Here is a 72,089-nt window from a genome sequence, read left to right as displayed (position 1 = left end):
CCTTAGTTTTTTCTAGGATTGTGGAAGCTGGATAAGGAGGGATTTTCTTGGGAAGCTGAGCATCGAGGAAAATATCAAATATTTTAGCTCTCTAAGGGAAGGTGAGTTTGTGATACATATCCATTAGGGAAGGTGAAAAAAAGTAACTGAGAGAATCATTTGCAGGAGTTAATAGCATCTGGTTTATGGTTTCTCGTGAAATAGTGACCAGAATGTCTCCAATTTGGCCCATAATGGTTCACTGAACTGGATTGTATTTAGCTTGACACCATATGATGAAATCAGAGAAATGGTAGACTTGTGGAAACATTAACATGGGAAGTAAGGATCCCTAGGGATTTATTTCACCACCCCAGTCCAGATAGGTTTGCTTCAACCAATGGTGCAATTCGAACAAGTTGAATTCACACTCAATACCTGCCATCTTGTAATATTGGTTAGCCAGGGGTATATGGTCGAGGTCTGGGGTAGCAAAGGACATAAAATTTTGCTCATATGGTTTGAGATTGGCAGATTTCTCCTTTCCCTTGGGTGCCATATCTGCAAATTGTGGAAAGAGAAAAGGGGACAAAATTTAATTACAACAATACTTAGCTAGGTAGTTTAGCATTGAATTTGAGGAAATGACCGGCATTGGTGGTGGGTGGGAGATGAAATATGAAATATGAGTACCTGTAAAATAGAAAATCAAGAGTGCAAAGGAAGACTGTGCAGGTCTTCCAGGGTTGATTTATATCAATCAGATTAGTCGTTGTTGGGCAAGGTCCATTACAGAACAGGCATATTTAGGCATAAATGATCAAACAAAAAATTGTAATGGAAGAGTGCAACATGCTTATGATACAATGGTTATTTTGTTAGGAAAACGAGGGAGAGACAGGTGCCATGATGATGGGATAGGAGTGTAGGATGTGGGAGTTGACATGGCAGACCATTGGTGGGAGTAGAGAGGAAAGTGCTTTTCGGAGGGGGGTGGGTAGTCATATGTAGTTTTCTGGCAAGAAGGGAGTGTGAAGTCACTAGTAGCCGCCATGTTCCATGGGGCCTGGGGATTGGATTACCGCTCTTCAGACCCCCCCGACCTATAGTGGCAGAATGACTAGGGGGACGAAAACAATCCTACGCTGTCGATTCGGGTGGGGTAGATCTATGTTGTTCAATTGTGCTCCCGATATATCATATAATGGAAAAGTTTTTGTCATTTTCTGAGTTTATAGCAAAAAACCGATATTTAGTACCCAACACGTCTTATTACACATTTTTAATCATGGTTAAATAATACGATTAATTTTATAAACCTAATTACTTATTCTAAGCATGATTAATCTACTCTAAAGGCACATTGTGATTTGAAATCCTTTTATCTTAGTTTTCCTATTCAAAATAATATGAAATTCTATTTAACTACTTCATTGAACTTTAGCCAAGTTTAAACAAATTTTCTAGTCTTTTATCTAATATAACAAACCATTTAAACCAAGATTAAGCTAGATGGTTGATTTATTTTCCTAACCTGACCTATGGGATCCAATTTAGTCATGATTAGAGAGTATGATTAACTGAATCATTCATTTCTAAGTGGCATTTAAAAAAGCTGCACACTTATATACACACATTTCTAAATGAAAGTCTTCAATTCATTTTTTGTTTTTCTGGTGGCATTTGCATTTGCTCACCTACGGGGGACATTTCTCGTATATTTTTATTTTGTCTTTTCTTTCCTTTTTATTTTTTATTTTTCTTTATTCAATTCTTTAGCCCCCTACATTTTTTTATTATATATATATATATATATATATATATATATATATATATATATATATATATATATATATATTGGAAATAAATTTCAAATAGGAAACATTATTTACATTTTTAGGTATAAAATCATCGAGTAAAAAAATCTCCTCCTATGAAATATAGGACCCTAACACCAAGATCTAAAATCCTGGCATGGAGTTCACCAAATTTTCAGCTCCATGTTGTCACAATTTCATATTATGAAGCTTCCTAGAAAAAAGTTATAGTGAAAATGCCACAATGACCTATTTGAAACAACGAAACCTTAGAATCCAAATCTATGAAACCAAATGCTACGCAAACATCTCACAAAATAGAAGAAAAGATAGATCAACAACTTAAAATTATATTCTTTGAGAGGGAAACCTCCTTTATATTACATAAACCAACAATTCTTGGATGATACAAATGATAAGACCTCCTTGGTACCTATAGGGGTTTAAGATGTCACCATATAATCAAAGTCTACATATCAATAATAATGTAGTGACACAACAATAACAATAGTGGGCTTCTATGGGGCACCACAATAACAACATGGGGGATACATGGGCACAACAATAACAATAGGGTGCTACACTAATAATAACAATAAGGGGAATATGCTAGTATTATAGGGAACTAACACATGACTAGAAGCAATAATAGAATGTCTCAAAAGAAAAATGGTTTGAAGAAGGAAAAGATTCAGTCCATTGCAAATGAAGTAGCAAATTCTAAAATCTTAGCCAAAACAGTTGTGTCACGAGGTAATATTTTGAAAGAATATTTTAATTATGATTATGATGATTCTATTGAGCTACATAGTGGAGATGAGATGTATATTGTTCTTGTTGAGGCTGAGTATGAATCAACAATGGTTGTAATAAAATAATTAGTTGTTGAAGTACAAATATTAACAACTACATGTAAATAATAGAAAATACTTTTTACATATTTTCGATGAGAAGGAAAATGGGATAAGAGAATAAATTAATGGATTGAAAATTCAGATAGAGGAGGCAAAGAAGATATAAGATGATATGAAGAATAAATATAGAGAAAATGAGGAATGTGAGAGATTGGAAGAAAAAGTGGTTTCACTAAGAAGTGATTAGGAGAAGAAAACAACTCAGTTTAAGAGTAGGCAAATTTCCTCATCTTGCAAATCAAATTTCAGCATTCATAAAGGAGAAACTAGTTTTGTTGCAGCCACAAGTATAACCAATGATGGTAATAGAAAAAGAAGCAAGAAGGATAGCCATCAATAGAATAAGCAACCAAATAAGGAACTCAAGGAAGAAAAACCAAAGGTGATGCCAAGAAAACCACCTAGAAGATCATTTTCACTTTTGGGTGATGTGAGATGCTACAATTGTTAGAAACTAGGACATATTGCAACAAATTGTAGATCCATGCAAAAAGAGAAGAACTAGTGTAGAAGTTGTTGGAAATAATACTGAGAGGGGGGGGGGGGGGGTGAATCAGTGTTAGCAATTTAACAATTTTTCGTTTTCATAAACAAATTGATATATGCTACTTCTATTAATTAAACCTCCAGAAGGCTACAACCTTCTCTCATTCTCCAGCTTCACCTGGAAGGGAGCTACAACCCTCTTAGCTCTTGTACTAGCTGATGTACTAGTATGTAGGTGCTGACCTACAGAAGGCTACAACCTTCTCCTTTTTTCCAGGGACCACGTTTCATAAATTTTATAACTGGATCCATCAATAACATCAATCAAACATCAAATATACCTGCATCAACCAATCTCCTTTGCACCAACCAAAGCTGAATAAATCAATCACTTCTCTAAATACTGTAACCATAATACAGTAACAATAACCAGAAACCAATCCTGAACTGAGAACACTGTAGCAATAAATAGAAGTAGCTAAAACATATTTTATGAGATGTATGCTACTTCAATATGTAGAACCTGCGTGCATACGCTGCTATATTAAGGCAAACCTCCGTATACGCTATTTTGAATTACCGAACTAGTGTGTATATGTGCCTTTGCTATGTTTAACCTGCGTACAGATCTATAAAAGATAATTTACCCTTTTCAATTATTCAGACATCAGTTATACCCATATTATCAGATTTATAGCTCAAGTCATGTGCCAAATATAACACATCAAAAACATAGAAAGATACTTCTATTCAAGCCTTAAGATCTTGACCCAGCAATAGAACTTATCCTTCTTCTAGAGCTTAGGTTCCTCCTTGATTCAGATCTAGCTATGCACCATAACCCAATGACCAGTATTCTAGATCTTTCTCTTCATAAGATATTTAATCCTTGAGTACCTTTGGCTAATGATCTCCTTCCCCTTTTATAGTCTTAGGCCTTACTCAATACCATGGTCCAAAACCATTTAGAACCAATACTTAGGGACTCAATACCTAGGTTCAACACTTCAAACGAGATACCATGGTCCAAACCATAGGTCCAAATACCAAGGACTAAATACCATGGACTAAAAACAAGTTTTCCCACATGTACGTGCTTTTTCTTGCATGAAAGTGCGTGCATACGCATACGCATCTTTTGATCGGTGATCCCACGTGTATACGTGACCTTGTTAAGTGGAACCTACGTATATCTCTTTTTCCTTCATTCTGAGAGCCTAAACTGTGATCTGTCATCTGCGTGAGTTGCCATCAAGGACAACACCTGTGTCATAGTGCCAAACCTATGTCATAATGCTAACAATCTCCCCCTTTGGACTTGATGGCAACCTCAAGTCACTCAAAGTCATTATCCCCCTTTTTCATCAAGGGAAAATGGTTATGCTCCCCCTGAGTACATGCTGAAATCTCTGCTCTACTATGCTATCCATGCTCCCCCTAACTGTAGGCAAAGTTTACAAAAAGATGTTCTACAAGAAGAACATGACTGTATACATCATAAATGAACTTCCTATCACCAAAGACTCATACATACATCCATCTCCCAACTAAGTGGGGATATACCAATATTGACTCATCCACCCAACCAAGTGGGGATACACAAAAAGTTTACACATGATAAAACAAGAACATTACATCATCCATCCCAGGAATAGTGGGGAAACCAAAATAGGCCGTTACATGCCAGAAAGACTAATATATCTAAGAGAGAGATCATGGTTGATGTTCCACTTGAATCAAGAACAACTGCGAATTTGTATCAAGATCTTCTAAGATAATGCCAAAAATGCATTATTAGAAGTAAATGCTCCCCGTGAACCTATGCTAGATGGTCTCTATCAGAACCATGTCAAACTCTTTTCATCCTGAGTTTGGCCCACTGATATTTTTCAAACCAGCATATACGCGACTGTATCCACAGAAACTGGTGTATGTACACAGATGCTTTTCATGAAACTCGCGTACAACCACTTTTATCTGAAACAGATAAGTTTCAATAGCAAGATGATGCATCAACTACTCCCAGCTTCTGTATGAGGTATTCAAATGCCTCCCTAGGTAGTGGTTTGGTGAATATATCAGCAACCTATTCCTTGGAGGGAACATACTCCAATTTGACCTTTTGTTCAAGCACTTGTTCCTGGAGAAAATGATATTTGATAGGAATGTGCTTGGTCTTTGAATGCATGACTGGATTCTTTGAAATGCTGATTGCACTTGTATTATCACTTAAACTGGAGATAGGTGGAGTGCAAGTGATTTGAATGTCTTGTAATTTTTGCATCATCCAGAGGAGTTGTATGTAGCAAGATGCAGTGGTCACATATTCTGCTTCCGCTGTAGATAATGCAATTGAACTTTATTTCTTGATGAACCAAGATACTAATCTGGACCCCATAAAGAATGCACCACCACTAGTGATTTTTCTGTCATCCACTCTTCCTACCCAATCTGCATCTGTATATACATGAAGTGTGAGATCTGTATCTCTAGGATACCATAAGCCATAGTTTTGTGTTCCTTGAAGATATTTGAAGATCCTTTTAACTGCCTGAAGGTGTGCTTCTTTTGAATTAGCCTGGAATCTTCCAACTATCATATTGCATGCATGATGTCTGGTCAAATACCTTTCAGATAGAGTAGACTACCAATCATGGATCTATAGGTTGGTTGATGTACTGCTGCAGATTCATCATTTGCACTGAGGCTGCATCTTGTTACCATAGGGGTACATGTTATAGACATTTTTGTGCCTTACAGCATGAAGCATGAAATGTCAATAATCTAAGGGATCCAAAGTCCCTAAACATGATGTTCCTACCCCTAGAGGAACAAGGTCAGAAAAGCACAGCTCTGAATATCAGTTCTCCACCTGAAAACACTCAAAAACAAGCAATTCTGGAATCAATTCAACTGCTCCACTAAGCAACTGCGCTGAAAGTCAAGTGCTCCATGGTGTACCTGCGTTGAATGTCAAAATCAATGAAGGCCACCTGCGCTGAGCGAGATTAGACAAGTGGCACAGTGAGTCATTGCTCAGGAATCTTCCAAAATGACACTTGGATCAGGGAATTCGCCTTGTGATGAGTAAGAGGTTCTATTTCTCCAAGTGGAAGCAAGATCTTCCAAGTGGACTCATGAACTGAAGATTAACTGAAGAGAGAGAGGACACAAGGCAGCTACACATCAGTTGCAAGCTGACTCATCCTTTCTCAATTCATCTATATATGGAGCTCTCTCCTATGAGCTGTAGAGGCTGGAATTTTGTGCAAGTAAAGAAATGCTGTTGGTTTCATTATAGAACTATTGGGTGATTGCTTGAAGGAGGTGAAGAGGAGATTTCTTTCTGCTGGGAGGTGTTGTTGGATTGGGCCTCTTATGGTTGTAACACTCTCAGAACTTTACTTCTTCCATTAATAAAAGCTACTGAGGTTCTTCTATATGCATTTGTCTCAATGATGTATTGTTATAATTGTGTATTTGATTTATTCTAATCCTTGAATCAGTTATGAATGCATGCTTCTTGTAGTTTCCTTCTCTTGCCATTTTGCAGGATCACATTGTAGCTGGGCCAGTGAAAGAGCAAAGAGCTGGAGGCAAGCAGCAAGGAGAGAAGATTGGATCAACCATTAAGCGCAAGACATCGGTTAGTGGATCCCTTTCTCCCCTTTTGCTTTCATAAAGAAGAAAATCTCAAATAGTTTTGTTTTCAGTTGTTGTTGAGGTACTATCACCCTTAGAGTGGGATAGGGTCATCCGAATCGGATACTTTTCCCTACAACAAATTGGCGACTCCGCTGGGGAGCATATCTTGTTGGTGGTTTGTGTTTTAGCTATTCATTTCCTAAAAACAGGGAGTACCAAATCGAACTGCATTTGGATCTTTCAAATGCAAAGTAGAGGGCAGCTACTCTAACTCAGTTTCTGGGTATGTTTATGATTTGAAGAGCTGATCCACAAGGACTCTTATAAGCTCTTAGTGATAGATTTTCATCCTCCTTGTCATCCCTTAGTGTGTACTTGACTGATAGCTTCTGATTTGGCCAAAAACTGTGAATTTTTGAGCAATTTGTGACCCGGAAACTGAGAAAACGCAAGTCTCGTTTTCCAGTGCAGGCTGTACACAGGCTACCTGCACTGCAGCGCAGTTCCCGAAAGGACTACCTGCGCTGAAGGTCAAACAAGCAGTGTACTACCTGCGCTGATCCAGTTTTGCCTTGTGCTACTAGGGTTTCCTGCTGTTTCTTGCCCTGTTTTCACCATTGTTTTTGCAGCCAGTTACCAGTCCATGTACCTATCCGAAACCATCTTTCTTTACCATTATTCCGCCTCAGTTATATAAAGAAACTGTACTTGTTCTTTTGTATTTCTTACATCATTTACAGTTTCCCATAACGAAAAGTGAACTAGTCTTGCTGTGGCCTCTTAGATCTAAACCTGTGATAGGTGTTTTGTTGATCCTAAGAGTTAGTTTGTTTGTTGTTCATAGCTGATTGGTTTTTTGCTTTCGTCATATGGTTTGATTTCATATATTTCTAGTGTTGAAACAAGTAAATCTTAAGGTGTCTTTTGATTTTGGACAAGCTTGTTTGCTTTCACTTGAAATTGAATTCAAAGTTATATAACAACTTTCTTTTTGTAATACATCAACATTAAGAAAGAGAAAAGAAATACTTGCATTGTGCATTTTGCATTTGACAGTTTGCATGTTGATTTAGGAGAAAGTGCATTAGTGTGTGCTTGGTGATCTGTGTGAAAAGATTATGTCTTTCTTTTCCCTCAGTAGTTAGGATTTTCAAAGTTAAAAGATTATAAAGCTTGCTTATCATCTTAAACTGCATTTAGGAATTTGTACCAATACATCTCGTGGTGATCCTGAAATACAAACTGCTAAACAAGATCAACTTAAAATATATTGAATGAACCTAACAACGCTTTGTAACATAACACTCACAGTAGAGGTCTAGGTAGGGACGTGTTCCGGCGTCGTTAAACGTAGTGACTATCGATCTCTACGAAGGTGGGTGATTCCTCCTGAGGGACGATAGCACTAATACGGACTTGTGCTCCCACGTACCGTCGCGTATATATTGGGAGACCCATATAGGCATTTATCCTTTATCCTTAGGAAGCCATGTCAACCGCCCTACTGATTGCGATGCAGTGAACACAACATTCACGAAGATCGACCACCCGTACCGTAAAACGTATTCTGTGGTTTCGCGAAAGGTTTGGCACACCCTCTGCCTAGATCTCCAGAGCAGTTTCTTTTGGCCCTTTTCAAACTCTATAACTGAAAAGGTCCAACCGAGCATTTGTGACTTCGGGCTCGTTAAAACATCGAAGGAGACTAGAGTCATCTTTAGCTTTTTCTCGACTCTTTAAAACTGAAAAGGCAAGTTGTGTCTTAAAGCGTCTAATAAAATTCATTCAATACGGAAACATAATTCCCCTTTTGTATTTTAGTTGATCGAGTAATCCGCAACCGTGGAAGAAAGTCAATTGAAACCCCGTCGTTCGCAGAGACTTGCGAGTCAACCGTCTTTGTCTCCAGAATCGAAAGTAGTACGGACAAAGCGAGCTCGTTTAACCTGTTCAAAATCTCCTTTGAAAGTTAGAACACCTGTTCCAACCACAACTGAGATTACGGTTACTCCAAGCATTTCTGGAACCCCTGCCTCTTTTGAAGAAGTTCAACAGCAACAGAGGGACAGTAACACTGATCCTAGTCTGGGGGCAAATACTTGTCTAACTGAACCAGTTCCATCAGTAACCGGTCCAGAGAGTTTTGTTCCTCAAACAACTGCCGCTGTCGAAACAACCACTTCTTCGGCACCAGAAATATTTTACGGACCTGACGGTCTTCCTCTTCCACCTGGTTTGATTGCAATAGAGGAAATTGTAGAAGACCCGCAAGCAAATACTCCAACTCATTTTGGAGTAGGTGTCACTCTTTTTCCTTCTGCATCAGAAGTTTGTCCATCACCAGTGGAAGTTCCTGTAGAATCGCTAGGCAATTTATTGGATAGACTTAAAATGTCTGAGCAACCGTCGACATCAAGGACTGTGTCAAATGACACAGCGACGGCAGAACCCCCTGCCGCCATTCCGACAATGTTTGCCGGTGTACCATCTGTCCCAACTAGCACTCAACTGCTAGAAGGAGTCCATCCAGGGACTATTTCGACAGTATGGTCTGTTCCAGTTTGTTCCTCCGGAGTAATATCCGGTAATTCTTATGTTGAAACTAGACAAATTGATCCTTATGGAGGTCAATTTGGGCCATCCAGTCCCCAAGGGCAGACCATACCCTTGAGTTCCGGATTGCTACCGCATGGGGGGCAGTATGCCTTTTCATTACCCCCTCCGGGAGGGTACCCATACGGCAGTTCTCAACCATATTCAGGTTTAACTGGAGTTGCAACAAGTGGTTGGGTACCTATGCTACCCCAACAGCCAAGAGTTGTATATTCTATGCAACAGTGTATACCTGTGACGAGCATCCCGACGACGCCTGCTATTGTAACAGTGTCGCAAGTTCAAGCGATGCCTGTTGTGTGTCAACCTCAAGTTGTAATGCAACAGCCCCTTGACCCTGGGACACAACCACAATCGCCAACTGCCGGGACATCACAGGTACAAACGGGTACCATTACCTCACATCTTGGTCCGTCGGTTAGTATGGCACAACAGAACATGGCCTCGCAGCCATGGATGGTGCAATACCAACAACCACAATTCCAGCAGGTGTACCAAGGATCTGAGCAACAGATCTTTGCGAATAGTGGACAACCGTATATTCAAAACGGATTAAATCAACCACTTTACAGTGGCCAAGTCCACCAACCATATCAGTCATATCAGCATCAATTGCATTATGCTGGTATGCAAAGGCCTACTGCTCAGGCGATTCCATCGTATCCTGGGTACGCCTCACCAAACCTGAATCAACAGTTACCATTCGTGGCAACTCTAGAATTACCAGATTTACATCGTTTGACGAACGATCCAATCGCCTATGCCCATTGGTGGCCAGCGATTCCTCATAAGCTTCCCTCAGACATTCCTAAATTCAATGTAAATCCTGGCGAAGACCCGTCGAATCATGTGATGACTTTTCATCTGTGGTGTTCATCGAATACCTTGAATGATGATTCGATAAGGCTTCGTCTTTTCCAGAGGATATTGACTGGTCCGGCGGCTAAATGGTATATTGAGTTACCTAGAGCCTCTTTTGACAATTTCAGTTCCCTAGCCACGACTTTCTTAACCCACTTTCAATTACTTATTAGGTACGAAACTGGAACAGAAATCTTAACCAATTTCAAGTAGACAACGGCCACACATATATCTGATCATATACATGAGTGGCGACGTCGTCGCAGAATGGTAAAGACTTACGTTCCGGATCAGCTGTTAGCTGAGTGGTTTATAAAGTCGCTTCTTCCTGCTATAACGGAAGATGTGGCCAAGGGAGGGGTCGTAACAGAGGAGCAAGTCATTGCTCGTGCACAATATTTGGACTTAGTATATACTCAGTCTGGCATGCTCTATGATAAGATACCTGATGCCCCCAGACCAGAATTCTCAATCCCTCCTCCTCCTGGATCGAATAATGACTCTCATGCCGGCGATCGTGTGATTGGCACTGCAAACGCAAAGTCGACAAGGGATTCGAATAAGAAAGCCCGTAAGACTTCGAATCAAAATGCAAATCGAGAAGTTCTTGCTTCGGAAGTAAATGCCGTATCAGCAGATAAAGGCAAAGAAACCAATCAACCAGGAAGCAAGAATAAGCAAAACAAAGAGAAGAAGAAAGACCAAGGAGAATCATCTCCTAAAAAGTCTTCTTCGAGCTCTCCTCAGAAAGGGAAACCAAAAAGTCCATGTTTTATATGTGACGAAGATCATTGGACAGCGGACTATCCATACAAAGCTGAGATAAAAAGATTCTTCAAGAGTCCTAAAAATCCAACTGTGTTAACTGATCCATTTCCTAATCAAGGTCAAAATCTGGTTGATAGTGGAAATGCTTCCCCGCGCCAGGTGCTAATGGTGTCGACCTCGGAGCACCAGGATGATGCTTTGATTTCGACAAGATGCAAAAACTGCGGGCACCCGCAGTCGTCGAACGGCAAAGGAAGTGATCAACCGAGCAGCTCGACGGCAACTTCGACAGAAGTTGTGCCACCATTTATTACGGGAAGCATTCCAATGATCCAGGGAAGGAATCATTCTCTCCAAAATATCGGAGTCATTTTCCTAAAAGACCCTAATTTAATGGGTAATTTTGCATTGCCACCTTCAAGTAATCTGGCAGAAATGGCCACAGTGGAATATGAAACCTTCCGTTTCTAATGGATCTAAAAGATCGAGGATAGTTCCCATCTCAGGTCAACCTCATTAAAAAATGAAAAACCAAGAGGATGGTTCTTTATTGTGTCAACCTCATTAAAAAATGAAGCGACCCCCTGGAGTCTAGGGGACATGTACCTCGTTTGCATTATTATGCTGGGGGCATGCACATTCTATGAGCAGTTTTAGCATAAAGTTCATGCTCGTTAAAAAATAAACGCAAGATCCGAGCAGTTTTAGCATCATAGTTCATGCTCGTTTAAAAATAAACATAAGCTTTTGAGCAGTGTTTTGGCGCATTCAAGCTCTTTAAAAAATGAACCCAGTACCGGTAAATAACCTTGGTAAATATAACTCATCAGCCATAAAAGCCTTGGTCGTGTTTGCACCCGCCACCTCCACCGTCATTTGGCCGATCGTTCACCTCCATATGATTGTTTACCCATTTTGAGGAACAGCTGCGAAGAGTGATTTCACTTAGCCATCCTTGTGACACTGCCGTGATTGGAAAATTCCAACCTGTACCTGGAATCTGCTGTTATCCCTGTTTATCACTCGTTCCTCAAAAGACAAGTCTTCTTTGAGCTCTTTTCTCCTGACTCGTAAAATATGAAAAGTTTGCCGAGTTTTGGCCTTCCAGCTCGTTAAACGACCGGAAGAGCTATCCCTCCTCTAGATTTTAATCTTTTTTGGACCTGAGGGATTATTACGCAAAAAGATCGAGCGCTTGTTTTGTTCGGCTAGTTAAAAGTACCGAAAATTCATCCCTTCTGTATTGTTTTATACTTTTTCGGACTTAAGGGATTAGATGACGAAAAATGAATTTTGGAGTTAACTTTCTGTACCTTTTCAGACTCTCTAAAAATGAAAAGGACCCAGTTTTCTTTGTCGTTAGACTCGTTAAAATGATTAAATAGCGACAAACTTGTCTTTAGACGAGAACGAGTTTCCCTATCGCTAGGCTCGTTAAAACTAAGCGATGGGCTTGCCCGAAGGGCAGGTTATAGAACAAGCATATGTTATCCTCCTCAAGCTTGACAAAAATAAAGAGGTACTGGTCAGAAATGACTGGGGAAAAATTGGGAGAACCTCAAAGCTTAATGGTAGCAAGTCGCTCTTGAACATGACACTTTGTCCTCCGTATCACATCGGGTTGGGTTGTTTCATTCACCGGTCTCATCACCATGGTCCTCGCCACACCATCCATTTGGGGTAATGCTACCGATCCATCACATCAGTGTCGTTATATGTTCAAGAGATGTTGTTCAGAAAGAGTCAACCGCGTCCCATCCACTGCCATACATTATCCTTCATCCATTCATGACCGCCACCCTGAATCAGATATCACAGTTTGTTTTCACCTCATCACAATCATTAGCTCCGTTCCGTGTCATTGATGTGGGATTCATTAAGGCCCTCCTTTGATGGATCGCTCCTTGTCGACATCAACTCATTATCCAAGGAGTTGATCTAGGGACAACCCCTTCAGTGCTTTGAAGCTTGCATGCCTTAATGGCAAGTTTCTCACTTTCGGCGACAGGTATACATCAATGACCTTCGACCAGAAGATTTTGCATGGTGGTCGACGCCAAGTCCTTTATTCCCACCATGTGAATTGTACTGTCATACCTTGAGGATCATCATCCTTATCGGTGATTCCTCTCACGCTTGTTAACGGTTCACATCATTGACCGGTAATCAAGCGATGTCTTTCCATGTTCGACTTCAGGAAATTCTCACATGGATCGACTTGTACATCGAGTGAAGATAGGAAGAGATTGAAGACCCCGGATCTAGTTTCATCCATCCGGGCTGCGATATATATTCAGGATATAAAGACATTTGATATGTACATCATTGCAGCAGATGATCATCCTTCTCAAAGGACGATAATTTCAGCAGAGAATTATCAGTCTACCATCAGACGATCGTCTGTTCTATGTACCAAAATGAATTTATAAAGCTGAGCATGGGAATGCCCGCCTCAGCTAGATCATGAAAACAGAATGAAAAATAATGTATTGTATTGTATCTTATTACAGGACTCCTCTCAATGATTGAATGAACTTCGGATCCTCCTAATAAAGCATTTCACCCGATAAACGACCTCATACTTTAGGGGGCATCTGTTATAGACATTTTTGTGCCTTACAGCATGAAGCATGAAATGTCAATAATCTAAGGGATCCAAAGTCCTTAAACATGATGTTCCTACCCCTAGAGGAACAAGGTCAGAAAACCACAGCTCTGAATATCAGTTCTCCACCTGAAAACACTCAAAAACAAGCAATTCTGGAATCAATTCAACTGCTCCACTAAGCAACTGTGCTGAAAGTCAAGTGCTCCATGGTGTACCTGCGTTGAATGTCAAAATCAATGAAGGCCACCTGCGCTGAGCGAGATTAGACAAGTGGCACAGTGAGTCATTGCTCAGGAATCTTCCAAAATGACACTTGGATCAGGGAATTCACCTTGTGATGAGTAAGAGGTTCTGTTTCTCCAAGTGGAAGCAAGATCCTCCAAGTGGACTCATGAACTGAAGATTAACTGAAGAGAGAGAGGACACAAGGCAGCTACACATCAGTTGCAAGCTGACTCATCCTTTCTCAATTCATCTATATATGGAGCTCTCTCCTATGAGCTCTAGAGGCTGGAATTTTGTGCAAGTAAAGAAATGTTGTTGGTTTCATTATAGAACTATTGGGTGATTGCTTGAAGGAGGTGAAGAGGAGATTTCTTTCTGCTGGGAGGTGTTGCTGGATTGGGCCTCTTATGGTTGTAACACTCTCAGAACTTTACTTCTTCCATTAATAAAAGCTATTGAGGTTCTTCTATATGCATTTGTCTCAATGATGTATTGTTATAATTGTGTATTTGATTTATTCTAATCCTTGAATCAGTTATGAATGCATGCTTCTTCTAGTTTCCTTCTCTTGCCATTTTGCAGGATCACATTGTAGCTGGGCCAGTGAAAGAGCAAAGAGCTGGAGGCAAGCAGCAAGGAGAGAAGATTGGATCAACCATTAAGCGCAAGACATCGGTTAGTGGATCCCTTTCTCCCCTTTTGCTTTCATAAAGAAGAAAATCTCAAATAGTTTTGTTTTCAGTTGTTGCTGAGGTACTATCACCCTTAGAGTGGGATAGGGTCATCCGAATCGGATACTTTTCCCTACAACAGTACATACTGGTTTCGAATGTTCCATGCCATATTTCTTCAAGATCTGCTTGAGGTACTTGGTTTGTGATAGAAAGATACCATCTTTGTTTTGTTGGACTTGTAAACCAAGAAAATATGTGAGCTCACCAAGAAGGGACATTTCAAATTCTTTCTGCATCACCAAAGAAAAGTTTTGACTCATGACTTCTTCATTGCAAACAAAGATGATATCATCAACATACACAAGTATTAGAAATTTATCATTATCAATTTTTATATATAGATTGTTATCTGTTGATCCTTTTGAAAAAAATTGTCGATGGAGGTATTTGTCCAGATGATAATACCAAGCCCTTGGAGCTTGTTTAAGACCATAGATATCCTTTCTAAGTCTGCATACAAGTTTTGGATCATTTCCAAGGATGAATCCATATGGTTGCTCAATATATACTTCTTCTTCTAAATATCCATTTAGAAAGGTAGATTTCACATCCATTTGATATACTTTGAACTTCTAAAAGCTAGAAAGGGCGAGGAACAATCTTATGGCTTCAAGTCTAGCAACCGGTGCAAAAATTTCTTCAAAGTCTATACCTTCTTGTTGAGCATACCCTTTACAAACAAGTTTGGCCTTGTTTCTAATAACATCTCCATTTTCATTCAGCTTGTTTTTGAATATCCATTTGGTCCCTATGACATTCTTATCATTAGGTATAGGAACCAATTCCCAAGTGTTATTCTTTCCAATCTGCTCAAGTTCTTCATTCATGGCCTTGACCCAGCATTCATCTTTGCATGCTTCACTTACATTTCATGGTTCGATAGAGAAAAGCAATACTAGATAGCGTAAAGCTTCTGTAATAGTTCTTCTTGTTTGAACACTTGCCTCTTTCTGCCCCAAAATTTGAGTCTCTGGATGATTCTTCTGTACATACTTGGATGGAGTCTTTTCTTCTTCCCTTATCTATTCTTCTGGTGCCTCATAGGTTTCTTCTTCGTCATTAGTCTGATTTAAAGTTGAAGGATAGTCCTCTTCATCTTCAAAATCTTCGGTTTTTATCTGCTTTGGATTGTTGCCTGCTTCATCAACCACCACATCAATACTTTCAACAATTTTTCCAAGTATTTTATTGTAACACTTATATCCTTTACTTCGGGAAGAGTAACCAAGGAGAATGCCTTCATCTGCTCTAGGTTCAAACTTGCCAAGTTTTTCATTAGTCCTTTTGATGTAACATTTGCTCCCAAAAACTTTGAAGTATTTTACCGTAGGAGTCTTACCATACCAAAGTTCATGAGGAGTTTGAGTGCTATTTACCTGGACGTTTATTTTGTTGAGAATAGTAATGACAACAAATGCAACTTCACCCCAGAAGGTTGCGGGAGTTCTAGTTTCATCAAGCATAGCACGAGCCATTTTTTGAACTGTTCTATTCATCCTTTCCACCACTCCATTTTGCTGAGGAGTCCTTCCAGTAGAGAATTCCCTTCTTATTCCATGTTCTTCACAAAAGTCGAAAAATTCATCTGAGGTAAATTCCCCTCCTAGATCAAATCAGAGGCATTTGATTTTTTGATCTAATTCATTTTCAACCAAGGCTTTGAATGCTTTGAACTTTTCGAAAGCTTCATCTTTATGCTTCAGAAGTCTTATCCAACACATCCTGATATTTGCATGCTTTCCTTATCTGAGGGAAGTTTAGATGCCCCAATCTTTTGTGCCATAGCCAATGTTCATCATTTTTTCTTAGATAGCATTGTTGTTGTCCTCCCTTGAGTATGTATAAATTATTCGGAGTTCTTATGCCTTTGATCGTTGTTTCTCCTGTATCAAGCTCACGAAAAATACATCCATTTGATCGAAATACTACCTCATTTCCTTGATCACACATTTGACTAACACTCAATATATTATGCTTTAAGCCATCAACATACATAAAATTCCCAGCTTTGACCTTTTCTTTCAAAAGAACAGAGCCTTTACCTTTTATGAGTGCAGGAGTGTCATTTCCAAATGAGACCTTCCTTTCCTTTTCTAAGGCACTATATGATTGAAGTTTTTCTTTATCACCTGTCATATATTTCGAGCATCCACTGTCGATGTACCACTGATTTTCCTATCCTTCCGCATATAAGGCTATACCACATCCTTCTGGTTGTGGTTCTTTCTTTCTCCATGTTTTGGGATCTAATGAAGCTTGCTCCTTCTGAGATGTTTGCCAAAATGTACTCTTGCATTCAGAATCTTCATGACTGAAGTTGTTACAAATAGAGCATTCTATTTCATTTTCAAGAGCAGAAAAATGATTGTAGGTCCTCTTCATGATCCCAGTCACACTCATTTGATTTCGTGCTTCTCTAGTCATGATGGTCTTGTAGAAAACACATTGAGCAACTTTGTGTCCAAAGTTATGACATGAGGAACATTGGCCATTAAATAAATTCGTGCAATTATCAAATCTATCGACCAGGTGATTGTAGTTTCCATTGACATTCATTCTTGAGGAAAATTGAGAATGATTTACCTGTGGTTGGTTGTAGATTCTATTTATCCTTAAAGTGGATTGACCCCGATTTACCTGGTGATCCACTTTATGCCTTTGCTGACGATTGTCAACTTGTTCACTTCTCCTTGCTACATCAAGATAACTTTTGGAGGTGGATGGCTTTTGTGCTTGAGATGCTTCTTCGGTATATCCAAGACCTGTCTTGATTAGAGGAGAATGTTGCACTTTGATAATCTCATCAAAAGTTTCAGATTCTTTAGCAAATCTAAGATTAAGAACTTCTGTTTTCTCAATATCTTTTTTAAGTCCCACAATTTCACATTCTAACTTTTCATTGTGTTTTTCTCTTTCAGCAAGTTGGAATGTTAGAGTGTCTATAATCATACTTTTTTCTTCTAAACAAATTTTAAGTTTAGAAATTTCTTAATAGAGATCATCTTCATCTATAGCATCCAAGAAATCATCATCATCAAAAGCCATCAAAAGTCTATAATCATTACCATGTTCATCTTCATCACTATTTGAAATTCCATCACTGTCTTCATGTGTATAATAGCTCTTCTTACTTACGTTCTATTTTCTGTTCCATTTAATTTGTTCCTTACCTTTATCAAGATTATCTTTATGAGGAAATTTGGCTGCATAGTTACCGACTCTTCCATAAGCAAAGCATTTGAAAGGTAGCTTACCTCTTAATCTTCCAGAACCCTGTTAAAGGTTCTTGACAAAGTTTGATTCTTCCTCTCCTTCTGATGTATATCCTGACTCATTGTATTCTCCTTTTCCTAAAGTTTTGAATACGCCTTCTCTTATGTTTGATGGACCCCCTTTTCTCATTTCGAAAGTAGTTAGGATTCCGTGTAGCTGTGACATGGTGATACTCTGAAGATTCTACTTTTCTTCTATGGCAAAAACTTTTGATTCAAACTTAGAAGACAAAGATCTTAAAACCTTTTCAACTAAAGTAACTTCTTTTATTCCTTCACCCAAGTTTTTCATGTGATTAACAATCTCATCTATACGTAAGAAATAATTAGCCACACTTTCATCATTGTGAATTCTGAGAGTTTCATATTGAATTATGAGAGATTGTAGTTTTGCACGTTTTACCGGATCGTCTCCTTCATATCTTAGAATGATCTTGTCCCATATTTCTTTGGCGGTCTTGAGCTGCATAACCTTGACGAATTCTGATTGAGATACACTCCCCAATAGGGTATTGACAGCCTTTGCATTTCTTTCATACTACTTTTTACCAGCCGTATGTATAGGAGTTGCTGATGGAAATGTGTATCCTCCTTCCACAATATCCCAAACTTTTGTACCAAGAGATTGCAGATAGGTTGTGGTTCTTACCTTCCAATAGACGAAGTTGCTCCCATCAAATATTGGTGGCCTGATGGATCCCTCTTTTTCATAGTTTCTCATGATGCTATATCTTCCTTCGAGCGATCAAGCTTCTTCTGAAGGACCTGCTCTGATTCCAATTGTTGGAAATAATACTGAGGAGGGGGGGGGGGTGAATCAGTATTAGCAATTTAAAAAAATTTCATTCCCATAAACAAATTGATATATGCTACTTCTGTTAATTAAACCTACAAAAGGCTACAACCTTCTCTCATTCTCCAGCTTCACCTGGAAAGGAGCTACAACCCCCTTAGCTCTTTCACTAGCTGATGTACTAGTATGTAGGTGCTGACCTATAGGATGCTACAACCTTCTCTTTTCTTCCAGGGACCAGGTTTCATAAATTTTCAGACTAGATTCATCAATGAAATCAATAAATTATCAAATATATCTGCATCAACCAATCTCCTTTGCACCAACCAAAGTTGAATCAAACAATCACTTTTCTGAATACTGTAACCAGAATACAATAACAGTAACCAGAAACCAATCCTGAACCCAAAACATTGCAGCAATAAACAGAAGTAGCTAAAACATATTTTATGAGATGTACGCTACTTCAATATGTAGAACCTGCATGCATACATTGTTGTATTAAGTCAAACTTGTGTATACGCTGTTTTGAATTACCGAAATAGCGTGTATACGCGCCATTGCTATGTCAAACATGTGTACAGATCTATAAAAGATAATTTACCCTTTTCAATTATTCAGACATCAATTATACCCAGATTATCAAATTTATAGCTCAAGTCATGTGCCAAATATAATAGATAAAAAACACACAAAGATACTTCTATTCAAGCCTTAAGATCTTGACCTAGCAATAGAACTTATCCTTCTTCTAGTGCTCAAGTTCCTACTTGATTCATATCTAGCTATGCACCATAACCCAATGACCAGTATTCTAGATCTTGCTCTTCATAAGATATTCAATCCTTGAGTACCTTTGCCTAATGATCTCCTTCCCCTTTTATAGTCTTAGGCCTTACTCAATACCATGGTCCAAAACCATTTAGAACCAATACTTAGGGACTCAATACTTGGGTTCAACACTTCAGACGAGATATCATGGTCCAAAACCATAGGTCCAAATACCGAGGACTAAATACCATGGACTAAAAACAAGTTTTCCCACATGTACGCGCTTTTTATTGCATGAAAGTGCGTGCATACGCATACGCATCTTTTGATCAGCGATCCTGCATGTATATGCGACCTTGTTAAGTGGAACTTGTGTATATCTCACTTTCCTTCATTCTGAGAGCTTGAACTATGATCTGTCATCTAAGTGAGTTTCCATCAAGGACAACAGTTGTGTCATAATGCCAAACCTGTGTCATAATGCCAATAGAAGTTCCTATCAAGAAAACAAGCGAGAAAGACAACCCACTTCTTGGAGTTCAGCCAAAATCAAGTATAATGGTCATTTTTATCGTTATTTCTACTCATGCAATGATTTTGGCCACAAGGATATTGAATGCAAGTTGCATGCAATGAGGAGTAAAAGGAAGATCAAGAGATTTGAATCTTTTCCTCCATTTATTTGTCATATCATATACTACATATGTGATAATCTTGGTCATATGGCCAAGGATTGCAAGACTCCAAGACCCTTAAGGCCACCTAATCAAAGCATGAGTAATATGAAAGGTAGGCCAAATAAGATGGCAGTTGGACATTTGCATGCAAGAGAGACGCCACCTTGGAGGAAGAAAGAGCAACAAGGTTCAACAAGAAGAAACTAAGGCTTACATGGCCTCAAGGGGGGCTATTGATCCAGGTGGATGTTGGTGGCCACCGAACTATCCCATTTGGACCCCCACAATTGTCTCTTTCAGTTTTTTAGTTTCCATAATTGTAGCATAATTTACTATGTTTAGTAGTTTTTCAGGTCCTGAATTTCCGGAGCCGTTTTGAGGCCCTAAACGACGTTTTTTGGGAACTCTGGGAGCAACATGGGTCCATGGACTGATGTTTCTCTTACGAAAGTTATATTTCTCAGATAGAGCTTTCTAACGAGCTATTGTATGCGTCAAACAGAGATTAGGTGCCAAAGTTACGACCCCGGGAAATTGATGTACCAATTTACCCAAACAGTGCCCACAATTTGGCGTTTCATCTTCTAGGGTTAGGTTTTGGGATGTTAAGGGTTTTCCATTATTTCTCAACAATAAATAGGCTTTCAAGCCTCATTGTAACACAATTCAGAGGCATGTAGCCGCCACATCTCTTCTCAGAGATAAGCTACCATCACCCTAGCTGGTTTATTTACATTGTTGTTTGTAAGCATATTTCAGTATTTTACATTAATGAAATGAAGTATTAATTCTACTGCATCTCTATGTTTATGATTATCTCTATAATTTATTGCATTCCTGTTTAAATCCGGATTAGTGGTATCATAGCGGTCTGCTTTTTCTCTGTTTTTCTTTGCATGTCCCCAACGAGGTCGGGATATAAGGAGTTAGGGCTTGAATTGGTCGAACCTTTGCAAGACCAACCTTGCAAATCCCGATGGCATCCCATGGTCGATGAGAAGAAAGATGAGGGGGCAGGAGATCCTATCAAGATCTTTCTCAGAGAAGCCCTCGAGTGGCAAAGGAACGCGATGATGGATATCTTTTCACAAATCCTTCAACGGCTACCGAGAGGTGACACATCGGCTTCCAACAGCTACTCTAGAAATGCCATTTAAGGTACAAGTTAATTTTGAAATCCCATCCTCACAACGTCACTATTGCCACAACCAAGATCTAGAAGAATGAGCCCGAAGACCTAGAGGAGGGGGAGCGTCTTTTCCACTCATAGATGTGGGTGAAGGGTTTGCCACTACAATTCATTGTTGACAGTGGCAGCCAAAAGAACCTCATTTCAGCAGAGGTCATGAAGCGGTTGAGCCTACCGACTACACCACACCTACATCCGTACAATATTGGGTGGCTTCATGAAGGATGAGATCTCAAAGTTCGCCAACAGTGCCACCTTCCCTACAGCATCAAGCCCTTCACAGACAAGGTATTGTGTGATGTTGCACCTCTGGATGCTTTTGATGTATTATTAGGCCAACCATACTTGTGGAGACAACATGCTGTGTATGAGTCAAGGCCTTGCACTATCATTATTTCTTTAAATAATTCATTATACAAGATACCAGAGGTGGCCCCACCTATTACCACCTCTTTGATCACTGCTACGAAAGGCAACAAGCTCTATCTGGTTCTCTCCCAAAGTAAGGGGATGATCATCGCCACATGCATGACCCCCGTGCAACAACAACAGAGGGATACAGTCATGAAAGAACACATGAACATCTTCTCCTCACCCACAGGGCCACCACACATGTTTCAGGTGGGCAACAAAGTCTGGTTGCATCGACAGAAAGAATGCCTTACCGGAACCCATCAGAAGTGCAGACCACTCCGACATGGTCCTTACACCATTACCAAGGCTATGGGAAACAATGCTTTGGAGCATAGCATTCCCTCATTCCTTCGCATGCACCAAGTGTTCAATGTGGAATGCCTTGGACCATGCTTCCCACCATTACTGGACACATCAGAGATTGCAAAGCAGCTCACCAAGGACCAAGTTCAACAGATGGAGGAACTCAACGCAATGGGGACCATTGCTTTCTAAGGGGGGAGGAATGATCCAAGTGGATGTTGGTGGCCACCCACCTATCCTATTTTGTTATAGCTCCAAATCTCACTCTTATGGTTTGTGATGCTGCACTCATGGCCTAGGGCAACCCCTCCTTCCAGACCTGGTCCTAAAATTTAAAAATCAATGTTTTATTCCCTATACGCGACATTGCCCTGAGTTAAACGCGTGTACACGCGGGTCTGTGTATACCCAACCCGCGTGTATGTATTAAAACACTTAAAAAAATAAATAATTCCTCATTTTCGGGCGGAGATCGCGGGTTTTACCTGCTGATCACCTGTTAGTGCCCGTGGCCCAACTGTTCCCAACCAACTCCTAACTAAAAAACTACTTTGGAGATGGTATAAAAAGACATCAAAGGGAAGGCCAAGGGGAGAGAGAAAAGAGAGCAAGATTATTATGCTGAGATTTTTCCCTTAGACCAGGTCTGAAGTCCTTGGTGCCTTCTGCACTTCCCCCATCTTGCATAGGAAACCCTTGTTTCCATGTGTATTGGTGATCATTCATCCTTTATATCACCATTGAGTAAGACTTGGAAGGAGCTCTTGTTGGAGGCTTGAGGCTGGAACGAATCCGGGAGGAAGATTTGCTTGGAGCCTGCTGAAGGTGTTTCAGGTGAAATATTTCCGTTATATGTACTTTACTTGCCTTTATATAAAGAAACACGTCTTGGTTCCCGAAACAATCTTTCTTTATGCTTATGAGATTCTTGTCTTGAATTCTTATGCAAGTAGTTACTTAAAGATTTTTATAACTAACTTTATAGCATGAAGATGGTTTGTGTATAAGTATTTGTCCATGTACTATTGTGTTCTTTGATTTGTTTGTTTTACAGGTCAAAAGAGAAGAAGGGAACTCCAAGAAGGGTTTGGACCCTAAAGGCCTTCTCGAATGTAGGACCTTAGGTACGTACCCTAAACATTAGAATTTGCTTACAATAAAGACAATGGATGTGTGTGTGTTTCTTTGAATAAGAAATCTTCGGTCTGGTAGAGTCTTAACCCAAAGGACCCTAGGGGTACTTTCCCCTCAACCAGAATTGGCGACTTCGCTGGGGAACAACACTCTTGTTGTTCCTAGTTTGGGTAGTCCTCAAGCCAATCAAGGCTCAGCCCCTCTGTTTGTTGGCTCTGACTGTCTGATCTGTTCTTGAACTCTAAGCTTTTCCAGTTTTTTCAGTCTGTATTTTTTATTTTTCTTGAAAATCTTCAGATACGCTGTTTTCCTAGATTACAGAAGCGTATATACGCAAGTTGTACTAAGTGAACCCGCGTATACGCGTGTTTCCTCAGTTACAGTCGCGTGTACACGCATTCTGCACATCACTGCAGGCGCGTATATTATATAATTTTCAAGATTTATAAATTTTCTTTTTGCTGAATGTTTGTCTGGTGGTTTGGGTCAGTTTGAAGCAGTCATTTTCCAGTAACAGTCCTCTGTTTGACAGGGGGCATCTTGTTTTGAACTCTCTCTAGTTATAAGGAGTATCAGTCTTGTTTTCGTTGATTGCAAGCGTCATTGTTTTTTGACATACAAGATTTCTGGTTAAGAGTCTTGACTGCTCTGTTTTGGCGGAGTAGGAAGGTTGGATTCAATATTTGTGTCCATTTTGTTTCGGTGACCCTTTTGTTTGCTTAACGAAATCATTTTTGTGACCATTTGCTCCTTCGTTTCAAGAAAGTTGTTAATTAACATCTTCTTGAAACTTGTCTTTTGATCTTTGGACTTTCATTGCTGCTTTTAAGAGAGATTTCAAATGCATTTATTTTTGTTGGATTTTCATCATTTGAAAGGTGTGAATTCACAAAAGTGTTTGGTTTCTTATTCACCAATCATTGGTGTTAGTATTTTTGAGAGCCTTCTTTGAAAAAGACTTTTTGGTTTGATTGAAAGAAAATCTTTTGAAAGTTTTGAGTTTCGCTTTCTTGAACTTGCTTTCCATTTGATTTCCTTTTTTGCGAAGTGAAAGTGCTTTGTGTTTATCTTAGAACTTGTTTTTATTGTTTGGACGAAATGATTGGTAACAAATCATCTTCTATCTAAGCATTTTAGTGGCAAGACAAATTTGATAAGTGAGCAACTTTCCTTCTTTGTTTTTAGAGTAGTCTTTGAATCTTGCATCCACATATAGTTCTTGCATTAGGATAGATTTGCATCTCTTTTTAGGCATATATAGTTTTGTTAGTTTTTGTGAGTGTGGAGTCTGAAAAGAAAAGTAGAATTTGTTTATATTAGAAGTACCTTCTGAACCTCATAGAAATTGCTCTTCATCGAAAACAAAAAGTGCATGTGCATGTAGCTAAGTTTTATTAATTTCTTTTGCGTCCATAAAAACACCACAAGTTTCATCTCCATTACCTTGTGACTTAAAGAACAGCCTAATAAAATCAAGCGCTAATTAAAATCCATTAGAACTTTTTGTTTTAGTCAGTTACACCAACAAGTTTAGGATATTAGGGCCTTGGACTAGGCGAGTGGAGAGTTAACTCTCCAAGGCCACATAAAACATCAAACATAAGAGTCTGATTAACGAGAGTAAATCCAATAGCGTTAGGAAGACCAGGAAAGCTCCGGATCTGGGAGTTAAGCACGAGGGTCTGTGAAGACAGGGAAGAGAGATACCCCCTCTCCTACTTGTCCGAACTTACCTCACGACTGTTCCGCCTGGCTTCTGTGACGAGTTGGTACCCATAGTTGCCTCTCCTAGGGATCTACACAGGTGGCTGTGGAGAGGAATCCCGTGGCACCTGAGGTTGACGTTGTATCACTCTCAACAGTACTACTGGAGGGCACCCTTGCGAAGCTTGGGGGCTTGCACCGGCGCAGGCTGTTGTTAGGAGGTCAGCATAACTTCCTCTGATACCTTCGCTGATAGGACTGGGCCCTCATCATCCCAGACTATCTTCGGAAGGCCCCTTGATTCACTTTCTCGTATTTTGGTGTCCAGTCTTAATCACCCAGAGCGGAAATACTTGGAATATTGTTTGACTGGCTGTATCTTTAGAAACTTTATAGTGTGTGCTCTGTGCTCCTAGTTGGCCTAGCTTTTAATTTTTTGAGTCTTTAGTTAGATCATAACAAAAAATTCAAAGTGGCTGACCGATCTCCAAGACGATCTCGAAGACTTCGTGGTCTCTCGCCACCAAGTTTAGAGCCTTCTCCTAGAAGGCGCAGAGGCAATACTACCGGTGGGGTTCGTCCCACGCTGGTTGACGCATCGGGGATTGATCCTCCTTTCGTGGACATTAGCGGCCAAGCAAGGCCTGGCATTTCTGAGCAAGAGAGGGACACTCCAGTCCTTTCTCGAGTTCGCTTTCAAGTGGAGAATAACGTAGATGTAGAAGAACTTTTAGAGTCATTAGTGGCTCCAAATTCTCCACTACCATCTAGTCATCCAGACGTATTGCAATACGTTGGGACTCCATCACATAGACCATCAAGTCCAGGTTACGCTACACGCTTACCATTCATGACCACTATTGGAAGCATGGCTTCTACGAGTGCTACGACTATGCAAACCCCTACATCAGTGCAAGGGGGAGGAACCATTTCCATCCCCTCCGCTTCCTTGTTCGGATCTTTTGCTAGCACATCATTAGTGGGATCTACCTCCATTCCGTCCACAAGTGGAAATGCCCAAACCAATGCTTTTGGTACTGGACTCTTCCCTTTTGGCACCCAATCACAGGGTATTCCATCGGTTCCGTTAAGTGCCGCTACGTCCATGTTGGGCGAATCGGCTTCATTCCAAGGTTTTCCTTTCGGAAGTGGTCATATACCACATTCCAACCCAATGGTAGGATCCATGCCTTTTTCTTCTATAGGACAAAGCAGCAATCCTTTCCAAGGTTGGAATAACCCTGGGGTTAGTAGCTCAGGAGCTGGGAATTCGTTTAGCGGCCAACAAGGGAATAGGCCGTACTCCACGGTTAGCATGTTTCAAAGTATTCCTCCCCTTGCTTCGGCTTGGAATCCATATCAGGGGTTATCAACTCCTTACCATTCTTTAGGAGGAAACTTTGTAGGTTATGGAGGTTATACGGCAGGAGTTGGTCAAACTCTGAATTTTGCTGGACCACAAGGCTTGCCTTTTGGTTCAGCCGGTTCTACTGGTCACTTCGGGCAGCCTGGTGCCTCCCAAATTCCAGGACAATCTTTTCAGAGCTTAGGGAGTTCTGCCCAGTCTGGGTGGAATCCCCTAGGTCCTCCTAGGCTTTCGTTTCTGGCAACGTTAAACTTGCCAGATCTCACTAAGTTAACGAATGACCCAATCAGGTATAATCCGGCCTGGCCTCCGGTCCCAACCAAACTTCCTTCAGACATTCCAAAATTCGAAGGGAAAAGTGGTGAGGACCCGGGCCACCACGTAACCACATTCCATCTGTGGTGCTCATCCAACTCCCTCATCGATGATTCGATTAGGTTGAGACTCTTTCAGCGCACCTTGACTGGTAATGCGGCCAAGTGGTATATAGAGTTGCCAGGGGGCAGCTTTACATCGTTCGCCGACTTAGCCAACATCTTCTTAAATCACTTTCAGTTGCCTGTCCGCTATGACGCCGGAACTGAACTTCTGGCCACCTTTCGTCAGGATAAGGCTACTCACATTTCCGATCACATTCAGGAATGGAGACGGAGAAAGAGGCTCATTAAAGCCGAAATTCCTCCGGAATACCGTCTCGAGTGGTTTTTGAAGTCTTTACAACCCGAGATCTCCAAGGATGTCTCCATGTCTAGGGTCTATTCTGAGGAGCAAGCCATTTTTAGGGCCCAACAATTAGAATTGATCTACTCTTAGTCTGGGATCCTACAAAAGTACTTGCCAGATGCTCCTGGATCTAAGATTGATTTAGCTAAGTCGAAGCCAGGCCCGCACGCGGACGGTATCGTTGGGTCAGTAGACACATCTACAGTGAACTTTTTGAATCAATTGCAGCAGTTGTCTTTGCAAACTGCTTCTAACAACCAAGTCACATTGTCTAATCCGCCCGCTTCCCAAACTTCTTCAATTAACGTCGTCCAATCCGATAACCCCAAAGGAAATCAAAGTTCCGATGGGAAAAAGAAAGGACGTGGTAAGAAGAAGAATTCAGATGGGAAGCCCGATGCAAATAAATCCGGCAACAACGCTGGTGGTGGTAAAGGTGAGTCGAGAAAGAAAGTTAAGTTTCCTTGCAAGTTATGCAAAGGAGACCATCTAACTCATCTCTGCCCTAGGATTGAAGAAACTCAGCGCTTGTTAGGACAGCAAGGGACTTCTAGTTCACAAGCTGTGTTAACTAACCCATTTCCCCAAGGGCAGCAACTTCTTGCTGGCGCGAATTCGAATCCTGGGACCTCCTCAGGGGGCAACTAGGAAGGGGAAAAAGCATCAAATGTTTTTATGATGGGTTCAAATGTCCATGTGACTACCCGGTCACGTGATTATGGTGAAGCCGAAACATCTAAGGATAAAACTGTTCCAGGAAGTACTGACCTTCATATCGAGTGACCCCCTGTTGAGACTATACCTAGGATACTGAAAGGGTCCACCAAACGCGCGACGATTAACCCTAATGCTAGGGCCGCTCAGAATTACTCCATTATGGAGGATCTGGCTCAAAGCCCGTGTGCTATGTCCGCTTTAGAGGTTCTCCAGTCGTGTCCGGCTCAGAGAAGTGCTTTACTCTCCGCAATTGGAGCAGTTGATCCGGCTAACTCTTTAGTGCTCACTTTTGACATGTTAAATGTCAAAAAGCGACTGCCTCATCACATGGATTTTCAGATAAAGTCTACATACCGGAAAATCAATATTTTCCGCACCGTTATAGATGAAGGAGCTTCCACATGTGTCATGTCGATGTCATGTTGGAAGGCTATTGGTTCACCTTCGGCTGTTCCTTCACCAACCATCTTAACTGCATTTGATGGTCATTCTCACAAGCCGCATGGGATTATCCCGACCTTTCCTATATGTGTTGGAGGGAAGGTCGTTAATATCGAAGTTGAAGTCGTAGATGCTAACCTAGACTATAATCTCCTATTAGGAAGGAACTGGGTATACGAAATGGAAGCCGTCGTATCGACTCTGTTTCGTGTCATTTGCTTTCCTCATGAGGGGAAAATCGTTAAGGTAGATCAATTGGACTATTCTCCAATCGATCCTCAAGCAAGCTCCGACTCTACTGTTCCTTTGGTGGATAACCCTCGCCCGCCGATTGAGAATTTAGGAGTAGGGATGTATTCCTCATTGATGGGTACGTTTGATCTTCCCTCTCCTTTTGCAAAAATCAATGCTATTTCATCATCCAAGGAGTCTCCTCGAGAAGAGTTCTTCCGAACTCATCATTTTTCTGACCCTTGGACCTTGCCTTCACCTACGACCACATTAGTTGAAGGACAAGTAAATGGAATGGCGTTTCCTATATCTGCAGCTGAGCTTAGATATCAGTCTATCGTAGACTCTGCAGATAACCATTCCACTCCTTTTTCTGAAGAAGAGTTGGATGGTCATGTGGCCCCAGCCTGGAGCCTAGATTCTATCTCTACCTTGGATTGCTTAGATTCAATTTTACCTTCTGAAGAAGCAATCCTTGAAGCAATGATGGGTATAGATCAACCTTAGGAAGACTTACACCATCGTTCCTACTTTCTTCCTCCTTTGCAGGAAGTAGAATCTAGATTTTCCGAGCTCTGTACTAGTAATGTTGATATGGTGTCGAACCCTTTGGCTCCAGCACACATTCGCACCGAAGGTAATATGTCGGTAATTTCCAAAACGATACCCATCAACATCTCTAGGGACCCTAACATCATTGAGAATATCTTCATCGGAATTGAGTGTTCCCCTGAAGAAATTCAAATCTACACCGATCTCTTTAAGGAATATCGTGACGTATTTGCTTGGTCTTATGAAGAAATGCTTGGCATTGATCCTTCTATAGTTCAACATGAGATCAAGACATATGAAAATGCGAAACCTGTTCGTCAAAGACTTCGTCCGGTTAACCCTAGGAAAGCAGCAGCTATCAAAGCTGAAGTCCAAAAGCTGCTAAAGGCGAGTTTTATATACCCTGTTCCTCTTACCGATTGGGTTTCTAATCCAGTCCCCGTAGATAAAAAGCAAGGAACAATCCGTGTATGCATCGATTTTAGGGATTTAAATAAGGCTTGTCCAAAAGACAATTACCCAACGCCATTTATTTATCAAATTATCGACGAGTGTGCGGGTAACGAGGTTTTTTCCTTCATGGAAGGCTTTTCAGGTTATAATCAAATCTCTATCCGTCCTGAGGATCAGCATAAGACAACCTTCATATGTCCCTGGGGTACCTTTGCATATCGAAAGATTCCTTTTGGTCTTAAAAATGCTGGAGCTACGTTTCAGCGGGCCATGTCATACGCTTTCCACGACATCAAACATGTCATCGAGGCATACTTAGATGATCTTGCTGCTCATTCTCGAAAGAGAACAGATCACCCTAGTCATCTTCGATTAGTCTTTGAGAGATGTCATTTTTATAAAATCCGGTTGAATCCCAACAAGTGCGTTTTCGCGGTTACGTCTGGTCGGTTGTTAGGGTTCATTGTATCCAATGAAGGGATTCGGGTTGATCCCTTCAAGGTTGAGGCAATAATTCAGTTGCCTCCCCCGTCTTCAATTCGACAACTTCAAAGTCTTCAAGGGAAGGCTAACTTCTTAAGACGGTTTATAGCAAATTACGTCGAGATCACTAAAGGGTTCATGCGTCTACTACGGAAGGGAGCTCCATTTATATGGGATGAATTTGCGCAGCGGTCGTTTGATGCTTTGAAAAAAGCATTAGTCTCTGCCCCGCTTTTGAGTCCATCGGATTATGGTCGAGACTTCCTTTTATATCTCGCTGCAGCAGAATCAACCATTGGTATGGTTCTAGTTCAGGAGGACGATGCTCTCGCCGAGCACGTCATTTATTATTTGAGCCGAGGCTTGATAGGCCCTGAGCTTCGCTATTCTCCGGTTGAGAAGTTGGCCTTGGCAGCTGTCCATGCTGTCCAACGGCTCCGTCATTAAATTTTTCTACGTAAAACTTTTGTCTTAGCGGCAGTCAATCCATTTCAATTTGTCCTTAGTAGACGAGTGATTGGGGGCAAATATAATAGATGGATAGTCATTTTGCAAGAATTCGATCTCGAGTTCTTGTCTGCCAAATCTAAGAAATCCATGGTTTTCGCGGAACTTATCTTGGAGCTACCTTGTGCAGATGATATTGTTTATGAGGAAAGTTTACCCGACGAACATATATTCCTCATCTCTGCACAAGACCCTTGGTATGGAGATATCATTGTTTATCTCTAGACTTCGAAGTGCCCCTCTACTTTCTCCAAGGATGAACGTCGCAAATTATGTCACCTGGCAAAGAACTATGTTATTGTTGGTGACACATTATATCATCGAGGGCTTGACTCAATCCTCCGGCGTTGTTTAACCTTAGAGGAAGCAGAGTCCGTGCTCAATGATTGCCACAGTGGAGCTTGTGGCGGTCATCTATCAGGGCTTGCTACAGCCCAACGCATCTTACGTGCCGGCTATTTTTCGCCTTCACTCTTTAAGGACTGTGTGGAAGCAGTCAAACGCTGCCACCCATGTCAAATCTTTACTCGCAAGATGCGTGCGCATCCAGCTCCACTTTTCCCCGTTGTCACTGTTGGTCCCTTTACTAAGTGGGGCATTGACTTTATGACTTGTAATCCGCCTTCAGCGGCGAATCACAAGTACATTATCGTGGCTGTAGACTACTTCACGAAGTGGGCTGAGGCCATGCCTACTTATAAGAACGATAGTGACACGACAGCTTTGTTTCTTTTCAATCAGATCATCTCAAGATTCGGTATCCCAAGGGAGATTGTCACTGACCATGGCAGTCATTTCCAAAATCAACTAATGTTCGAATTGGCTCGTAAATTAGGTTTCCGTCAGGAGCATTCGTCCCCTTATTATCCTTAGGCCAATGGGCAGGTCAAGGCAGTTAATAAAACTCTTAAGACGATACTCCAACAGACAATCGATAAAAATCGGTCCAATTGGCACATTATGTTGTATTCGGCTCTTTGGGCATATCGAACCTCCGTCAAAACGGCTACAAGTTTTACTCCTTTTTAGTTGGTTTATGGGATGGAATCTATCTTTCTGGTCGAATGTGAAATTCCATCTCTCAAGTTGGCTGTTGAGCTTCTTCCTGAGACTTCGAGTCTCGAAGAGCGCCTAGTTCACCTGGAACATCTCGATGAGCAGCGTCGAGATGCTGCCATGATGAATGAGGCCCATAAGAAAAGGGTTAAAACTCAGTATGATAAGTCTGTCTGTCCTCGGGTCTTTTCTGAAGGTGACCTTGTCCTGGTCTACGACCAAGATAAGGACACCTTGGGGGCAGACAAATTCAAGCCTATGTGGTACGGTCCTTTCATCATTAAACGAGTTTTAGAAAAAGGGGCATATGAGTTAATTGACTTTGAAGGGAACAAGCTGGCGGAGCCCCGAAATGGGCTCTACCTAAAGAAGTACTTTTCTTAGTTTAGGCTGGGTAATGACTTCTTTGTACTTTATGTATATATTTATACATATATCGTAGAGATTTTTCTGATATCAGTACTTTTTGGTCTGCTGTGTCAGGTGCTGATGGATGATTTGGTCTATTTTGGGTTCGCCGATGGTGCTAGTCAGCACACTCGGAATCTTGCTTCTGCAGCTTGGGTACTTTATTATCCAACTGGTCAATTGATGGTATCGAGAGGTGTATGTATCGGTCCTGCTTCAAACAATATGGCCGATTATACAACTGTGATCAATTTATTATCCGAGGCAATCTCTTATGGGATCGACTCGTTGGTAGTATATCTTGATTCTCAATTGATAGTGTCTCAATTAAATAACATTTATCGCGTTAGGGATCCATTATTATATCGCCAATATTTAAGGGTGAGGTTGTTGCAAAGATCATTCATTTACATTAATTATTTGCACATTCCAAGATCTCAAAATTGGTTAGCTGATTCTATCGCTAATCAAGCATTAGACTGGCATATCAATCATTCATCATCATACAATCATGCATCAAAAAGTCAAACTCTATATATATATATATATATATCATAAAACGCCTCAAGTGTACATATGTGTGTCCAAAAATATACAAAATTGGGACTCAAATGCCCATAATCATGTCAGGCATATCTAATGCCTTGGCTCAGGATGAGCATCTAAATATGTAACTATAGCATTGGCCACGCGCTGAAAGACGTGAACCCAGTCACGTGGCATGCTAACCACATGACGCTGCATATCCGGAGGAAGATCCTCTATCTCGGCCATCGGTACTCGGAAGCTCAGTCTTGCCAAGTGTCGTTGGACATTGTTGAGGGTCCGTTCCGTATCCGCAGCCGCCTCTTCGGCTCCTCGGCCACGCCGTCCATGCTGCGGGAATCCATCTGGTCGTACGGGCCCGATGTCTGGAACATGATCATCGTATTAGTCATTTGAGTCTCACCAAAAATATTTTTCAAAATTTATCATTATATTTGAAAAATCCAAAAAAATCATAAAATCATAAAAAAATCTTACCAATCTCGCCCCATGCTGCGTCCGGTGGTAACACTAGATCAGGATCTCCTCGGAAATCCAACCCAGCATAGGGGTAGTCATCTACGGTGATGATCTGCTGTACCCGCGTGTACGCTGCAAAGGAATTTTTTGCAAAAATCTAACGGTGAAACATCAACTAAGTTTCCTAAAAACTATCACAATTAATTGCAAGACAAGTTTGAGGCTTACCTGGAAGTTTTCGGCAAGTTTGAATGGTTGAATTGGTCACAGGGAAGTTTGCTCCTTTTGCTCCACAATTTTTTCTCTCCAAGTCAAATGGTGATAATGGTAAGTCAAAAATGCCATTTATAAGTTTTGAAAATGCAAAATTTTTTCAAAATTTTATTTTGTTTGACCTCATGTGACTTTTAACTTGGGAGCTTGGAATGCCGATTTTGGTTTGTTTTTCAGGACATTTTCGACCATTTTCGACAGTTCGAGACGATTCCATGACCGCTGACCCGTCATGGTGGGTATCGTGTTTTCACTGGCATATAGGTTAGGGACACCATTTTTTCCGTTGCATTATGCATACTAGCCTCCACATGACCGATACATCTACCGTAGGGTCCACCCCATCGTGTTATGGTTCGTAAGCCATTTTCACTCGCCGATTTTTTAAATCATGATACGATGGTAGAGCCATCCCTTTACATGGGCATCGTAGTTAGCACCTCACTGACATTTGTTGCCCATGCTGCTTCGTTTTGAGTAGGCTCGGGAGTCCTCTGTAGTCCTGCCATGACTTATGCGTTGAAGACTCATTCCTCTTTACTTCTTCCCTTCGTTCTGACCTTATACCCTAGAGGCTCCCATGTGTGTCGAGTTGTACTTTTGCATTGCATGTTGACCATTTGCACCTTTTGGCCTAGAGCCGGCTTCACTTGGACTCGTGTTTAAGCCAACTTTTGACCATGACGTCTGCAAAATCAACCTCGCATACCTCTGACTTCTACAGCTTGACATACCCTGACCCGTGGAAGGAACATACCTTTGAGTGTCACTAACCAGTTTTCACCTCCCGGCATTGAGCATAGGAACGTTCCTTTCCCGAGAACTAGATCATTTGTTTCACCGACACTCGTTCTTTCCACTGTACCATAGCATTCTTTTATTCTTTTTCCGTCTTAACAGAAAAAGACAAAAAAATTAAATATTCCAAAAAAGAGCGGGAACAGGGACATTATTTCCATTTATTGTTGGTAGCAAGAGTCAGTCGTGTCGCCCTTGAACAAAGCACTCAAAACAAAGTCTCCTCCGCATGGGTGGGATTTAGTTTGACTTAGGCATGCCATAACCTTGTTATTGAGTCAGTTCTCCCCAGATTGGTTATCTCTTCCAATCATATGGAGGGTTCATTCGTGCCTCCTGCATGGCGAACTTATACAGAGTCATCATATGCTGCCACATAGTCACATTGAGTCGTGCTTTTGTTCAAGGGAAGTTAGCCTGAGTCGGCCTCTCTGCGGTGTCTCTTGACTCATTTTTCAGTCGGCCATCCCTGGTTGTCAGTATCATGTCTATCATCACATCAGTTATATTGGTCCTTTACTCGTGCCGGTTTGAGAAGGTCCCCATTGACTTCTTGCTGGCGGGTCTTGTCCTTATCGACGACGACACCTTGCTCTGAGGACAGGCCTAGAGCCGCACCCTGGCCCTATTTTCATTATTGATAGGTCACCTTGTGCTCAACATCGATCAGTATCATGGGTCTTTGACTGAGTGGTTTCCCTTGTGTTCGACATCAGCATACATTATCACACATTGGGATTCGTGCAGTACCTTGGTTTCCATTTGACCCTATTGGTGGATACCTCGCCTCTGTGTCGGCTTTCATTATTGGTTGGTTCAGAGGGTTTCTGCCGTGCGCTAGCCACATCTTGTGTACGCCGGAAACGTACTTCGGTTGGGTTACTACATCTTTTTCGTCCGATTCCTTCCACATTATTGGCCTACGGGTTACACTCGTGCTAGATTGATGGAGGATGCCTTAATTCCTTCCTTCTAGCGGATCTTTCCCTATCGACTCCGACTCATTGCTCTAGGGCAAAGATCTAGAGTCCATTTGGCAGTACCTTGGGGTTTGCAGTCATTAGTGGTAGATTCCTCGGTATCGACAATGGGAAACCATCATTGTCTCCTGATCGATAGATTCTTACAGGTGTTCGACTTCAGCTCATCTATTCACACTTGTTAGATTGTACTGGGTACCTTGACGCTCATTATCATTATCGGTGAGTAGTCTCGCGTTTGTTAACGGTACACATCAATGACCGGTAATCAAACGATTTCTCACATGGTCGACCTTAGATCATTTATTCCCATGGTGTAGAAATGTACCACGGCGGTCGGTGAAGACCTCAGGTTGTATCAGCATTCATTGGTTCACTTGACAGTTGCTCCTGTTGTTGTTAGTTGATACCACTCCACCTTATATGTTGCAGTCAGTCATGGCGACATTCTATATGCTGGCACCTGAGTTTGTAGTGTAGTACCATCCTATTCCATCATGTTCAGTTGGTACCTTTTGGGATCAGTCTTTGATATCAGTGATCCGTTGCATCTTTCAGCATCATTGACAATCTTATATGTGATATTCAGACATGTACTTATTCATTATGATCAGATGATCCATTATGTATCTCCCAGTCCTTTATACTTGTGTACTTAGTGGATCCGCTTGTACTTGATATGCGGACATGCTTTACTTTTTCTGAGCATGGGTATGCCCGCCTCAGATAGTGTTTCTTTTTGATCTCCTTTTGGTGGCTTGGCAGGCTGAATTCTAGTGAAGTCCTCCTCGGTTTTCGACAGAGTTCCTTTCCATGTACTTACATAATATATTTCGGCCATCATGTTCCCCTTTTGACCTCATACATTAGGGGGCATCTGTTATAGCTCCAAATCTCACTCTTATGGTTTGTGATGCTGCACTCATGGCCTAGGGCAACCCCTCCTTCCAGACCTGGTCCTAAAATTTAAAAAACAGTGTTTTATTCCCTATACGCGACATTGCCCTGAGTTAAACGCGTGTACACGCGGGTCTGTGTATACCCAACCCGAGTGTATGTATTAAAACACTTAAAAAAATAAATAATTCCTCATTTTCGGGCGGAGATCGTGGGTTTTTCCTGCTGATCACCTGTTAGTGCCCGTGGCCCAACTGTTCCCAACCAACTCCTAACTAAAAAACTACTTTGGAGATGGTATAAAAAGACATCAAAGGGAAGGCCAAGGGGAGAGAGAAAAGAGAGCAAGATTATTATGCTGAGATTTTTCCCTTAGACCAGGTCTGAAGTCCTTGGTGCCTTCTGCACTTCCCCCATATTGCATAGGAAACCCTTGTTTCCATGTGTATTGGTGATCATTCATCCTTTATATCACCATTGAGTAAGACTTGGAAGGAGCTCTTGTTGGAGGCTTGAGGCTGGAACGAATCCGGGAGGAAGCTTTTCTTGGAGCCTGCTGAAGGTGTTTCAGGTGAAATCTTTCCGTTATATGTACTTTACTTGCCTTTATATAAAGAAACACGTCTTGGTTCCCGAAACAATCTTTCTTTATGCTTATGAGATTCTTGTCTTGAATTCTTATGCAAGTAGTTACTTAAAGATTTTTAACTAACTTTATAGCATGAAGATGGTTTGTGTATAAGTATTTGTCCATGTACTATTGTGTTCTTTGATTTGTTTGTTTTACAGGTCAAAAGAGAAGAAGGGAACTCCAAGAAGGGTTTGGACCCTAAAGGCCTTCTCGAACGTAGGACCGTAGGTACGTACCCTAAACATTAGAATTTGCTTACAATAAAGACAATGGCTGTGTGTGTGTTTCTTTGAATAAGCAATCTTCGGTCTGGTAGAGTCTTAACACAAAGGACCCTAGGGGTACTTTCCCCTCAACCACATTTGGACCCCCACAACTGTCTCTTTCAGTTTTTTAGTTTCTGTAATTGTAGCACAATTTACTATTTTTAGCAATTTTTCGGGTTCTGAACTTCCGGAGCTGTTTTGAGGCCCTAAACGACTTTTCTTGGGAAATCTGGGAGCAACATCGGTCCATGGACCGATGTTGCTCTTCCCAAAGTTATATTTCTCGGATAGATCTTGCTAATGAGTTATTGTACACGTCAAACAGAGATCGGGTGCAAACGTTACGACCCCGGGAAATTGATGTACCAATTTACCCAAATGTGGCCCACAATTTGGCATTTCATCTTCTAGGGTTAGGTTTTGGGATGTTAAGGGTTTTCCATTGTTTCTCAACAATAAATAGGCCTTCAGGCCTCATAGTAACATAGTTCAGAGGCATGTAGCCACCACATCTCTTCTCAGAGATAAGCTACCATCACCTTAGCTGGTTTATTTCCATTACTGTTTGCAAGCATATTTCGGTATTTTACATTAATGAAATGAAGTATTATTTCCACTGCATCTCTGTGTTTATGGTTATCTCTGTGATTTATTACGTTCCTGTTTAAATATGGATCAGCTATGTTGCATCGTGTTTTGCATGTAGAATCATTGATGGTGTTGCCATCGTTAGTGAAGTATATGTGAATATATATGCTTGTTGAGAAGTTATTTTTGATGATGCTTATGATTTCATGATGGTGGATTTTATTTTTTCTACTTATGAGTGTATTTTATAAGTCTGTTGTGATCAGCATTTCGGATGTGAGAATGATCACAAATATCTCTAGAAGGAAGGTTGAAAAAATATGATGGCACATGTTCAGGGGGGGCACTTTATATGCTTCCAATATTTCAATGGTTTTGATGGAATTATGGCTCCTTGGAGGATTCATCTATGCATTTTATGTTATGTACTCATCTATTGTAGGTGTATGTTTTTTGATTATGCATGGATTATATGTTGCCTACATAAGTTGACATGCAGTTGGATTGCATTAGTATGAGGAAAAATGCTTTTGGTTTGATGATATCATGTATGTAATGGTGCCATGGAGTTTAGTATGATGGTTGTGTATGGTTATAGTTGCTTGCATAATTCATGTGTTATATATTTGGAACTTACATGGAGAGAATTTGGAAGTTGTTCATGATGGATGTTTTTCAAGTTGTTGCAACTGCTACATATGGTGATGTTGATTATTTTATGTGATGGTAGATGATGCCTATATTTCTAAGTATGGCTGCTCATTTGAAATTTTTGGTCTTTACATGATTATGCTTGTTGTTGCTGCAATTTCAAATTATATCGTAGAGGTCCATGCTCCATATGATGGTTATTGTTGTTGCTATGTTTTTCCATAGAGAGATGATATATTAGGCTGATTGGTATGCTATATCTTTGATTCATGACACTAATATATGTTGTTGGTTCATGTTGTTGCTGATACATACTATTGTTGGGCCACTATGTATTATTATGTGTTACTTATTACTGCTACAGACATCTTTATTTATGGTTGGTGATTTGGAGAGATTAACGTATGTCTTCATATGATATGCATTGTTATTATCTTGTTGTCAATAAGGCACATATTGTTGATCATTTATGCCATGTAATTATTTATGCCATGAATATAGGTTAGCCATGGTGTTTGGCCATTGTAGTACATGTATATTTCATCCATACATTTTGATGCTTCATCACTTGGTATCATTTATCAATCGTATATCTCATTGATAAAGCCTTGTATTATGCTAATGAAATCATGGATTCTTATTGTAAATCATTTGGTATTGGTCATAAAGTCATGATCCATGATTGTGATATTTTGCATAGTGAGTCATGAGAGTTGTACTAGCCATATATGGGTTGATGTTGTCATTGTACAATCATGTATTATCATTTTGGAAGCCATGTAATAGGCCTATGAAGCCATGTACTCTATTGCATATCATTTTGTCATAGTCATTGGTCCATGTGGAGTAGCCTCTTGCATATGGCAAGGAATCATTGGAAGTGATATATATATATATATATATATATATATATATATCAATTTACATTCAACCATGGAGATGTTTGCATTCAATGTAGTATGGTTTTTCAAACTCTTGTGACCATGTTCCTTAGAGAATGTTATAGATGGTAATAGGAGTGAGAGATGTTGCTTCCAGATAGTCATTGTTGTTGTTGACGTATGATTTTTCTATTGCTGGATAATACATTATGAAGATGATGTATTTTTTGTTGTTGCTGTTATAGTGTTGATCAGAGTTGTTGCTACTAGTTGGTCACATTATGTTGTTGATGTTATGTGTTGGTGATTTGATCTACTGCTACTATTATGACATGGATTATGTTGCTGCTACTTTAGGAGAGAGAACATGTGTTTCAATTATTGTTGTTGATGCTTATTGTCATGCTGCCTTGGGAGTGAGAGAGTTTATTGTTGCTACTGATAGGAGATGTATATATATATATATATATATATATATATATATATATATATATATATAGATATATAGATTTATACTCTAGTGTTTTGCTGATCCAACATCAATTATGTCCAAGGGGAGTTAGAGTGTTGTTATTATTCTCATCTTTTAGTCCTGCATTCTATAGTTCATCACATGCATATGGTTTTTGAGTGGATTTTATGTTTGTTTTTATGGAGCCCATTGCATGTACATGAGAATATAACACTTTTCCTTGACATGTTTCGCCCTTTTCCATTGATGTCAAAGGGGGATAATGTGAGGATGAGGATAAGTTTTCAAAGGACAATTTCATATGGATGTTTCACCTAGGGTTTCCATCAATGCCAAAGGGAGATATTGTTATTGTTGGCATTGGCATGTGTTGTAGTGTTACAGATGTGTTTTTGGTTGGCATTGATGTCAACCAAGTAACATGGGTTTCTAAAAAAATTCAGTTATGCATGTGTATGTGTGGAAGTAGGTGGCTTCTGGATGGATTATGTGTAGATGGTCCTTCACATGTTTACTAGCATCACAATGTGAGGATAGAGCTATGATTTGCAGGTGTTTCATAAATAATGTGAGTAGAAGATGTCATGTTCCTCATAATCATTTTGTTATGATCATGATTTTTACATGGAGTTTAATGGTGGTGTGTTGCACATGTTTGGAGGTTATTTCCACTATGGTTAATTGTGTAGAGGTGTTGCATGATTAGTAGAGCTTTGTTGCATATGTGATGATATCCTTGATCATGTTGACTAACCATGTTGTTAGATATAGGTGTTAGTTGTTGCTACATGAGTTAGATTTGAGGAGTTCTATATATTAGGTCTCCACGTCTAGGATTAGGTCTCTTATGTTGATGAAGTTATACATGGGGATTGGAGAGAATTTACTAGTGTAAGAGATGTTTGAGTTAGTTGTACAAGTGATAGAGGATGTCTAACATGTTCTAGATCTATCTATTGATGGCAGAGTTGTTGTAGAGTAGGTTGATGGCCTAGGTGTTAGTATATTTGTCAGTGTGCATCCAACTCAACCTATTTTGAATTGTGATGATGATGGTGATGTTGTAGTGACTTGGTGAAGGGTTGTGTTGATGGTGCTAGACCCGCCAACGTGTGAGGGGAACTCCCTAGTAAGAAGTCCCAATTAGACCTTAGACCATTTGGTGTAGGAGTCCCAGCAGTGAGTCCCATGAATGTGTAAGAAAACATATACATATATCATTTAGAGTAAACAAGATAGCTGAAATACAATACAACATATGCACGAAACATGCTGGCTCTGTTATATTAAGAATTATAAGTTCCAGTCATACAATGCATCCATGTCCACCCACTAGCCCCGATAGCGGAACGTTACAACAACAACTGCATACTCTTCCAAAGAGATATACTAGTTCTGCGAAGTGGAGAAGCCAAGGCTCATTATAATACTATCCAGGCTTTCTCTAAGATAATCCTATTGGAAGCTTGCTTGACTAAAAGCACATACAATGAGTTATGAGGGAATATTCATAGCAAAGGGTGGGGTGGCCCTTGACATTCCCCTTTGTGACAACTCATCTACCCTCATGACTCTTCATCTACTCTATGACTGTTACTCACCCAACTATTGACACTTGAACTTACACTTGACAAGACATTACATTACAATGCACATGTTCCCATGTGAGACAAAATGGCTTGAGAAAGCCATGCAAGACATCATTGAAACTTATAGAATTGTGGTGAGACCAACTCTTTGACATCCTTGTGATGGTAAAAGGTGGTGAGATAATGCCAATCTTGGTTATCTGTGATGGTGTCCATGCACTCAATGGTGACATCTTGCTGAAGAAAACTCTTGCATTCGTTGCATCCGGGTGCACTGATATGGCTCCTCTGTCTAACTCATCTAATACCATGCACATGGTCATCCTGGTGTGACCCAACTAACAACATGTTGATGCATAGTGTCTATGCTACTCTCCGAGCATGTGCTGGTGGCTGTGCGCATCAACTTGTCGAAGTAAATGTTCAACTTCAGTCGGACTTGCTTCTTGTCTTCACCTCGATGAATGTGATGATTGGGTGGGATCACATGCGTGCGCACAATGACATGCATGATACTACTTTCTCTTGCATGCAATCAACAACACTACTCACCTTGTCTACTCCATGCCACCTGTTGGGATGGATCTATAACTTGTATGGGCACAATTTCATCCATTTGTGCATGTTGTGCTCCCTGTTGTACCTGTTCCTACTGCAACTCATTCTCTTGTGTATGCAACTCCTGTTCTTCCTTGAGTTGATGCTTCAGTAGATGCAACTCCTTCTCTGCTTCGTTCTCTACCTTCACATGAAATTCATGTCATGTTGTAACCTCCTAGCCTGAGTCTCCAAAGTTTCTTTCATCACAAGTGGATATGCTTGAGCTTGTAGCTTTGTTCCGACTTTGTGTTGTCAACAACCTTCCTCTTGTGTTCATTGCATCCAATATGCTACCTTCAGTTGCTGTTGATGGTGTTACTTGTTGTGAGGCTGCTTCCATCTTATCTTGATGTTATTGTCTATGAACAACTTGATGTCTTTGTGGGTAGGCAAGTTCATAGACACTTGATCAACTGCATCCCCAAGTGTGCTCTGAACGATGTCTTCAAATATTCTCTCCTAGAAACCATGGTACCTATGTTGCTGAGAGGCAGATGAACACCTAAGACACTTGGAGACATGGAAACACTCATGGAAAGAAATATGTCAGTCGAAAACCAAAACAAACTTAAGAACTAACTTGCAACATACCCGTGTGACTAATCATGAAGGTTCCTCAGTTTCCACCGGGATTTCGAGAGACTGATTGACAAAACTCTGCAAGGCACAATCCAAGTTGTCATGAGGTTGATTGAATACTAGATTTGGACAATGCACAGTCCAACCTGGCCTATTGAGGATTGAAACTATGCAATGCGCAATTTGAGTAAGTAGTGACATGCATCCAGAAAACTGCATTTCACAGTTTCTGGGACCAACAAGACACCGCCTGTTAGAAAATTATATATTACAGAGAAATGGAACACATAAAATATTGCAGAAATATAAACACAGAAAATGCATAAAACAAGAGAGACACAGATATACGTGGTTCACCCAGTTTGGGCTACTTCCATATAGAAACAACCAATCCTTCTTTTATTATATTATCCAACAAACTGAAGAGATACAACCTACAGCAGATCCACTATAACACCCTCTTTGCACTCAATCTCCTCTCTCTTCCTCACTCAAAATATAGATATACATAGACGAAATAAAATTCCCTCATATATAGTGAGGGGTTTCCTTCTAGGGCAAAAAACTCTAAATTAAAGATAACTTCTACCGTTAGATCATTCGCCTAATGAACGGCCCAGATTGACTGGAAATTACTAGACTTTTACAAAGAAATTTTACATCTATTTTTAGCTTTGGGGGTGTTGCCCTCGAACCCTCGTCAGGGGATTGCTAGCCCTCGGACCCCCCAGCCGGGGGGGAATTACCCCCCCGGACCCCTGCGGGGGGGCCAAGTCCCCCCCGCATGGAGGGGTGTATAGTGTTCCTGGGGTATACATCTGGCTGAAACCTTTGAATACAGAAGATAATCAAGTTCCACACCCAACATCGCCTCCAATAATTATGCAATGCAAGCTTGGAGCTCAGTGCCTGGCTATATTTGCTCAATTTCTGGAGGGAAGGGAAAGCCTTTGCTTCCAGAAATGCGCAGTGCTAGGCGAGCAAGGCACGGTCTTGGCCAAGGCAGCACAATCTAGCTGATGGGCAACTAAAAACATGAGAAGTGTGAATGCATGATGAGATGAGTGCAAACAAGAGTGAATGATCATTCATGCAAACAACAAGTGCAAGATTCAGAAAATGGGAAAGCATGCATATGTGTGAAGCGAGTCACCACAACAATGACTGTCCATGAACAATAGTGTCATGGATGCGACATTAGTGACATCCAAATGAAAACTAAAACGATGCTTCAACAAGCTAACATACATCAAAACGATAGCAAGCGCTCACGGAAATCAAGCAGACAACACTCACATGAAGCGAAACACAAATAGTGATAGAAACGCAACATAAGACATGAAAAGCGGGATTACCCCAAAACAGCTAAGTTGAATGTACCAATGAATCCTAGATGCAATGTGGGATGTTAGAGCTGTAAGGTCAATGTGAGGAATGAGCTCTGTAATGTCCAGTTTATGGGTTTTGATAAAATCGAGGTTGTGACATGCATGCCACAAATCTAGGAAAAGTGAAACTTGGCAAGAGGTTTCTGAATTGATCCTTGGACGTGACCTCCAAGTGCTAAAAATAGATCCCTGAATCAAGGGATGCCTTTGCATGCCGCCTTGGGAGAAGCAGTCCATGCATGCAAATCAATTTTTCTCAGTCCCGGAGTGAACTGGTCAACTCAACTCAACATGCAACAGTCTGCTCAGCTAGGAGGAATCAATGCGCATTTTTGGGAGGGAGTTGGGCTGGCTGCCCAGAAGATTTGTGAAATTTCTAGGGAGGGTAGCTGATTGATTCCTAGGATTATGAAATTTCTAGGCTAAGTAGCCCTACTAGAAGGAATTGTGCAATTTTTCTAGTGATCAGTGACTGGAAGATTTGCGCAATTCTAGAGCCTAGCAGGCTACTAGATAGAATTGTGTAATTTCTGGAGGGAAGAATGGTTACCCTCCAGAATTTTGCAATTTCTTGAGGGAGCTTCTTAGCCTGCAGCTGGACCAAGTCTGGAGAAACAACCTGTGAGAGCGATGCAACAAGCTCTGATGCACAAGCTCTCAATCTACAAGAAAAACACTGAAGCTTGTGTAATTGACAAGGCAAGACATGTTGTTGTGAAAGGTTGGTAGGGAGGCTCCAAAACGAAGATAAGGAAAATTTTTGGAAGGTGTTTGTAGCTACTACAATAGGTTGCAAATGTTATAGGGTGTTCCTGAGGTCTTTCTAATGATGATCAAGCTATGGAAGAAGTTTGGATAAATTCTGGGTTGGTTTGACTGAGTTTGTTCGATCCTTTTCCCAAGTCACTCCCATGCAGACTTTTGCATGCGACTACGAGGCTCTCCAAATTCCTCACACATTTCAGCTAATGTTTGTATTGTGGAAATTTTCTTGATAAAAAAAAAATTACTATATGGTTGGAAAAGGTAATTAAGCTTCTAGAAATTGGTTAAAATTGAGAATATACATCAAGTAGTGTAGAGAGTGGCTTGATCAAGTCAAGGAGATGGATCCAAGAAAATTCAATTGGGTAAAAAGAATTGTTGGGTGGTCCATAACCTGTAGCATTTATTGAGTTAATCATCACAGAAAAATGATAAATAGAGGAAGGATTTCAGTCTATTTGGTTGGCTGTTTTGAGAGTGTATGAGTATGCCATTGTTAGGGCATTATGAGTGAGTAGAGATTGCAACAAATACTCACACAATATTGTAGAGATATATCAGTGTTATATATGCATAATTAAGAGAATGATTTTAGGACAATTTCAAAGCTTTTGTTTTGCAGGTGACAATGTTTAGAGAGGAGAAGAATTGGCAACTTGTGGTGTGTTAGAGAGCAGATATTGTTGTGAGTAGAAGAGAAGAATTAGCCCCCGTCTGGGTAGATTTTTTTATTCATATTTTGTGTTGCAAAATGATGGTGTTGTTGGGTTACTCATGTTGAGCATATTGAGAATGCAGTTTGAAAATATATGAAACGTGGTTCGCATGGAGGAGGTGAAGGCGTGGAGGCTTCAAAGTAGACATTGATTTGACATATTCAGTAGAAGGAACATATTTCTCCATCCAATCAGTGTTGGATAGTCCAATGGGTGTTGTCTGAGGGTCATTGGTTGTAGGTGCTTCCAATGGATAGATTTCCATAGATCTGTGAGAGAAATAGTCTTCCTAATTTATAGGTGCTGACATACTATAATATAAGGAAATTCTTCTAGCTTAAGGGTGTAAGATAATCCATGTAAAATATTGTTCAGCAAATTAATAGAAGAATTCAGTAGCACAACAATAGTAGGGTGGTTTTCTCCCAAAAGGATTTCCACCAGAACTACTTGTGTTGTTATGTGTGCATGTTTGTGATGATGTTTTACATGGTTATTATGATTTTATTTTATTGCTTCTTTCATATTTTGATAAGCTAATATTGTGGATGTGTGTGGAAAATTAATAATCCAATAAAAATTTAAAAATGATATAAAGGTCATCGCAATTGATTCACACCTCCCTCTCAATAGTGATATAGTTTCCAGCACAATATTTTATAAATTTTATCATGAATTAGGTTAAAATACGCAAAAGATTTATAACATTTGGAAACTCCCCATGTCAAAAGTATATACCATCTAATTGAGAACGGGAAAAACCATTCAGGAACCACCTGTTATGAAACCAACTCAAGAAAAGATAGAAAAGAAAGATCAACGCCTTAGAATTCAGCCTCTTCGAGGGGGCAACCTCCTTTACATTACATAAATGAACAATTCTTGGATGATACAAATGACAAAACCTCCTTTCTATATATAGGAGTCTAAGGAGTCACAATATAATCCAGCCGACCTAACAATAATAATATAAAGCCACAAAAATAACAATAGAGGGATTCTATGGGGCACAGAAATAACAATATGGGGGTAATAGGGGCACAACAATATAAATAAGGGGTATAACTACAATAGTAATGGGGTAATCACTAGTATTATAGGGACCCAACATGCCCCTCTCCTTCAAAAAAGTGTTGTCCTCAACGCTTGAGTAGTTCTGGATACTTCTGCATAAAATTCTCATCCTCCCATGTGGAATCTTCAGCGGATAAGTTCTTCCACTTGATAAGATACTCTGAAATTGATCGATTTCGTAGCTGTCGAGTTCTTGTTTCTGTGACTGCTTCCGGTTCCAATATAATTTTTCCTTCCTCGTCAAGTTCTGGCAATATTGTTTGAACTGGGAGCTTGTCGCCTATAACCTTCTTTAAACATGAAACATGGAAAACTGGGTGCAATCGAGAAGCTGCAGGAAGCTCCAATTTGTATGCCATAGTACCAATCTTTTCCAATCTTTGCTTATATGGTTGTAGCCGTAGGAATACCCAATCACCTACATCAAAACTTCTTTCACTGCGATGTTGATCTGCCTGTTGTTTCATTCTATTTTGTGCCAACACGAGGTTATCCTTTAAGAGTTGGAGGACTTGTTGTTGATGTTCGATGTGATGTTCCACTGCCTGAACCTTAGAATTTTCTCTTAAATATGATGTGATGGATGGTGGTTGATACCCATAAAGTGCCATAAATGGGGTCATTTTTGTTGCTGTATGGAAGGAAGTGTTATACCACCATTCAGCCAGAGGCAACCATTTGACCCATTGTGTCTGTTTATCAGATACAAAGCAACGAAGATATCCTTCCAAACATTTGTTTACTATCTCAGTTTGCCCATCAGATTGAGGATGATAAGATGAGCTATGAGCTAACTGAGTACCAAGACAAGAAAATAATTCTGTCCAAAAATTTCCAGTGAAAATGGGATCTCTGTCACTTACAATAATCTTTGGGTTTCCATGTAGCTTTTGAACTGTTTCCATAAATGCAGTAGAAACTGTACTGGCTTTAAATGGATGTGATAATGCACAAAAGTGTGCATACTTGGTAAGTCTGTCAACTACCACCATGATGACACTCTTTCCCTCAGACTTGGGTAAACCTGTGATAAAATCCATTGAAACCTCCTCCCAACGTTGGCTTGGAATGGATAAAGGTTGTAATAGACCCGGTGTCTTAATTGTTTCAACTTTATTTTGTTGGCAAACCAAACATTCCGCCACAAACTTTTGAATATCTGATTTAAGGCCATCCCAAAAAAATTCCTTCTTAACCCTGTGGTAAGTTTTTAAAAATCCTGAGTGCCCTCCTAAGGGAGAAGTGTGCAATTCCATAAGAATCTTTTGTTTTAGCTGGGAATTCTTACAGAGGTATAAGCGATCTTTGTACCATAACGAATCATTTTGCCAGCTAAATGTATCAGAAGTACTGGAATCTTGTTGTAGCTTTCGAATAAGTGCCCACACTTCTTCGTCATTCTTCCATTCCTCCCTTGCTTCGTTTATCCAATCTGGTTGGATAATAGAAATGGCACACAACAATGCTTCCACATCCTCATCCTTTCTTGAGAGTGCATCTGCCACCACATTTTGCTTCCCTTTTTTGTAGATGATTTCAAAGTCATAACCCAACATCTTTGTGACCCACTTTTGTTGCTCTTCAGAGGATAATCTTTGTTCTAAAAAGTATTTAAGGCTATCATGATCCGTTTTTACCTTGAAGTGTCTTCCCATTAGGTAGGGTCGCCATTTCTTAAGTGCATGGAGTATTGCCAACATTTCCTTCTCATAAATAGCTTTGCTTAAAAACTTTCCCTTGATTGGACGACTTTCAAAAGCAATGGGTCTTTCATCTTGCATTAGAACAGCACCAATTCCATTTCCTGAAGCATCACATTCCACAATAAAGGTTTTTGTGAAGTCCGGTGTAGCTAAGACCGGTGCTTGGCACATTGCCTCTTTAAGATGTTCAAAGGCCTTTGTTGCTTCCGGAGTCCATGAAAATGAATCTTTCTTCAATAATGTTGTTAGAGGTGCTGCTATTCTCCCATAATTCTTAACAAACTTGCGATAATACCCTGTCAACCCAAGAAATCCTCGCAGATGCTTTATGGATGTGGGGATTTTCCATTCCTTAATGGCTTTAATTTTGCTAGGGTCTACCTTAACTCCTTCATGAGATACAATATGACCCAAATATTCCACCTCCTGGACTCCAAAGAAACATTTGGATCTTTTTGCATATAATTGTTTCTCCTCCAATAGTTGTAGCACCCTGTCAACATGTTCAACATGATCCTTCCAAGACTTGCTGTAGATTAGTATATCATCAAAAAATACTAACACAAATTTTCTAAGGAATGGTTTGAAAATTGAATTCATCAAACCTTGAAATGTTGAAGGTGCATTGGTAAGGCCAAAAGGCATGACCAAAAATTCATAATGACCCTCATGAGTTCTAAATGCCGTTTTCGGAATGTCTTCAATCTTCATTCTGATTTGATGATATCCTGAACGAAGATCCAACTTGGTGAAGTAAATTGATCCATGCAATTCATCCAGTAATTCATCAATGACAGGAATGGGGAACTTATCTTTAATAGTGAGCTTGTTGAGCTCCCTATAATCTGGACACATGCGCCATGATCCATCCTTCTTGTGCACCAATACTACTGGAGCTGAGAAAGAACTTTGACTCGGTTGAATTATACCAGCCTCTAGCATTTCTGCAACCATACGTTCAATTTCACTTTTTTGGACATAGGGATATCTGTACGGCCTGATGTTTGGAGGAACACTTCCTGGAATCAGATGAATAGCATGATCATGATCACGCATAGGTGGGAGACCTTTGGGAGTCTCAAATACCTTGGAATGATTGTCCAGGACTTTTTGGAGATCTGGAGAAATAGATGATTCCAATGTGGAAACATCTAGCGAACATAATTGTGCAATTACACCTCTTTGCTCCTTTTTTAGAAGCTTTGTCATGCCATTAGAGCTGATTATCTTTCCTGGTTTCCCTGCAATACCCCTTAATTCAACTTCCTTTCCTTCCACAGAAAATTTCATGAAAAGTTCTTGAAAATTAAAAGCTATTGTACCCAAGGATTGTAGCCATTGGACTCCTAGTACAACATCAGCACCTCCCATTGGAATGGAAAGCATTGGGCTAGTCAATACATATTCTCCCATGGATAGCTTGATATTATGGCACTTTCCAGAACAATTTATTGTTCCTCCATTTGCAATCATCACTTGACACTCTGGTGCTGGATATAGGAAGCAATTCAATTCTTTTGCTACCCTACAATGAATAAAATTGTGGGTGCTTCCTGAATCAATCAACACTATTACCTTTTTCTTCTTGATTTGTCCTTCTATCTTGATGGTTTGAGGAGTGGTAATTCCCGCCAATGCATTACAAGATATGGTCGGATTTATTTGTTCTTCATCTAGGCTTTGTTCCTGGAATATATCCTCTTCTTTTGACCTTTCTTGCTCCTTTTCTTCTTCCTCTTCACAATCTATGTAGAATAATTTCTTCTCAGCACACTTATGACCTTTTGTGTATTTGCTATCACAATTGTAACAAAGCCCTTTTGCTCTTTTTTCTTCCAATTGTTGTGGTGTCAACCTTGTAGGTTGTGGAAGACTATGGGCAACAACACTTCCGTCTTTATAGTTGTGAATGGTATGCTTCCTAGTTGCCATAATTTTGCTTTCCATTTTTCTTGCTAACCTGAATGCCTTCTCTAATGAATCAGGTTCCCAAAGGCGAACATCATGTTGGATATTATCCTTTAAAGACCCTATGAACACATCAATCCTATGCTCCTCTGGAATATCTTTTACCCTTATGTTCAATTTTTGGAACTCCTCAATGTGCTCCATTATTGAACCCTTTTGTTTGAGACTTATCAATTGGCTAAAAAAAGTGTTGCTTTTTGTATCCTCATAATGTGCTATCAATTCTTCCGTAAAAATTGCCCAAGTGATAAATTGTTTACGAGAGCAAAGCCATTGATACCATACAAACTGATTTGGTTCCAAATATAAAGTTGCCATACGTACCTTTTGTGTGTTTTGCACATTATTGAGATCGAAGAATTGCTCCATCTGTAATATCCATGTGGCGGGATCCTTGCCATCAAACTTCCTCATATCGATTTTTGGAATATGGTGGGTCTTCGATCCAACATTAGAGTCTATGGAATCATGATTAACATTTCTTTTGTTCACATCATGAGTTTCCTTTACAACCTTTTCACCATTAGTAAGTATTTCTTGTAGAAAATTTGTCAAATCTGTCTTCAAATCTGCCATGTCTGTCTTCAAATCTGTCCTCAAATCTGTCTTCAGATCATCCATCTTATCTTCCATGCCCTTTATCTTAGATTCCACGCCATTTATCTTAGCATCTGTTAGCTTTTGTGAGCGTGACATTTGTTGCACTTGTTCTTGTAATTTTGATATATCATGTAGCATTTCTTCCTCTTCTTCATGAGTCATGCTAGAGCTTTCAGGTTCCTTACTAGGTGTTTGCATTTTCTTTCCTCGGGGCATCAGTTACCGATAATAATGCTTTACTATGCCCTTTGAATTCCTTCAAACCAAGCTTATGCAAAAATTAAAAAAAAAACTACACACCTTTTTTCACTTTGTAGAAGCCTGATATTGAATCTGATGTATCTCTGTAATTTTGAATCATCCAGTTCTGAAATTGTGACCTGTAGTAGCCCTCTATGTCCTCTTTCCAATGCCACAAGTCTGATCCAAATTGGATTCTCCAAGAAAGAGTTATGCGAAATCTCCCACAGTGACCTGATTATAGACTAGTTCAGTAGAGCGAACTTGTACGAAGTGCCACGTGTCACTGTTTCAACCTTTGACTCTAAAAAATATATAAAAGAAACTACAGTCCGTCCTCTTTCTGTACCTTCTTACGAAATTTCAATCCGATGCTCAGAGAGAAAGTTATGACGATTTTCCCCAGGTCACCTGTTTTGAATGTAATTCAGGAGTCTGCAAAAAGACCAACTTCCTCAGATCATATCTCCGAAAATATCACGCGAAAAGCTCTGAAATTCGGACCCAAGGTTCAGCGCGATTTCTTCTCAAATGGGTTTTTTTTGCGACTTCTGAAACGTCACAGAAAAAAAGTTATAGCGAAAATGCCACGATGACCTGTTTGGAGCAGCGAAACCCTAGAATCCAAAGCTCTGATACCAAATGTTATGAAACCAGCTCAAGAAAAGATAGAAAAGATAGATCAACGCCTTAGAATTCAGCCTCTTCGAGGGGGAAACCTCCTTTACATTACATAAATGAACAATTCTTGGATGATACAAATGACAAAACCTCCTTTCTATATATAGGAGTCTAAGGAGTCACAATATAATCCAGCCGACCTAACAATAATAATATAAAGCCACAAAAATAACAATAGAGGGATTCTATGGGGCACAAAAATAACAATATGGGGGTAATAGGGGCACAACAATATAAATAAGGGGTATAACTACAATAGTAATGGGGTAATCACTAGTATTATAGGGACCCAACACCACCTAATAGAAAACAAGTGTCTGATGAAGCTCTTTACCTTGATTTTTTAGAATGAACCTTCGACATATCTATGTAGTTGCCTATTCGATTGTCTTACCCCATCCACCGAAATGTATTTGAATTGGGGGTTTGGGTCATCTAAAAGTTCAAGAGTGTCAGACAATTGGGTCATCGAGTGTTCCAAAATGTTAACCTTTTTAATCTGAATTAGAAGTTTGGGTCATCCAATCATTTGAGAACATAAGAGAATTGAGTCATCGAGGGTGCTAAAATGTTAGCCCTTTGTTAATAATTCATTTTAGTGTTTTGAAAATTTTGGAAACTTAATAAATATTGATTTTATTTTTTTTATTAAAATTGTAAAATATTTTAAAATCTACCATAAAAATAAAAAATATCTCACAAAACTAAAATTAAATATATAGAAAAATTAATCCATTAATATTCTTTTTATTCTTCAATAACCCAAACCTACAATAAAACAAGGATATGACTAGCACAACCACATTAATTCCTATCAAACCAGCTCACAAAAATATAGAAAAGATAGATCAACGCCTTAGACACAAGCCTCTTCGAGGGGGCAACCTCCTTTACATTACACAAATGAACAATTCCTGGATGATACAAATGACAAGACCTCCTTTCTATATATAGGAGTCAAAGGGGTCATAATATAATCAGAGTGGACATAACAATAATAATGTAACGGCACAATAATAACAATAGTGGGCTTCTATGGGGCACAATAATAAAAATATGGGGACTACATGGGAACAAAAATATAGTAAGGGGGTTGTACTAATAAGAATAAGCGGTTACACTAGTAGTATAGGGACCTAACATGTCCCTCTCCTTCAAAAAGTGTTGTCCTCAATGCTTGAGTAGTTCTTGATGTTTCTGTATAAAGGTCTTGTCCTCCCATGTGGACTCTTCATTGGGTAAGCTCTTCCACTTGATGAGATACTTTGAAATTGATCAATTCCGTAGTTGTCGGGTTCTTGTTTTTGTGACTGCTTCAAGTTCCAATATGATTTTCCTTCCTCATCAAGTTCTAGAAATATTATTTGAACTGGAATCTTCTGCAGCTTCTAAATGAGTGGCCACCCATCTTCCTTCTTCCATTCATCCCTTTCTACATTTATCCAATCTGGTTGGACAATAGAAATGGCGCACAAAAATGCTTCCACATCCTCATCTTTTCTTGAGAGTGCATCTACCACAACATCTTGCTTCCCTTTTTCGTAGATGATTTCAAAGTCATAACCGAACATCTTTGTGACCCATTTTTGTTTCTCTTCAAAGCATAATATTTGTTCTAAAAATAAATTAAGACTATCATGACATTTTTTTACCTTGAAGTGTCTTCTCATTAGGTAGGGTCTCCATTTTGTAAGTTCATGTATTATTGCAAACATTTCCTTCTCATAAATAGCTTTGTGTAAATACTTTCCTTTGATTGGACGACTTTCAAAAGTAATGGGTCTTTCATCTTGCATTAAAACAACATCAATTCCATTTCCTGAAGCGTCACATTCGACAATAAAGGTTTTTGTGAAGTCCAATGTAGCTAAGACTGGTGCTTGGCACATTGGCTCTTTAAGATGTTCGAAGGCCTATGTTGCTTCTAGAGTCCATGAAAATGCATCTTTCTTCAATAATGTTGTTAGAGGTGCTGCTATTCTCCCATAATTATTAACAAACTTGCGATAATACCTTGTCAACCCGAAAAAGCCTCGTAGATGCTTTATGGATGTGGGGATTTTCCGTTCCTTAATGGCTTTAATTTTGCCAGGGTCTACCTTAACACCTTCATGAGATACAATATGACCTAGATATTCCACCTCTTGTACTCCGAAGAAGTATTTGGAGCTTTTTGCATATAATTGTTTTTCCTCCAATAGTTTGAGCACCCTGTCAACATGTTGAACATGATCCTTCCAAGACTTGTTGTAGATTAGTATATCATCAAAAAATACTAACAAAAATTTTCTAAGGAAGGGTTTGAAAATGGAATTCATCACACCTTGAAATGTAGAAGGTGCATTGGTAAGGCCAAAAGGCATGACAAAAAATTCATAATGACCCTCATGAGTTCTAAATGTTGTCTTCAGAATGTCTTCAGTCTTCATTTTGATTTGATGATATCCTGAATGAAGATCCAACTTGGTGAAGTAAATTGATCCATGCAATTGATCCAACAATTCATCAATGACAGGAATGGGAAATTTATCTTTAATAGTGAGCTTGTTGAGCTTCCTATAATCCGGACACATGTGCCATGATCCATTACTCTTGTGCACCAATACTATTGGATCATAGAAAGAAATTTGACTAGGTTGAATTATACCAGCCTCTATCATTTCTGCAACAATACATTCAATTTCACTCTTTTGGGCATAGGGATATCTGTACGGTTTTACTTTGGAGGAAAACTTCCTGGAATCAAATGGATAGCATGATCATGATCACGAATAGGTGGGAGGCCTTTAGGAGTCTCAAATACCTTGGAATGATTTTCCAAGACTTTTTGGAGATCTGGAGAAATAGATGATTTCGATGTGGGAACCTCTAATTAACATAATTGTGCAATTACGCCTCATTGTTCCTTCTTTAGAAGCTTTTTCATACTATTAGAGCTAATTATCTTTCTCGGTTTCCCTGCGATATCACTTAATTCAACTTCCTTTCCTTCTGCACAAAATTTCATGAAAAGTTCTTGAAAATTGAAAGCTATTGTACCCAAGGTTTGTAGCCATTGGAATCCTAGTACAACATCAGCACCACCCATTGGAATGGAAAGAATTGGGCTATTCAATACATATTCTCCCATGGATAGCTTGATATTATGGCACTTTCCAGAGCAATTTATGGTTCCTCCACTTGCAACCATCGCTTGACACTCTGGTGCTGGATATAGGAAGCAATTCAATTCCTTGGCTATCTTACAATGAATAAAATTATGGGTACTTCCCAAATCAATCAACACTATTACCTTTTTCTTCTTGATATGTCCTTCTATCTTGATAGTTTAAGGAGTGGTAATTATAGCCAATGCATTACAAGATTTGGTCAGATTCATTTATTCTTTATCTAGGGTTTGTTACTCGAGTATATCCTCTTATTTTGACATTTCTTGTTCCTTTTCTTCCTCTTCAAAATCTATGTAGAACAATTTATTCTCATCACACTTATGACCTTTAGTGTATTTGCTATCACAACTATAACAAAGCACTTTTGCTTTTTTTTCTTCCAATTGTTGTGGTGTCAACCTTTTATGTTGTGGAAGGCTAGGGGCAACAACACTTCCATATTTATAGTTGTGAGTGGTAGGCTTCCTGGTTGCCATAATTTTGCTTTCCATTTTTCTTGCTAACTTGAATGCCTTCTCCAATGAATCAGGTTCCCAAAGGTGAACCTCATGTTGGATATTACCCTTTAAATTCCCTATGAACACATCAATCCTATGCTCCTCTGGAATATCTTTTACCCTTGTGTTCAATTTTTGGAAGTCCTCAATGTGCTCCATCATTAAACCCTTTTGCTTGAGATTTATCAATTGGCTAAAAAAGTTGTTTGTTTTTGTATCCTCATAATGTGCTATCATTTATTCTGTAAAAATTACCCAAGTGACAATTTGTTTTTGAGAGCAAAGCCATCGATACCATACAAACTAATTTGGTTCCAAATATAAAGTTGCAATATGTACCTTTTGTGTGTTTTGCACATTATGGAGATTGAAAAATTGATCCATCTGTAGCATCCATGTTCCTGGATCCTTGCCTTCAAACTCCCTCATATCGATTTTGGAACATGGTAGGTCTTCAATCCTACATTAGATTCTATGAAATCATGATTAGCATTTGTTTTATTCTCATCATGATTTTCCTTTACTACCATTTCAACATTAGTAACCATTTCTTGTAGCAACTTATTCAAATTTATCTTCAATTCTTCCATATTAGCATCCATGCCATTCATCTTAGCTTCCATACCATCCATATTAACTTGCACGTCATTAATATTAACTTCCACGCCATTCATCTTGGCTTCAGTTACCTTTTGTTAGAGTGAAATTTGTTGAACTTGCTCTTGTAATTTTGACATATCATGTTGCATTTCTTCCTGTTCTTCATGAGTCATGCTAGAGATTTCAGGTTGCTTACTAGGTGCTTCCATTTTCTTTCTTCAAGGCATCAATTAATGCTAATAATTCTTCACTATTCCCTTTGAATTTCTTCAAACAAATTTTCAACCCAATCTTATGCAAAATTTAAACAAAACTACACACCTTTTTTTCACTCTGTAAGAGCTCGATATTGAATTTATTGTATCTCTATAATTGAATATTTCAAATATCTAAAATCATGTCTTATAGTAGCCCTTTGAGTCCTCTTTCTACCCTGTAAGTCTGATCAATATTGGATTCTCCAAAGACGAGTTATGCCAAACCTCCCACGGTGACCGGATTATAGACTAGTTCAATAGAGCGAACTGGTAAGAAGTGTCACGTGTCACTGTTTCGACCCTAGTATCTAAAACTGATATATAGAAAACTACAGGCCGTCCTATTTCTAAAACTATTTACGAAATTTTAATATGAAGCTCAGAAGAAAGGTTATGACAAGTTTCCCCAGGTCACCTGTTTGAAATGTAATTCGAGAGTTTGCAAAAACCATAACTTCCTCAGATCATATGTCCAAACATATAGTGCAACAAGCTCTAAAATTCAGACCCGAAGTTCAAAACTATTTCGGCTCAAATGGGTTTTCTTGTTATCTTTTGAAATGTTGTAGAAAAAAGTTTATAGCACGAATTCCACAAGAGCAACAAAACCCTAGCATCCAAAGCTCTGGTACCAAATGTTATGAAACCAGCTCACAAAAATATAGAAAATATAGATCAATGCCTTATTAATAAGCCTCTTTGAGGGAGAAACCTCCTTTATATTACACAAATGAACAATTCTTGGATGAAAATTATGACAAGACCTCCTTTCTATATATAGGAGTCTAAGGGGTCATAATATAATCAAAGTCGACATAAGAATAATAATCTAAGGGCGCAATAATAACAATAGTGGGCTTCTATGGGGCACAATAATAACAATATGGGGACTACATGGGAACAATAATATAGTAAAGGGGTTGTACTAATAACAATAAGGGGTTACACTAGTAGTATAGGGACCTAGCATTAATAAATGTGGTCGATATATGTAATAACCCTATATCAAGCACATGCACAACCACATTAGTAAATGTGATTGATATATGTGGATAGGTATATATTAACCACATCAATAATAATTAGGTGTATGGTAGGGATTTAACATTAATATTCATATATAATTATAATAATTACTTTTTAGTATAATTATATTATAATTATAATATATTGTATATTGGAATTTGGCAATACAATTTCAAGCAACATTGTGATTTTTTACTATTTAAAATACATTTTTGAATGCATAAATGGATTCAATGCTATGAAAAACCCTTAGGGCACTCTAATTCTATAGATTAAACTACTTGAAATCAATGCTTGAAAAATTGTTATTGTGTTTTCTTCTCGAATGTGTACGAAAAGAAACCACTTTAGGTTGTGGATAACAAACAACCCTAATAATGAAAATGGCTGATAAACATTGTAGATCTACAGCAAATGATAGAAACAAAACCTACCAAATCCCTTATCTATGACATAATAATATTTAAACAACAAAATGGAATAGTAAAATAAGCACAACTAACTCCAATAATCCAATGGAAACCAGATATATAAAGAATATATTTTATTAAACAACACCTGTGAAGGGAACAAATAATGTTACTAGTCCCCCCTCTATGGGATGGGTTCTTGGCTATCCTCAAATTTCTTCAGCTTTTGTAGAGTCTCTCTTCTCTATAATGTGTAAAACCCAGCAAACAAAATGTTTGAGCTGAATGAGAACTCAAATGGAAAAGAAGAATGGTGTGCGACAATGATAATAATCAGAGTTACAACAGTGAGTGCAACAATTAAAATAATAAAAAGTGAATAATGAATGGAAAACCCTTCTATTTATAACAAAATATTAGGTTATCCTCGAGTAATGAGCAATAATGAAATATTATTAACCCCATTCTAGAAATAACCATTTGGAATATTTTATTATATTTGGTTCAAGGGGAAATGTATTTAAAATTTTATTTAGAAATAATAAATAAATAAATGATTTATTTATCATCTCAAGAAATATGGTTAAGGAATAGTAAAAAATAATGATTTATTTAATTATTCCTAAGGGATTTGGTCAAACTTGAAAAGTAATAATAACTAATTAGTGATTAATTAATTATTCCTAGAGAAAAATAAGATAATTAATGATTTATCTATTTATTTCTCATAATTGGGTCAAATGTGACAATGAATATATTTTTTTGTTAATCTTGGCAGGTCCTTCTTTTTATATTTATAAACAAAAAATTTACACCACATATGTGAGATAGGTGGCCTCAACTTGCCCAATGGGAAACCAATTTTGTTGGCCACCTATCCTTGTTATAAGCCATCAAAAAATAGTAAAGTATCGGCCGTTCTAACCAAGCTATATATGTATTAGTTTCTTGATAAGATTTTACGTGTCTATCCAACATAAGCATGCATATTTAAAAGTAAATGCTACTTGTAAAAAAACAAAAAATGACCATGTAATTGACTATTCCTGTTTTTCTTCTGAGGCTTACTCGACCGGTGGTGGCTCCTTGGCTGAGTCACTAGACATCTCAGCTAGCTCAATGATGCAAGGGACGTACCTTTGAATTCTTTCTAAGCAGATGTCCTGCTTGTGCGACTGGAATTAGATCATCTGCAAATATTTTTTATAGTTAGGCATGTCTTGGAGAGTTAGTGCCATCCCCACTAATATTTGCTCCATTGCCTTCCCCATGACACTCTTATTGAGCCAATGTAGATAGAGGGTCTATTTAAACTAAGTTATTCTGCCTCTGGTATTCCTAGGATCTGGAATTACAGCCCGCTAATTCTCCATCTCCTCCTCAGATTCGCCTTCCTGTTTAATTTCCCCCTCCCATTCTTACAACAACTTGTGGATGCCAACATCCGTTCCCTCCCTGTAGGCTATCACCGCTTCGCTGATGAGGCATCCTAATGGTTTCCTCCAACGTTTTGGTTTTGAGGTGCTTGGTCCATTTTCCCAAGTAGGCTTCTGCCCACGTCTTCCGTGTCACCTTCCTCTTGCCGGTCAAACCATCTCCACTCTGTCCACTCCCTATTCAAAAGTAAGATGAATTAATCTCTATTGATGAAATTCAATACTACCATCATTCTCATTCTGTGTTATATCCCTAGTGCTTGCAGAGATAGACCCCAGAAGGATGATAGCCTTTTCAGGAAGTGAGACCAGGTGGCGTTCCCAATTGTGTTTCTCTATGTTCCTTGCCTCATGCCTCTCTTGCATAGTTCAGTTTACCCACCCCTCATGCAGCCAAGTGCAACTGCCTCTACCCGAGTGTGGCTTCTCATTCCCCACTGTCCAGTCATAGGTTTCCCATCGAGGTTATGCCTTTTTTTGGCTACATGGGGCCTAACCCAGGTTCAACAGTGAGTTTAGCCAAGCAAATCCCAATACTACCAGCCCTTTTAGCAGCAGTCCACGGTGTGCGGACTGAGGTCTCACCCGAGGTAGTATGGGAGGGTGCTGGAGCCAGGTTTCTACAACCCAGGGATGTCTGGATGAAGTCTGGGAAGTTTGCAAACTGATCCTACGTGCTCGTGCTGCTCCACGTAGTCGTCTGTCCCTCGCGCCTTATGCAACTGTTCTGCGTAGCTGTGTAGAGGGCGTGAAGAGATGTTGTTGATATCCTTTATCCTTATTGTGCCTTATTATAGATATTAACTTAATTATGTGGGCCAGATATTCTTATTAATCATTTAACAGTTATAACCAGTGCACGCAATTATAAATTGTAAAGAGATGCATAAATATCACAAAAATAATAACACATAGTATAACAGAATCAACTTATCTTTTATTACTCCTTTGTTCCAGTACAATCCCAACTCTGCCCTATGCACTCAGCTACAGGGGTGCACGCACACAGCTACAGACTCTACCAGGCCTCTGTGCACTCAGCTGCAGAGCCTCTGACTACCACTATGACCTAAGACTTGGAGTTACAGACTCAGAGAAAATTCCTTATTAAAAAACCCATATTACTTCCCAAGCTAAGACTCTGAAACTGACTTTTACACTTATAGCTTCACTCTATTCATACAATCCCATGGTTGGCGGACCATGGGTAGGCTGACACATTCTATATTTAATTACATTAGTTTAGGGAGAAAAACCCTAGACTTTCATGCTCTATGCCCGCATTTTGTGGGGTCTTTTCAATACATTGACCAAAACTTAGGCTTTAAGCCCCAAAACTTGCTATGGGGGGCTCCGCTGCCCAACAGGCCTCTAACACAATCATCGTGACTTGTCCCGAGTCACTCGGCTGGTGTGGCGATCCTTACACGAAGTCCATCTGACTGTGTCGGTGCATTGCGCTGCCGTCATCTGGATCTGCTCCATTTCGGCATCTACATCATCTCCGTCTAACTTGGTTTTCTACTTTGACGCCGGCTTCTAGTAACTGTGTTTATACTCCCGCACCTTTGTCCGGCTTGTTGGGTCATGAATACTGTGCTTTGGTCAGTTAGTTAGACAGCCAGCCCACTCGTGTAGGGCTTCAAGTGACTGCCATTTACTCTTCCTGGGAAGGGCTCTCCATTAAGTTTGACTAGCTGAGCTCCACCTTCGTCTATGACCTCCTTTACCGCATATGGTCCCAACCAATGCATTCTGAATTTGCCAAGAAATTTTTCGAACTTGTTATCATATAGCAACACTAAATCATTTACCTTGAATGTGTGCAACTTGATATGGCGATCGTGTCAGGCTTTCTCTCGTTGTTTCTGGACCTGCTGATGGAATCTTGCTAGAAACAATTCTTCCTCAAGTTCTTCCAATTGTGCGAGTCTCTCTTCCAAGGCTTCGTGGTCCAACATGCTTGTAATTGCTGCTATCCACAAAATGGGTACGATGTATTCCATTGGCATGACTGCTTCCGTGCCATAGACTAACTTGAAAGGTGTCTGACCCGTCAATTTCTTGCACTTGGTTCTGTATGCCCATAATACAGTAGGTACGTTCAGGTCCTAGTCATTTCACTACGCTTTATAGACCTTAGTTAGTACGGTCTCCAAATTCTTGTTGAATGCTTCTACTGTCCCATTATCTTGCGGATGGTATGGTGTACTTTGTTGATGATACACTTGGAACACCTCGGTGAGTGCACTGATAGTTTCATTTAGGAAGTGCGTTCCGCGGTCACTCATTAAAATTTTCGGACATCAAAACCGTGTTAACATGTGGTCGAACAAAAATTTCGCAGTTGTGGTGGCCGTGCAGTCCTTCACTGGTTGCGCTTCCACCCATCGAGTCAGGTACTCTGTTGTAGTGATGATGTAGCGTGCACCCAACTTTCCCTAAGGTTTTATTGGTCCCACAAAATCGATTGCCTATTTTTAAAATGGCTGCAATGTCATCCGTGGATTGAGTGGCATCTCATCCCTTCGTGATGGTTTCCCAGTCCTTTGACATATGTCGTAGGCCCAACAGTATGCTTTCGAATCTTGATGTAAGGTTGGCCACCATAGCCCAGTGCAAAGAATTTTCTGTGCCATCGCACGTCTTGCATAGTGCCCTCCTGCAGCCCCCCCATGCGCTTCTCTGAGGATCTATCGTCATTCAAATTCAGGTACATATCTGCGCAATATTTCGTCATTTCCCATTTTGTATAGCTTCCTTGCGATGACAGAAAAGTCCACCGTGCATACCACCAATTCCTTTTTCTATTTGACTGAATATTCCTTCGGCGCAGTCCCTATGGTTAAAAAATGGATTATATTTTCAAAGTGGTCATCTGCGACGTGCACTGCAAAGAGTTGTGCATCAGGTAGTCCTTCTTCCAAATTTGTTGGTTCCTCGCCTGTCTCAATCCATGATAAGTGATCTGGTCCTGCATTTAGGCGTCTCAGCTTTATGATGACCTCAAAGTCATATTCTTGAAACAGTAAAAACCATTTGCATATGCACTGCCCCAACACAGGCTTGTTCACCAAGTATTTCAATGTGGAATGATCGGTATACATCTTGAAGTTCCCACCAAGCAAGTAGTGTCACTATTTTTGGAGTGCGTATGCCACTGCCAACACTTCGCGCTCAGTAGTAGAATAGTTATTTTTTACTTTGGACAGTCGCTGGCTCGTGAATGCGATCGGGTGATCCACACCTTCTGTGCCTTCCTACGTGAATAAAGCTCCCAACGCGATACACTACGCATCAACGTGTACATGAAATTCTACGTCCCTTTTTGGGAAGACCAAGATGGGGGCAGATAACATTTTCTCCTTGAGAATATCCAAACTATTCTTACAATCATCATTCCAACAATATGTAGCATCCTTTTTCAATATCAGTTCCATTGGCACTGTTATTTGTGCATAGCTCTTGATAAACTTTCTATAGTAACCAGTGTGCCCCAAAGTGGCGCGTAGTTGTTTGACACTTCGCGGCACTTCCAGATTGAGAATAACGGCAATCTTCACAAGGTCCACCATCAGGCCTTGTTTGCAAACCACATGGCCAAGCAAGTTCCCAAATGGGACGAGGAAGGTGCACTTTTTAAGATTGAGCATAATTTGTCTTGCTCCTATCTTCCGACGCGATCTTGATTTGATGGTACCATGAGAAGCCATCCATGAATGAGTAAGCTTCCTAATCGCCAAAATTCTCCAATACTTCATCTGTAAACAGTGTTGGGAATGGATCGTGAACATAGGCATCGTTAAGCTTTCTGAGGTCCACACAAATTTTGATTTCGCCCTTCTGTTTTTCTCCTGTACTACCATAGGACTCACCCAGTCAGATTCTTCCACTGGTTCAATGATCTCGGCTGCAAGAATTTTGTCTAATTCTTTGCGAACCTTTTCTTTTTACATTGGATTCAAACGGTAAGGTCACTGCTTAACTGGCTTCGCCTCCGGTCTTAGAGTGATATTCATCATTCCTAAGTCGCCTCTGATCCCCTCTAAGTTTGTAATTTTGGTCGGGAACAGATCTTAATATTCATGGAGTAACTCGGTGACCGTATCTACCGTCGCATCATCCGAATAGTCCCCAAGTTTCGCATACTTTGGCTCCGCATCTGTACCAATGTTTACTTACTTTGTTTTTAGCGACGTAGTGACGTCGGGATCCTCAATTAATGGTCCTTGAACTTTGCAACACCCTTCAGTTTCTGGAATATTAATATTTCGAGGGTCATCATCATCCTCCTCTACTTGTATGTTATAACATTCTAGGGCACTGCTTAACTAGGTTTCCCATGCTGGTTGAACCACCTCCCGAGGTTCTTGTGGTATTTTGAAGATGGTGGCTTTTACAGATTGCAGCGTGTCTTCAAAATTATCCAACCATCAGTATTCAAATGTGAATGTTAACAAAAATCCTTCGCGCAAGACATCCCATTTGCCCGTACCATGTCGGAGTTCTGTCTCGGTATACCAATTCATGGGTATGACATCCAGGGTATGGTAGAATAAGTGTACCTATTTAGGCTGAGGTTCTTCTCCATAGGCCTTGGTCCATTTTGCGAGGTGTGTGTGCGGGCCATTGCGTCCATCATATTTATCTTCCATCCAGAGTTGCGGTTTCCCAAATCGTAGGTGCATCATCCTCCTACAGCCACGACAGTTTTAAAAGTTTCCTTGATGTGTTCCCCACCATCGCACAGGTGGTGGGCTCCAGTATTGTAGCAATAATGCTACAACTCCTGGAACTCCCTTCTTTAATTTTATCAACCCGGTAGTTCGTAACAAACATGGAAGCGACGGTGCTGTATGCACAAGTACTAGCTCTTGCCGCAGCTGTCACTCGGTCAGCTGGCACAAGTCTGCTAGGGGCTCAAGCCAACTTCTATGAGCTCTTAGAAGAAGCTTTTTAACTGATGGATGAAAGCTAACTCAAAGGAAGCTAATCTACTTGCGAAAAGAAACTGAAAGCCAAAAAGAAACACAAACCCTAGCAAACCCTAGCAAACCCTAATTCTACCAACTAGTCCTACTGATGCAAAAATGAGAATGAAAACTACGAGAAGAGATGCCATTACTTCTAGGAAGGTAAAATGCATGTGTCTAAGTTATCACTATCTGAAGAAAACATATTTTTGTATTTTTGATTAAGTTATTAGAATTATCATGCATGTGCTTTTAACTGGCTTTTCACTGTGCAGGGGTGGATCAAGGAGGAGAAATGCTTGGAAAAGGTTGGGATGGTACAGAGAGGGTCTAAGGGATACCTGACATTCTCTCTGAGAGTTTCACAAAGTCTGGATGACATGCAACCGTGTTTATGAACTTCTACAGGAAGTCTGCAGGGGTTTCTACAGGAAGTTCTGTAATTCTTCTACAGGATGTTTCGTGATTGGGTTTTTGACTGGTAGGTGAGTGGGAGAGAATGCATGAATGGGTAGGGAGGTAGGGTAGGGGCCTGGAATGACCCAATGACTGAGGGATGAGGTGATGAGAGGGTGTGGAAGTCTAGCTTGCATCAAAGAAGGTTTAGGCAATGGAAAGGCAAGAAGGTAGGGTTACGTGGCAAAAGAGCAGATGGGAGATGAGGAAACAGACTTGGTGATGGAGGAGCTGATCTGGACGAGGCTCAGATGAACGAGGAGGTGATGAAGGTGCCCTGCATAGTGTTTACCTGATCAAACCAACTATGTCTTGCATACAATCAAAATATTAGATGATCTATCTAACAGTTTAATGAGATCAGTGAACAACAACCTTATTCATGACAAAAATCACGTACAGCATGTGAACAAAACATTATCAAAGAGATATAAATGCATGAATAACTCCTACCAATCCATCCTAAACATAAAAAGCTACTTCAACCATCAAAAGCAACCTAAGTAACAAAGCACGAATTAAATCTAAAGAGCAGATTTTATTTTAAGAATGCAGCAACACATAAAGATAAACAAGGGAGGTATTGGGCGCTTGAGATGGGCCCAACCCCAAGAGCTACAGCCTCCCAAGAGAGATTTAGAGCTGGTGCAAAGCTGGATTCATCTTTATTAATCAAGAAATGAAGAGTTACATCAAAACTGTCCACAAGGAGAGCTTGAGAATGAGCTGAAAGCAAAGCTAATCTATTGCCTACAAATCGAATTACAAAATGACTACAACAAGGCTATGAAATGACTAACTACCAGCTACTATCTACTGTCTAACTAGCTAACATCCACTGGCTACATTGGCTAACCAAAATGAGGCCCTAAGCCTTCTTATTTATACAAATTGAGGACCCAACAGTCCTCCTAAACTTTAGGGACTCGGCTGCCCAAGACTTGTAGTTAACAGGAGTCCTACTTCACTTGCTTGGCTGCCCTTGTGCTCATTGATTTGGTGGCCTTTGAACTCCGAGTTGATGGTGGAGAATTCGAGGTAAGGGCCCATAAATGAGGGGGACACCTTCCTACAAATCCTCTAGCTTGTTCTCCCACGAATTTGGCTGCCAAGTGCTCATTAAGACCTTCAATTTTGTCTCCAAGTGGACCAAAAAGGCTACACAAAGCACCCATTAGACTTGTTGGCATAATGACTAACCAAATTCACTCTATTGACATAGAAATAATAAAAAACATGCAATAAACCAATGAGAATGGTGGATTAAGTCAAATTAGGAGGTTGAATGAGCCCAAATAATTGTCCATTTTTTGGGCTCATCATCACCCCCCTACTGAAAGTGTTTCTCATCCTCTGAGCAACCAATCTCTCTCCTCATCTTTGATGGCCCTGGTGGCTTCTTTGGCTAACATCTCGGCCGATTCCTCCTTTGGCTTCCCTCTTTTCAAACTTCCTGTAGAAACAGTTCGCTGGCTTCCTGTAGAAACAGTCCTCTGTCTTCCTGTAGAAACAGACAGCACCACTGTATCCTGCTTGGCTGTGGGCGATTTTCCTTTCAGCTTGGCTGTGGCAGCCTTCATCTTCTCCCCCTTTCTGCTCTTCTTCCTCACTGTTAGAAGGACTGATATCTTTGGCCAAAATTCTTCATTCATTTTTGTGGCACATTCACTTAATGACTGTAGAAGAAAATAGGAAATGCTTAACTTCTTTTATGGAGGTGAATCAATTCCATGTCTAAGTGCACACAGCAACCTAAAATGATAACCATGGATAATGATGAATTATGAATTCCCTTGGCATGGTGAGAGTGCTTCCTTTCCTTATGCTTTGGTTAGAAAAGGAAATGTTGTTGATGGTTTCCCCTTGGACTCAAGGAAGAATTCCTGGGCTGTGTGATATTAATGAACAACAATTCCTTGGCTTCAAGACTTTTGCTGCCCAAATACTCGGTTGTCCGTGTGTTTCCTTTCTTCAATTTTGCCTCAAATTTTGTAAAAAAACTTTTTACGCTTCTCAGCTCTCTCATTACATCTAAAGCTGAAAACAACTCCAGAAGGAGCACTGCCAGACTTGCCCTTAGAATCTCTGATTGATTTTGCACTTGCAGTTGAGGAAAAAGTGGAATGAGCATCTTCCTCTAGCTTCATATTCACTTGCTTGGAAGGATTCACATTCTGGTCATGTAGATGTAGATCTTCAGAGAGCAAAGGATGGTAAGCAACTTGTGTATCCAGTTTCACTGGCATCTTGTCCTTTTTAGGAACTGAAGAAGATGGGGTACCTCTTGCACCCATATGCTTGTTCATGTCATTAGCTGCTACATCAATAGGTTGTACTCCTGTGGAAGCCCTTTTGTCAGTTGCAAGAGAAAATGGTTGTGGAACAGTATACTTCAACCTTGCAGTTCCATTTTTTTGTTGGCCGATGAACTAAACCTTCTGTAGCTGACACTATGACTTCCATATGTTCCAATTGAGACTTTTCTCCCGTATTTCCATGTGAACTCAAGTCAATTCTACCTCTTGTTCCAACCTTTACAACCCCTTTGATAGAAGTCCTTGGATGAAATGGCCTTGACTTCTACATTTGAGAATTTCCACCTTTACCAAGAACACTTGAACCAGGCCTATGTGATTTCAACTCTGTCAAATGCTGGTTAGACATATTTCCATTACCCTTAGAAACTCTATTCTTCTATCGTCAGTCACATTAGATTGGCCTGCAGTTGAATCACGTACTTCAGACTGACGTTTGTGGTCATCGTATGCTTCACCATCTGTCTCAGTACTGTCTTGAACAATTGCTTTCTCTTCTGCTTGTTTTCTTTTTGTGGCCTCTTCAGATTCAATCTCCTCCGCCAGCATTAGAAGTTCATGTAGGCCAGTTGTAGTTGTCAATATTATATTTGCATCGACTGCCCCTTTTTCATTCTCAAACTCCCCAGGGCAGAAAGAGAACTGAGGGCCCAGACTATTGGACAGGGGACAAATTTCAATGTTACCATCGACAACCTGTGAGTTCAAATTCTTCTCCATGGCTCTGACTAATCCACCTTCATCCACCATGATATGGGAAACATCTATAGTCCTTACCATAACATGATCTGTTCTAGCTTCGTCCACCACTCATTTGGAGCTTGAATTTCGATGAAAATCCCATATTTTCTTTCTGCATGGTTGTTTTCTGCGTTTCCTGTAGACGACTTCCTGTAGAAACGCCTGTAGATTGTGATAGGTGGGAGATTTTTTTAAAACGACAGAAATCTAAGAAATCAGGAAGAAAACTTGTAGAGGACCATTGGTTAACTGATCTGGAAGTGGTGGATGCGTGCTCCAGTTGTAACCGCAGTTGAACAGAGGGTGTGAGAGTCAGCCGAGCGTCATTTAATTTTGGCGTGATTCATGGTGAGGGAGTGCAGTGGTCAAGCGTACGTGGCCACATGCAGACGGCAGTGCTGTGATGAGCTGCATGGCCTCTTCCCGTTAATCAGTTGCACTGGAGTTACCACTGTCTGTTTTTCATTTTATTTTTTTTAATTTTTTTAATTCCCCGTGACTGACTACACACATACGCTGATGATCCCTGGATGAGTGCAATCATACTTGCTACCTTTCTAACTGAATCTCACCATCTCATTCATTCATGCAATGCTTTATATTAGATCTATGCAAACAGAGGAACAAGTTTAGTCACGTACCTGCAAGTCGTGCGTGGTTGCTTTGCTGCATGCATGTGTTGATCTTCATTTGTTGCATGCATGTGTTTTTCTGATTGCATGTGGCTTGGCTGCTAATCTTTGATTTCTTTTCCTTGTGCAGGTGTCCTCTGGCCGGATCTGAGCTGCATGCAATTGTTTCCACGTTCAGATCTGCACCTTCAAGCTGCTGCTGCTGCATGGTCACAAAACCAGAACTTGTTTTCGCCATTGCTCTCAAATGGTAAACCAGATTGATCTGAAACTTGGTGAGCATGTTCCTATCATCATTATGCATCTCCCATAGCAAAATCGTGATCAACGGATGCACGGATTTCGAGAAAAATGGAAAATGGCTGAAGATTTCAGAGCTCAATTTCTCAGAAACCGTGCATCGGAATCGGCTGAAACTGCTTGGGTAGGTTACCATCACTCACATGCATATCCCCATGAAACATGTTTTGAAACGGATGCATGGATATGGAGAAAATGCAAAAATGGCTGATGGTGATGGAGGCTGATTTCTTGGAAACCGTGCACTGGAATTGCATGGAACTTCTCAGGCATGTTGCCATCAACCTTGTACAATTCCCCATAAAACGGTTTGTCAAATGGATGCATGGTTCTCAAGTTATGGCAAAAACAAATTTTATTCTATGGATTTTTGCTTCAAGGCTTTTTGCAAGTGGTTGCATGGAAGGAAAAACTGAGCTTGGGCTATGATGCAGGTATGGAGATGATGGAGGAGGAGTTGGAAGATTTTATGAGGACTTCTGAACCCTTGAGGAAGCTACCATGTTTGCCAAACCACTTTTTGAAATCCATGTCTAGTTTCCCACAATTTCCACAGGAAGTTCCTGTAGAAGCACAAGGAGGTGGAAAAAATGATGGAGAAAGGCAAGGGATGGACACACAAGTGCTTGTAGGCCTAATCAACAGATTCCCACCATCAGATTCCATTTTAGACTTGAATTTGGTTCGTCCAAAGGTTCTACAGGATGTTTCCTGTAGAAATACAGAGCTTCCTGTAGAAGGCACAAGAAAAATTCCTTTAAGCTTGATTTGAGTGCTCCTCCTGTCATGAAACGTCCTTCTTGAAACCTGCAATTAGCCAATGGAAATTAGTTTTATTTTTCTTTTTCTTTTTCTCTTTTTTTTTTGAAAAACAACTAGGGCGCCTCATGGAGGTTTTCACCCTAATTGCCTGCCCTGGGTGCCTCCAAGGAAGGTTTTCACCCCGGGATCTTATTCCTTTCTATTTTCTCTTCTTTCCAACCCATTGACCGCCTCATGGAGGTTTTCAATCAATGAGCCAATCTAAGGTGCCTCCGAGGATGTTTTCACCTTAGATTTTTCCTCTTATTTCCATTTTTTTCATTTCTTTACTTTTTTCCTTTTTTCCTTTTTTTTTTTTTCCCTACCCTACCCTACTTGAAAAACAAAATCATTTTCAAGTATAAGAATACTTCCAATGGAGCCATGTGCACATCGAGATTAGAGAAAAAATGATGTGAAGGCTTGAAATGCATGCTTGGACAACTATCCGGACTTTAGAGACCAAATGATCTGCCTTTGAAGGGATCAAACATAGATGAGGAAGAGAGTACCACTGCAACTTAGTGATCGTCTGAAACCATATCTCAATATAGCTTTGATATCCTTGGTTCTTTTGCTGATCTAGATCATTCTTCATGTCACCTTCTAACATGACTTTCTCATCTTCCTCTTTTTGCTGATCTTTCTCTTGAATACATGGAAGATTTGATGGTAACCATGAGGAAGCTTTCTTGATCTCTAATTCTGAGCTCTTCTCTTCATCAAGTGCAGCCCATGGTTCTTTGATCTCCTCTTTGGAATCTTCTTTTTCCTTTGGTCCTCCAATAGAATCTTTGTTTTGCAACACCCTTCCTGAGCTTTGGTGAACATCATTGAGCTCAAGAGGAGTCATTTGCACATGTTGTGCCTCAGCTTTGCAATTGGGTTGAGCTACTCCATTGTATGGCTTTGGAAACGATACGGGTAGTTGAGTGGAGGTGTGAAATTGAGATGGAGATGGATGGCATTGTGGTTGGGTAGGCATTTGGGGTTTCCTTGGTGGAGGAGGAGGCGATGGTTGTGGATGAGCAGGTGGTGGAGGAAAATGAGTGGGATGAGAGTTGTACTGGGGCCTCCACCCCTGATAAGGTGCATTCCACTGAGGTTGTGGTTGAGCATAAGAGTGAAATGAATGAGCAACTGGTTGGGCATAATATGGATCTGTGAAGGAACAAGGAGGAGGTGTGAACCAGGAAGGATGAGCAGGGGGACCCCAAGAAGGCATGAAAGTGGCTTGGTAGGGGTCATAATAGGTCTTAGGTGTCCCTTGCAGCTCCTGCTGATAAGATCTAGGTTCATGCAGCCAACTTTGGTTCATATAATAGAGTGATTCAGTGGCTCCTTTGGCTCTCTAATATGCAACTTTAAGTCCAGGCAAGGAAGGGCACTGATTTGTAGGATGGTATTCTTCACAGATGAAACACACTTCTAGGGAGTGCATTGGACATTCGTTCCTAGGATGCTTTCTAGTGCACCTGGGACAAAAAATGGCCAAAGCCCTCTTGGCTTCTTCTTGCTTCTTTTGGATCCGCAAGGTATCCAGTTGCATGGCAAGAAACTGCCTCATATCACTCTTGAAATCTTCGATCTGATTTTCAAATTCATCTTTGGACAAGGTGCTGCTCCCAACGTTTCTGCTTGTAGCCATTCGCTCCAGAGGAATGTTTTCTTCTTCTTCTCCCCTAGAGGTTCTTTAAATATGCCTTGATGTCCACCCAGGGGTTCTTTAATCACAGCCATCGAAGAAGAGATAACGTTGGCTGTGTGAAGCAGTGGGGGGTTGTGCAATCATTTTTCTAACTTATCTCTACTCCTACAAGGCATGAAATGAAATCTTTTTGGTTGATTTTTTTCTTTTTTCTACTTCTACCTACAAAATTGAAATAGATTGAACTGCAACTAACTATCTTGCTAAAATGAAAATGCGGAATTGAAATGAAAGCAGGAAAGGACTAATCTATTTTGCTCAAATGAAATTGCAGGAATGGAAATGCTAGTCTATGCTTGCAGAATTGAAATTGCGGAATTGAAATGCTAATCTACGCTTGCGGAATTGAAATTGCGGAATTGAAATGTTAATCTATGAAAGCGGGAAATGCTAATCTACTTTTGCATAAACGAAATTGCATAATGGAAATGAAATAAACTACTTAGCAGAAGATTGTAGTGGAAAATAGAAGAATAGCAACAATCACCAATACTCTGCCACTTCCCCGACAACGGTGCCAAAAAGATGGTGGGCTCCAGTATTGTAGCAATAATGCTACAACTCCTGGAACTCCCTTCTTTAATTTTATCAACCCGGTAGTTCGTAACAAACTTGGAAGCGACAGTGCTGTATGCACAAGTACTAGCTCTTGCCGCAGCTGTCACTTGGTTAGCTGGCACAAGTGCGCTAGGGGCTCAAGCGAACTTCTATGAGCTCTTAGAAGAAGCTTTTTAACTGATGGATGAAAGCTAACTCAAAGGAAGCTAATCTACTTGCGAAAAGAAACTGAAAGCCAAAAAGAAACACAAACCCTAGCAAACCCTAATTCTACCAACTAGTCCTACTGATGCAAAAATGAGAATGCAAACTACGAGAAGAGATGCCATTACTTCTAGGAAGGTAAAATGCATGTGTCTAAGTTATCACTATCTGAAGAAAACATCTTTTTGTATTTTTGATTAAGTTATTAGAAATATCATGCATATTCTTTTAACTGGATTTTCACTGTGCAGGGGTGGATCAAGGAGGAGAAATGCTTGGAAAAGGTTGGGATGGTACAGAGAAGGTCTAAGGGATACCTGACATTCTCACTGAGAGTTTCACAAAGTCTGGATGACATGCAACCGTGTTTATGAACTTCTACAGGAAGTCTGCAGGGGTTTCTACAGGAAGTTCTGTAATTCTTCTACAGGATGTTTCGTGATTGGGTTTTTGACTGGTAGGTGAGTGGGAGAGAATGCATGAATTGGTAGGGAGGTAGGGTAGGGGCCTGGAATGACCCAATGACTGAGGGATGAGGTGATGAGAGGGTGTGGAAGTCTAGCTTGCATCAAAGAAGGTTTAGGCAATGGAAAGGCAAGAAGGTAGGGTTACGTGGCAAAAGAGCAGATGGGAGATGAGGAAACAGACTTGGTGATGGAGGAGCTGATCTGGACGAGGCTCAGATGAATGAGGAGGTGATGAAGGTGCCCTGCATAGTGTTTACCTGATCAAACCAACTACGTCTTGCATACAATCAAAATATTAGATGATCTATCTAACAGTTTAATGAGATCAGTGAACAGCAACCTTATTCAT

Source organism: Pinus tabuliformis, chromosome 2_1 (genome assembly GCF_031772625.1).
Source record: "Pinus tabuliformis cultivar Carrire ecotype Pingquan chromosome 2_1, CPIR1, whole genome shotgun sequence".
Classification (NCBI taxonomy): domain Eukaryota; kingdom Viridiplantae; phylum Streptophyta; class Pinopsida; order Pinales; family Pinaceae; genus Pinus; species Pinus tabuliformis.
This window is presented reverse-complemented; position numbering follows the sequence as displayed.